General features: G+C 37.0%; 1 protein-coding gene and 1 pseudogene across 1 annotated transcript; both read left to right on the top strand.

The window, feature by feature from the left end:
• Positions 1 to 25,785: 25,785 nt before the first annotated feature.
• On the top strand, positions 25,786 to 50,616 carry LOC133332759 (microtubule-associated protein futsch-like; the record flags this gene model as incomplete). Its single annotated transcript, XM_061541135.1, has 5 exons — positions 25,786 to 28,162; positions 28,205 to 29,545; positions 29,768 to 30,179; positions 33,498 to 34,013; positions 50,507 to 50,616. Coding segments are annotated over 5 exons (4,756 nt in total), but the record flags the coding sequence as incomplete, so codon positions are not given.
• Positions 50,617 to 54,025: 3,409 nt separating this feature from the next.
• LOC133332758 (ribonucleoside-diphosphate reductase subunit M2-like) lies at positions 54,026 to 55,008 on the top strand (annotated as a pseudogene).
• The last annotated feature ends 11,661 nt before the right edge of the window (positions 55,009 to 66,669 follow it).

The raw sequence follows: 66,669 nt of genomic DNA, 5'->3' as shown, positions 1-66,669 counted from the left end.
TCATTTGCATATAGGTAATAGACAATTAAAAAAATAGTAAGGAAAGTAGTAAAGTCGGACGGGGCCGACTATATGATACCCTTCATCACTTTGCGTATATTCAACAGAGGAATACGAACAGACGTCGCATTTTTAAAGGACCAGTAAAATGAAATTGGATCAATAAACATGTCATTCTGCAACCGATACTAAATTTTTCATTTGGTCAGATATAGAAGCTATATCTAACTTAACACACATCATTCTATATTTAAATCTGAACCGATTTTTCCCAATTTCAATAGGGTTCGTCCTTGGGCCAAATAAGTGACCTATGCCAAATTTCATCCAAATCGGATCATATATGCGACCTGTACTTTGTTCACAATTTAACAGGACAGACAGGCGCACGGACATGCATAAATCGACTTAGAAAGTGATTCCATTCATATTCAAATTTAATCATATTCGGAACATAAATGCGACCTGTAATTTGTTTACTAGAATACATGGACAGACGAACGGACCTTGCGTCTATCTCATTTCCTTTTGCCTGTTACAAACATATGCACAAAGACATAATACCATGTACCACAGTGTGGTGAAGGGTATAAAAATAGGATAGATCAAAGTCCCTTTTACGAAGCCTTGGCCAAACGGAATGAGATAGACACATTTTTTAAACGGATGGTGACTGAAGATGAAAAATGGATCACATACGATAACTCTGTGCGAAAACGATCGGGGTCAAAGAGCGGTGAATCACCTCAAACGGTGGCCAAACCAGAACTAACGGCCAGGAAAGTTCTGCTATGCATTTGGTGGGATTATTTATTATGAGTTGCTTCCATATAGCCCAACACTATATTCTGATCTCTATTGTCCGCAACAGGACCAATTGAAGATAGCAATTGACCAGAAACGGCCAGAATTGGCCAACTGCCAGAACAACACTAGGCCAAAAACACATCTATAGTGACTCGCCAGAAACTTCGGGAGCTTGGTTAGGAAGTTTTAGTGCATCCGACATACAGTCCGGACTACTAGAGTTTTTTTGAAAATAAAGAGCAGGACTTCTATGAGAGAGGCATTATGAAGTTACCTTTAAAATTGCAACAAATCATATAACAAAACGTTGCATATTTGGCCCAAATCGGACATTCCGAAGCATGTTAAATAAAGTCCTATAGTTCATATAAAAGCCAGTGCGCGGAGCAGTATAGTCGGACGGGGCCGACCATACTATACTCTACACAACTACCACGGAACTCTAACTTTCTGCGGATTTCGAACCTGGGCAATATTTCGTGATATATGCACCATCTATTCTATGAACTTAAGACGATTTTCATCCTAAGGAAGACCCATGGTTTAATATCAAAAGGAGAACTTATTCAGGTATTTTATGAAATTACGGCATTCAGAAAGTCTCCTCTAGAAGGTATTTTTGCTATACGAAGGACACTATTTTTCAAAGCAACAAGCCATTCTTCTGGAACGTTGGCCATATATTTTTCTTTTCAAGTCATGACTAACCAATTCCACGTATTAGTCCGTCAAATTACGAAGTCTAGTCTAGCCGAAGAATCGTCCAAATTTTCAATATTTGTAAATCCAATATCAGGCGAATGGAATGTCCGATATGAACCAAACTTTGCACAACCCATTATCTTTACGAAGTCAAGGTTAAGTCCAAAGATGGGACCCAGTAGTTCACTCCATATTTCTTATATAAAGCTAATAATATCTTCTGTGTCTAATTTCAATTTCTATATTTAGAAGTCTGCTGGATTGCCATCCGTTCCTCTGGAAGATTTTAATGTCTGAGCCTTGTTTAACCATATTACAATCGTTTTTTATACCCTTCACCACGCTGTGGTACAGGGTATTATGTCTTTGTGCATATGTTTGTAACAGGGAAATGGAAACGAGATAGACACAGGGTTCCTTTTGAGAATACGCATAGAATCACTTTCTGAGTCGATTTATGCATGTCCGTCCCTCAGTCTGTTGATGTTAACTTGTAAACAAAGTACAGGCCGCATTTATGATCCGATTTGGATGAAATTTGGCACAACTCACTTATTTGGCCTATTGAAATTTGGAAAAATCGGTTCAGATTTAGATATAGCTCCCATATATATTTTCGTCCGATTTAAGGTAAATAGTGCACCAAAGTCCTTCGATTTGCACGAAATTTGGTATAGTCTACTAAATTAGGTCTAAAATGATGCGTGCAAAGTTTTGGGAAAATCGGTTCAGATTAAGATATAGCTCCCCTATATAGTTTCGCCCGATTTTAGGTAAATGGTGCACCAAAGTCTCTGAAAATCATTTGATTTGCACGAATTTTTACATAGTATATTGAATTAAGTCTAGAATGACGTGTGCTAAGTTTCGTGAAAATCGGTTCAGATTTAGATATAGCTCCCATATATAGTTTTGCCCGATTTTAGGTAAATGGTGTACCAAAGTCCCTATATATCTTTCGATTTCCACGAAATTTGATATAGCCTACTGAATTAGGTCTAGAATGATGTGTAGAATGATTACATATAGCGCCTATATATAGTTTCGCCCGATTTTAGGCAAATGGTGTACCAAAGTCCCTATATATCTTTCGATTTGCACGAAATTTGATATAGCCTACTGAATTAGGTCTAGAATGATGTGTACTAAGTTTCGTGAAAATCGGTTCAGATTTTTAGATATAGCTCCAATATATAGTTTCGGCCGATTTTAGGTAAATGGTGCACCAAAGTCCCTGAAATGAATTAAGTCTGAAATTATCTGTACACCTTCTATATATATTTTCGTCCGATTTTAACTAAATTGTGCACTACAGATCCATAGCTACGCCGATTAATATAAATTAATATGTGGTAGGTTTGCTTGAAATCGGTTCAGATATAGATATATCGTTACTTCCATATATCAATGGGTGTCTGATTGAGATTAAATTTTAAACAGTTTGCTTTAAATCGATTTACACAAATCTGTCTTACAGTGCGCAAACGACTCCAAACTTACCCAAATATAATGAAATTTTGCATAGGTTCCAGAAAGACATAAAAATCACATATTTATGTTCGTTCAATTTCATGTCAAAATTTCTTAAAAAAGGCGACGTCTTTTCGGATACATATGTAGAATATACCCAAAGTGGTGAAGGGTATAATATAGTCGGCCCAGTTCGACTTTACTACTTTCCTTACTGGCCAATAATTAATTTCAAAGTTCCTTTTATCATAGTTTTTTAAAATCTTATAGTTATTTTGAAATGTATTACCACTCGATTATATTGCAAATTCTTTCGTACCTATCTTTATTTCCAATCAGACTTCTTCGTATCGACAAACAATCTTCCTTCTGCAATACTGGTCAGTAGATAAAAATGGTATGGATGTCCATTACTTTGTTAAACACAGAAATCTTTGTAAGAACAATAACAACAACAAAACGTAAACAACTTCTTGCCAAGTGTTTGCAGATTCAGCCAAACACAAGTTTTTTTAATCCTGCTCTCGCTACCACTCTAACGAATGAGAGAGTTGATAAAGACAGGCGCGTGCTTACAACACGAATTGAGATACATTTGGCAGTTCTTTCTGTTGTCATCTGTCAAAACAAACAACACATTTCTTGTTATTGTTGTTGTTTGATTTATTCCTTTGCGTTTCATTTATTTAGCATGTGTGTGTGTGTGTGCGTTTGTTTTTTTGACTTGTGATTTAATATTTATTCTGTGGTTCTCAACAGCAGCAACAATGTTGCCATTTTTTATTGACAGTAGCAATAAAAGAGATCATTAAAATTGCAAAGAGTAATACAGAGAGAGAGAATTAAATTTTGCAATTTTATTTCATTTACTTTTGCGGGGAAAGGGAGGACGGACACAAACAAATGGGTTCAACGGATATTTGAATAATAAAAAATGTGAATGTCTGTTTGTTTGCCATGAATTTTTTATGCACATTGCTTTGTTTTGTTTATAATTTCTTTAGCACTGCAATTCCATGAGAAGAGCAAATAACACAAGTTAAAAAGGGTTAAGTTCGGCCGGGCCGAACTTTGGATACCCTCCACCATATACAGTGGTGGTCACAGAATTAAAACATTTACTGTTATAAACGTTTTTTGATCTGCCCTCGATTAGTTTGAAGCATTTTTGAAATTTTTTTAATTTAGAACACTTCGATATACTGCACTTAAGAGATTTAGTGTGAAAATGGAAAATTATTGTATGCAATTTTTCCATAAATAACGGTTTTTATGAAAATACATCGACTTCGAAGTGGCCATATAATTAAAACATTGTGTGGTATTGTTTACTTTACTGCATTTTTTGAAAATATTTTTAAAAAAGCTCTTTAATTTAGTTAAATTATGTAAACTAAGCACCGTTAAAATCATTTACTGATAACAATTTTTGAAAAAATCTGTAAAATCTATCAAAAATGCCAAAAATTTGTACAGTACACCTAACATTCAGAAAATAACCCTTATTATAGAAAATAAAGGTCCGAATGCACCAGAAATTGCTAGAATTAGTAGAAAACAATAAATAATTCTCAAAATAAATAAATATTTGAAATAAAAACTGAAAAAATGGGAATTAACCTAAAAGAACGACTCAATTTCGATAGCCTTTATTTAAGAAGGCCGGAATATTTTTGCAGTATGTGAGGAAATATCGATTGATATTGGCATTTATTATATCAAATCGATTGTTCGAGTAGTACAGAATATATTTGATCAAAAAATATATCAGTCACAACAGAACGAACAGAGATCAACACCTATGTTGACGAGAAAACGTTTCTGGCACACAGCAGCATGTTTGATGGTCAACTCTTGACCCTTAAAATCTATTGAACATGACAATATTTTTCCAAAATAATATTTTTTGAATAGAATAATGCCCATTTAATCCATTTTAGCCTAAAAGAAAGAAAAAAATTACAATTTGACAAATATTTAAAGTCTTGTGCTGAGCATCAAAAATGCTGCTGTGTGGCAGAAACTTTTACTCGTCAACATAGGCGTTGATCTCTGTTCTTTCTGTTGTGACTGATATATTTTTTGATAAAATATATTCTGTACTACTCGAACAATCGATTTGATATAATAAATGCCAATATCAATCGATATTTCCTCACATACTGCAAAAATATTCCGGCCTTCTTCAATAAAGGTTATTAAAATTGAGTCGTTCTTTTAGGTTAATTCCCATTTTTTCAGTTTCTATTTCAAATATTTATTTATTTTGATAATTATTTATTGTTTTCTACTAATTCTAGCAATTTCTGGTGCATTCGGACCTTTATTTTCTATAATAAGGGTTATTTTCTGAATGTTAGGTGTACTGTACAATTTTTTGGCATTTTTGATAGATTTTACAGATTTTTTCAAAAATTTGTATCAGTAAATGATTTTAACGGTGCTTAGTTTACATAATATAACTAAATTAAAGAGCTTTTTTAAAAATATTTTCAAAAAATGCAGTAAAGTAAAAAATCACACAATGTTTTAATTATATGGCCACTTCAAAGTCGATGTATTTTCATAAAAACCGTTATTTATGGAAAAATTGCATTCAATAATTTTCCATTTTAACACTAAATCTCTTAAGTGCAGTATATCGAAGTGTTCTAAATTAAAAAAAATTTCAAAAATGCTTCAAACTAATCGAGGGCTGAACCAAAAATGTTTACCACAGTAAATGTTTTAATTCTGTGACCACCACTGTATATACTGATAGGTACTAGAAATGCAAATATGGGGAACATACCAAAAAGTGGACCTATACTGACATTTCTAAAAACGGATTATGTAAACCATAATACACATTTCAGACATTTTTTATGGATAATTATGGCTAATGAGGTTGGGGACTTTAGGGTGAGGGTGGACACGGTGGAAATGTGCCTCATCGAAATATTGGTTCTAGACCCCATGTTTCTTTGGACCAAATCCGTTTCAGAAAATTTAGATGTCATCCAAACTTTGCCCATCTTATTATTTCTTCCAAACTTAGTTCAACTTCGAAGATGGGGAATATCGGTCACTCCTGGAACCTCCACACAGGGGCTAGGTCTAAATGTGGCTATAGTTCATTAGTGAACCTTACCCCAAAAAGGGTGCGAATATTAATAATTTGTTGGTAGGAAGATTTGTTACCATATACGACTACAAAATACCAAATTGCAGAAAATTCGGTTAAAAAACGCACTCAAGAACCCCAAAATACTCTTATATGGGTGCTATCCGAAAAAATGGTCCTATATTCATAATTTTTTGTGAAGAGATTTGGTACCTATTAAGAACTCAGAATACTAAATTACAGCTAATTCGGCTGAAAAATACGATCAAAACCCCCAAAATACTGAATATTAGGAGATACCGCTATATGGGGACTACCAGAAAAAGTGGACCTATTTTATTGGGTGTTATCCGAAAAAAATGGACCTATATTCATAATTTTTTGTGAAGAGATTTGGTACCTATTAAGAATTCAGAATACTAAATTACAGCAAATTTGGCGGGAAAATACGTTCAAAACCCCCAAAATACTGAAAATTAGGAGGTTCAGCTATATGGGGACTACCAGAAAAAGTAAACCTATATTAATAATTTTGTGTGGAAACATTTAGTACCCAATAAGAACCCAATGTAGCAAATTTCAGCGACTTCGGTTGAAAAACGCGCTCAAGAACCCCAAAATATCGAAAATTGAGGGTATATAGGGGGTACCAGAAAAAATTGACCTATATTTATAATTGTTAGTAGAGAGATTTGCTACCCAATAAGAACTCAAAGTACCAAAATGTCAGCGAATTCGGTCGAAAAATGCGACCAAAACACCCAAAATACCGAAAATTGGGGGGTACCCATATATGGGAGCTATGCCTAAACGTGGACCGATATAGCCCATCTTCGAACTTGACCTGCTTGCAGAGTGATTACAATAGACAGACGGATATGATTAAATCGTCTTAGAATTTTATGCTGATCAAGAATAAATATACTTTATATGGTCGGAAATGATTATTTCGATGCGTTACAAACGGAAAAACAAATCTAATATACCCTCCATACTATGGTGGAGGGTATAAAAATCGTCGGCACTGTGGTCACAAATATAACGAGGTGGAAACTTTTTAATTAATATCAACAGTCGTAAGACAGTGGCTATATTTATACTCCCAGCCTTGTGACTAATGTGCGTAAAATGTGCGTTATCCTAGATGCAGATGTCCTCGATATTTCTTGAAATGAGAAAATAATTTCATCTAAACTTTGCATATCGAAATATTTTTTACAAGCCTAAATCAAGTTCGAAGATGGAGAGTATCTTTCCAATCTATGACAGATAGGATTGCACTCTTGGGCCATACGACCTACATGGGACCCTTAGCACTATACACGATAATCTGGAGGAACATAGTGGGGACATACTCCCGGAGAAACTGCTACAAAATCTAACCCTAACTGATGATGAGCTGGACATCACGGTGATTCCGATCAAGTATACTCAGGAAAATTACTGTGGCTCTAACGAGAAGAGTATAGACCTTGTTGCCTAACCGAAGGCAAATATGACTCCGACTGGAAGGTTATTGTCCGAACATGCCGACAATTAACTTCAGTGGCAAACTGCAACTGAATCGATGTCCGACGATGGAAAATCTAACGAGATCTCAACAACGGTCAGCGACTCAAAGGTCGGAACCGCCCTAGAAGCATCTGATGCTAAGCACTATAAAGTACTGTATCATATCTTAGCAAGTTCGTAGGACGTGATGCGAACGGAATGGGAGGTTACCCACATCAGGGTAAGCTGAAATGTGTAAGACAATTCGAAATAATCTATCACCACGCTTTTTATCGAGAGCTGCCGGTGTAGGGGATCTTCCTCCCAAAACAAATAGTTGATCTACTAAAAACTTTAAAGGTTTATCCGGAAACGAGCAAAGTAGTGACCAAAAATTGTCCATACTTGTTTCCAAATTGTTTTTGTAAGAAGTTTACGGCTGGTTTTTGTTCGATCTATTTGGGTGTAGGGGATATTTGTTTATGGTGTAGGGGATATTGTTTCCTCTAAAATATTTGCGGGATTTGATCCAGATGGATTTGGATGTGCTGGTATTTTATTTATATCTCTAAAGTTGGTCTCTTCCGTAATTTTTAACCCTTTTAGTGTTTTTGTCGAATATATTCGACATTTAAAATTATTCTCTTCCTTTGCAAATTTTCGATTATCCTATGTACCGTTACAATTGATGTCTTTGTTTTTGTTGAAAGACAGACAAAACTGTCCGAGGGTTAAAATAAGAATTGCTTTTTTTTCTAAACTTTGTGCCTTCATACGATTTTAAGTACAAAATTTTAGATTTTTATTCCGACAAAAAAAATTTTGACGTGAAAGGGTTAATTTTATTTTTATTCAATTCATTTATTGATATTCTTCCTGTTTGGACTCTATGTAAGTTTAAAAAAAACCGACAATATTGAAATGCGAAACATTCCCACATTCAAGTTCGAAGATGGACAATATCGGTCCACTCCTTCTGGTACCTACCCCAACCAAATGGTCATGCGAACGGACTATCCGATTTTAATGAAACATTGCAAAACAGTCTTTAAGGACTTCTGTCGTCTAAAAAGATCTTTAAAGGCTTCTATCGTCGAAAAAAGACATTTAAAGTCTTTTATTGCCGAAACAAGGCATTTAAAGACTTCCATCGTCGAAAAAGAAACTTTAAAGGCTTCTATCATCGAAAAAAGACTTGTATCGTCGAAAAAGGCCTTTAAAGGCTACTACCGTCGAAAAAGGGACTTTAAAGGTTTCTATCGTCGAAAAAGGCATTTAAAGGCTTCTATAATCGAAAAAGGCCATTTAAGGCTTCTATCGTCGAAAAGAGGCCTTTAAAGGCTTCTATCATCGAAAAATACCATTGAAGGCTTCTGTCGTCTAAAATTGCCTTTATCCTCGATAAAAGGCCTTTAAAGGCTTCTATCGTCTTAAAAGGATAGAGTCGTATAAAAAGGCATTTTAAAGCTTCTATCAAAAAAGGCTTCTACATTGAATATTCTGCCGGCTTTTTATCCTGCGAGAATACGAAACAGAATTTTATTGAGATTAATATTTGAAATGTCGGCTAGGAGCACCTTTTTAATATCTAAAAATAGTCTTTATATTTGAAAAATATTTCAAAATATAAACCGATATTGAACAAGAACGTGTTCCAATAATTCGGAATGCGATTAGAAAATAGGTACACAACCTCCCATATTGCGTCTATATCGGAAGGTGGACCTACATTAAAAATTCAGAATTTGTTTTTATTCTCTTAGAATCCAAAATATCAAATAAAATTACATAGTTTGGAAAATGTGGCAACCACATTGAATATATTTATGTGGGCTTTATATCAAAGCATATATTGAACATTTTCTGTGAACCTGGTTAGATATACATCTAAACTCTACCTAAAAGCGATCGGAATCCAAATATGAAGGTTATGCGAAAACATGAACCTACTTTAAAATTTGTAGACAGGAGGTTTTTTTATTCCTTGAGAATCTAAAATCGCAAATTAATCCCAGGACCCCTCCGTAAATATTATTTTTTATATAAAAACTTTATTCAGTAGTGTTGGCGGTTTATTTGGGTACCATTTGTATTTTGTTTTTGCAAAATAGTCAGGCTGAATCCCAGTTTGTTGTTTTTATAAAAAACAACTATTTATTAGTGGGGAATGTATGGCATTGTTTGCCGAGGGGTAAGGTAGGGAAGACTATAGTTTTGGATCCCGCCACTGATCCTCATCAGTTCCCTTAGTTTTTTGTTGGGATATTCTCCCCAGAAGCTATTGCTTCTATACAAAAAACCTTTCATACCCAAATGTCTCTTGTAACAAAGCGAAGTACTTTGCTGACCAACGACATAAACTGCATGAGAATTTCGCTGGAGCCTCACTTCGAGGTTAACAAGGCATTTACAAACTGGCTTTTATAACTGGTACAAAAAGTTATTCCCATCGGTCCCTTATATGATCACCCTCAAATTTCTTCAATATTTTTTTAAGAGATCTCCTATATTTATTTACCAGTCCATATACAATCGTAGATGTTGGAAATTGATTATTTGAAGAGTGCTCTTAATAGTCACCAATCAAGCATGTCATTTTTAACATTCAATTTAATATTCCTTATTCTATTAGAATTTATTATTTGCCTCGGTCGATTTCAATATATACTCAGTTTAATACTCCGTTCCAAACCTTTGCTACACCGAAATACATCAATACCTAACATCTGTCTTTTACAAAATACTCACACTGCAACACAGTGCCATAGATGTTCGTATGTATTATTGGACAATATGAATTTTTATTGTTCGTGCCTTCTTTATTGTGGTGGTTCCTCACAACTTCCTTTCTTTTGCTCTACTTCCGAACCCCATCGTCGTAAACAAAGTCAACACAAGAATACAGCGAACACGTTTCATTTCTTTTCAATTATATTACAAAGAAACAACAACAACAAAAAGAAATAAAAAACAAATATTTTGTTTTTGTAAATCTGCAACGCACAGATACATGTTCCCAACAATAATTCTAATACAAAAAAAAAAATTAAGGGTTAGAAAGATAATGAGTGTGAGAGAGGGAGGGGGAGAGAGTGTGTGTGTGGCACAGAGAGTAATATATTTCTGTTTACATTTTATTAACAGTCTGCACAAATGTAATATCACTGTTAACATTCTGTTGACTAACACTGTTATAACAGCAACAATGTAAACACTAACAACAACAAAAACGGTTGTGAGCAGAATGGCTAGAGAGTGAGAGAATTCAAAAGAATATAGCATGTGACATGCAACAACTTGGTGGGTAGAAATAAGCGCCACTTCTGTTTTGTATTGTTTTGTTTTCTCTTTTGTGGAGCCCCCAAAACATTTTGTAGATACATTTTTAGATTACAATTTAGATACATTTGTTAGTAATTATGTATAAATGTTTGCGGCACGCATACACGCACATACACCGCTTATAAACATAACCAAAACCATAGGTGCCCATCAGTATACTTTAAAGTAGCTGCCTACTCACACGCATTGTTATGCTCTTTCAGTCAGTCGTTGTTTGACAGGCAACGAATGAACACATGCTGGGGTGTGCGCACGACGTCGTGTCCGCAGAACTAGAAAATCAACGAAATAACACTTAGGGATAAAAGTGTTTCAGTATATTTGGATTTTTATATTATTATTCAAAATGCAGTTTGTATGTTTAAAAAATTTTAAAAACAACAGAACAATTTCTGTTTTTTTTTAAAGAATTAAATATTTGATAATTATCGTAGTATTTAATATTGTAATATGATTATTATCTCGGTATATGCAAGTTTATAAACTTTATTAGATTTTTATGACATATACACTTTGTAATTCATATATAAACATTTTTAATAATGCTTTTATTTTATATAATAACAAAAATTGAATTCATCAATAATTTTTTCCGACCACAAAAATGTACACACAATTTTGTTCAGTACTGTTCTGTTTTCTCTCACACATACTAACGCATTTTAATTTTGGGCACCTATGCAAAACATATATTCATAATAATTATTATGTATACATTTATGACAGTTATGTTAATATTTATAATAACAGTAATAAAGTTAATTATTATTTTTATTGTGGTTGTTTTTATTAGTTTTATTTTTATTAGTATTATTATTGGTGTAGGTATAGCAATTTCGAAGGAGGGAAACATTTTTCAGATGTTTGGGTAATTTCATAAAGTGGATAATCGAAGGTGGTGTTTGAAATGTAGTGAAAGGGATTATAGTGACACTGAGCGATATTTGATTGATTAAAGATTGTGGGAAAAGTATAAACTAGATAGAAATGGTTGCAGAGAGGTCCTGAAATCATTTCAAGGTATACAATTATGGACCTTGAAATATTTTTTGTTTTCAAAAAACGAGCTAGAAAATCATTACTTATTGGATAGTCATTTTGTTTTTAAAAGATAATAAGTCTAGTCGTGTGTTGGATGCTGTGGCGAGTCAACTATTAACATAACACAAGTTGTGGTATAACCGCTTTAACAAAACTCGAGAAGTTATTCGTCTAGGCCAAGCTCGTAACACATTGAAATAGTTAATATAGGTTCCTGATGATATTGGCATAACGTTCGGCTAAAAAAAATATGTGTGGAGATTATTGACAAAAAACGTGCAGCATAGAAGATTTTTCCAACTTCAAAAAGGTCAAACCTGGTAACGAATCATGGATATATGATAGATCTTCTGTTACCTAGCGCTGTACATCTTCAATGTATATTTTGAATTGTCGGCAATAATCGGCTCTATTGATGTCCCATCTGGATGTGAGCTTATTCTCCCATTTTCCTCATTGACAGCAACGAAGTAGCTCTTGTAATCTCAGACCAGATGCTTTGTGAAGTTCTGCACTCAGGAACCATCTGTTGCCGGCTTTCTCGCTGTAGATCTATCAATTTCTCCAATGTAATAACCGATAGGTGGTTTGTCAGCTATTTCATTCCCATTTTATCGAGGAACCCAACAAAGATTAACGACTTAACGAAAGTCATGCAGAGCACTTTACTGTCCGCTATCATGCCTCAACTACCGTAATTACCAAATTTGGCTCCACCGGTGGGTGGTCTTTTCCTCTTCCCAAAACTAAAGACACACATTGAGAAGATAAAAGAAAACTCGAAATTGGAACTGTTGTCTATATAAAAAAGTCAGCTTCATGCGTGTTTGGAGGATTAGGAAAAAACGCAGGCATACGTGTATTAAATAAATGGTTCATGTTTTGATCCGACCTTCATTTTTGATCGGATAGCGCAGTCGTGGTTGCCGACTGGACTTATATTGTATTCACTTATTCAGTATGCAATGTACCAGAATAAGGGCAGCGCCAAAAAGCTTCGTCTTCGGATATAAAATGGCTTGGAACAAAATATGGCGTTGTGCGAAGTTTGGATAAAATCGGATAAAGAATTATATTAATATGAAATTTACAATTTTTAATAATTTAGACCCTTTGTGAGCAATGTGACGTAAGAAGTAGAATGCTAGGTTTGTTAAAAATATCGGTGGAGGTACCAGAAGAAATGAGCCGATATTCCCTATCATCAAAATTTATGATTCACAAAATATTTCGACGAACAAACTCTGGATCAGGATTCCCCGCGTTATTACAAAAAGTGGCCGCATTTTTATCACCACATCTCTTTAATGCATGCTTAAGTTTGACGTACACACCGAAAGCCTGACAGGAAGCTAGGGTAGTCTTCATACCCAAGACCGGCAAAGCAAACTACGCCACACCAAAATCATATCGGCCAATAAGCCTAACTTCTTTCCTACTCAAAACTTCTTTCCTACTCAACCCAATGATACGCTGAAATACAAACAACATGCTTATGTAAAGGGGAGATCAGTGGAAACCGCTTTACATGAAGTAGTACCTTAGCGGTATGCATTGACATTGAAGGAGCCTTCAACAATGTCAACACTAATACGTTTATCCAATCCTTAGATACCTTCCAATTTGACCGGGCAATCATAGACTGGGTTAACTATATGCTAAGGAATAGATGGATAAGCTGTAGCATACGTGGCATAACAAAGTAGGTCAGGGAACACCACATGGAGGGATTTTGTCACCGCTCCTGTGGGTAACCACCATAAACGGAGTCTTAAGGAACTTAACCGACGAAGGATTTGAACCAGTCTGCAGATGACGTTATAATACTTCTTAGGGGAAAGAATTCAAACTTACTATGTAGAAAAGTCGAAACGGGGCTAAAAATCGCATACGATTAGGCAAAACCGAGGGGCTTAAACGTAAATCCGGACAAACGGAGATATGTCCTTTCTTTTCAGGTCAGTATGAAAAGCCCATCGTCCAAAACAAAACGATAGCCATATCAAACAAAGTTTAGTATCTGGGAGTAATTCTAGAAAAGAAACTTTAATGGAAAGACCGCATACAGCAAAGGGGTGACGAGGCCCAAAGATGCTGGTGTTTCTGCAGAAGAGCCGTAGGCTCTAATTCCAAGATGATACCAGGGTATCTATAAAAGCGTTATAAGACCAATTCTAATTCTGTCTAGTGGACAGCAATGGATAAATATATATATATATATATATATAATACTAGATAGAGAACAATGGAATAGCGGAACACTAGTTCAGATGCCGCCTGGTAGCTGTTGCTACACAGATGGCTCTCGATTAGAAGGAAAAACTGGACTGGGACTTTTTATCGAAGAACCGGGTACCGAAATTTCTTTTCGTCTTACAGAGCACGATCTTACGGACAGCAAGAAAGCTATAAAGGCAATATCTGTCAAAACAGTTAAATCCAAAACTGTACTGGAACGTATAAATACCATTATTGGTTTCTCACAACAAGGACCTGTACGAATTATATGGGTATCGGGTCACCAAGGAATCATAGGCAATGAGATAGCAAATCAACTTGCCACGAGTGCCACTGCACTACCCACAATAGATTTGAATACCGCCAAACCCTTTAGCGAAACACGCCAAGAAATGAGGGAATTGGCGAATGAGACCCACAAAACCCTTTGGGATAATGAGGGAACAGGAAAAATCACCAAAATCTTATGGGGCGACCCAAGTGAAGACAAAACTAAGCAAATCCTAACACTAAACAAAAAAGAAATATGCCGACTGAGGGGTATTCTGACGGGACACCTTAGCCTGAAGGCACATCTACTCAAGATTGGATGCGAAGGTAGTAGCATGTGCAGAGCGTGTGGGGAAGACAGTGAAACGCTGGAACATTTCCTGTGCTATTGTCCAGCATTTAAATGCCTTCGGAGACAATTCTTGGGAAATGACACTCTTCACGGACTAACCGATCTGAGGGGGTGTGAATGGAGAAGATTGAAGGAGTTCGTAAAAAACACGGCATTCCTTGAATCAAACCCATAGGGGAATCAAACCCAAATGTTTTTAATATAAACTTTCTCATGGCTTCTGTGTATGGCCTTCTTATGTTGGACATGTGGTGGTATCATCCACCCCTCTTTACAACCTAACTTAACTATGGATCAAATCGGTTATTCCCATCGAGAATTATCGTGCGTAGCAAACAGCAAGACGGACATTTTTAGAGTTTCTCTCAGACCGAAATACAGATTTTGGTAGAAAATGTCGAGCTTTTTGAACAAGTTAGTGATGTGAAGAATAAAATCTACCCACGTCGCTTCTTAATTGGGCATTCCACAGACTTCAAGACTTAGGTCTTAAGGCTTTTTAGTTCAGTGTAAGAACCGGAATTCTGTGGAAAGTCATCTTGACAGACGAGACCCTCTTTCCTCGTCAGTCGAGATATGATAATGATTTCCTACGGCATTATGGTGTCCACTGTAAGGGCCCATCGTCTATTCAAGACCTTTGCGATTTGATTATGCAAAATTGCATAAAAATGATATGGTCCTCTTATTATTCTTATTATTATGAAATAACCATTGCGCCAGAAAGATCTCAGATGAATTACCTATTGAGGTCCCAATATTTAAAGGTGCTTGATATTGCATATGAAACATACCGGTACACATTTCGGTACAGTCGAATCCCTTTTCTATTCTTTGAATGTTTTAGACGCATTTTTCACTATAAGTCCGTGTTTTGACCTATCAATACCATGTTTTGCCCGGTGAAAATGATGCTGGTTTGCGCCGGATTATTAGAACTCCAAGATCACAATGACTCATTTTCTCTTGTTCGTTTTTCACTCTTTTTAGCTAGTTTATAGAGATTCCCTTCAGCTTCAGTCTATAGATGTAAAAGACACCCTTCAATTCGTCTCCCACTAGCTTACCAATGAGCGACAGGTCATTAAAAAGAAACCTTTGATGAATTTCTTATTGCAAACCGTCTATGGAAGATAGTCACCTTGAAAGTCACGCTTCAGCTTATCTATAACGGCTTTTAAGACACCCTTCAAGACTTCTGTAGAAGACGTTCGTACATCAATTTATTCGTGAAAGATTTACATCATCTGGTGTATGAAATTCCCCTTCATTCATTTGATATTTTATGTGGTTATTCGATATGTCACTTTTTCGCCATGTTTGACATTTCAGGTGACAACATTTTACCTTGGCCAGCTACACGACAAATTTCATTTACATTTTGGGCTCAGGACCATCATTTAGGAGGCAGGTTCCATTATTTTAGCTTGCTACCATTATTTGGTTCATGAAATTCTGTTGACGGTGATGATCAGCATCCACTGCAACATTCCCATCATTCATTTTTCTTCGTAGAAGTGAAATACAATTTTTTATTCGTGGGAGGGCAGGCGTATGAATGACAATTTCCGCCAAAAAAATTTGGATGTTTTCTGACAGCAACAATTTGGCAAAATATTCATTTTCGTTAGATTTCCACGTGCCGGAGTGTGGAGATGTTATGCGAAATGGAATTTGTATTTTTTTCTCTATTCTGTTGCCAGTGAAATGGCAAACGCGTGTTACCGGAACCACTGCCAGTGGAGGTTTTTCTTCTCGATTACCATTTGAATACGAACAAAAACAAACACAATATTTACTGTGTGAAATGTTTTCCAGCATGGCAATGCCATGGCATGGCATGTGACATGTTTTGTAAAACAAATGGTTTTAGAGCAGCGTGTAAATGTATTCTAACTAACCCGTGAAGAATTGTTATGGGGCAGAGGAATATACATCGTTTTAAATATTCGTATGTAAATGCCGCCGGATGAAAGGAACTAGTTGAGATCCTTTAAAATTGTTGGTAAGAAAGTAATCTAATCCAATTTAATGTTCGAAAGAGCGAAGAGACTTCACAACAAATAATATAACCTATTAGAGTTGGCCAGTTTCGTCCCTTAAGCGATGCGCTCATTTTCAGTTCGCTCCGCAAAAGGAACTAATTCTTTCATTAAGTTTGATAGTTCCTATTAATTCAATTGTACATTGGGATTGATCAGTTAATTCGGCCAATGAACGGAAAGAACTTAATGAACGTTTGGATCGAAAGGAACTTGATGAACAAGAACAAAGATGAAAAACAGGGGCAAAAGAACTAAATGAACAAATATCCAAACCTAGTACCGATCGTTCCTTTTGCTGAATAGTTCATTTCAACTATTTAATTCTGCAACGACCCTCTATATTCTATTTATCGAAATTATATTAGTTAGAAGCTTCTGTCTTTACTCGCAGACTATTTGCTTACGAAACTATTTCTCGGGCAATTATCCTCAATATATATTGAACACAATTTTAGTGACTTAGGTCAATTGTCACTTCAAATAACCATTAAGTGTAGTGTAATTCACACGTGCCGAAAACAATATATTTGCCCTATTTGCAGAAAAAAAGGATTTTGCGTGTGAATATTTGCACGGCATTCTTTTTCTGTATGCTTGTTTTCTTTCTTTCAATATTTCCGCGATACTTTGCCATTTTTTGTTCTTCTAAAAACACATGTTGGAATTTCACTTGTTTACATGTGTTAGAAGGTTTGTTTTGAATATGGATATCTAACCTGTACAGCATCGCTAAATATTTAGAATTTCACTTTCAAGAGTTATGTGGGTGATGTTTTAAAAATTGTGTTATTTATTTTGTTTTGCTTGCTATGGGGAAGCGTATGAGTGTTGTCGTTAAGTATACGCCAGTCCTACTTAAAAAGGATAGAAAGCTTGTTCGAAATATTTGTTGAAACTAGTATCAATATTTTGTTTTATGAAGATATGTAATGAAATTATACTTTTGGTACTTTCAGTTGGGGAATATTCGTATAATTCCTTTTAATGTCATCTCTCCATATCGAACTGTTTACGGTAGATTAGATAAGAGGTCGGTTTAACAAAAATTCAGTGAACGGAGTAGTAAAGTTGGACAGGGCCGACCATATGATAACCTACACAAATTCCACGAAAATCTAACTGCCTGTGGCTCTATATTCTGAGCTTGGGCAATATTTCGCGATATTTGCACCCTCTTGCACGACTAGAGGTCAAAAAATATTACTAATATTCAGTACAGCTCTTCTAATTACTTGTCCAGATTCCCTTCACCGTGGGTTGTGATATTCGGCTCATAATTTTGATTTAAGATCGACTCGAAAAAACACACGAAAAATTATGTTTTCCTCTTCTTCATCCCAAAATTATTATCTGATCATCACCGAAAATTATAGGCATTGTCCTTGAACATATCTGGAACCTAATGGAAAATTTCAAAGCGTTCAGTGCTATAGTTCCGATCTCTAGTGTGGCATAGGGTTACTAAATAATATATGAATACGTAAGCACCTCTAAATATTTAAGTGTAACTCGCACATCCGAGTAATACGACAATATAATTGGTATTAATTTAAAGGTCAACATAAAAGTCAGGGTCCAATTGACCAGCTAAATATTTACCGATCTTTATCAAAACAGGCTTTCTTATTTTTTGATCTTCTCTATGTTAAAATACGGGCCATAATTGCGGCGTCCGGAGCAACCATAAAATCAGACAAAAATAAAGATTTTGGTCCATTTCATTCCCTAAATATTAACCGATCTTTACCAAAAATAATAGGGGTCTTCATTGACCAGAACCCATCCTACATGCAAAATTAGCTGTCGGTATTCTCCCAGGGGGCGTATAAGTATAAATGTTAAGTATACGCCACCTTCTTTCAAGTTAAAGCGGGCATATTCAAAAATATTATAGACAAAACTGTTTTAAGGTCTGCTTGAATGCGGAGGTATTGTGAGAGGGCCTAATGAAAATGCAAATATTAAAAAAAACAAGTTTTTCAAACTATGTTCCAGCTTACTTTATAGACTTCATATGCTCATATTAATTCGTTTTTAGATTTTGACCGAAGACTCCAGGGAAATAAGTCGAAATATCCAGAATTGGCCTGCCACGTTGCTTAAGCGGAACAGTCGCCACATTGCCAATTTGTGCTTTATTTACGAATACTTTTCTTTGGAGTTCGCTTGCCTTCAGATACCCACACAGTTGATTGCTGTTTTGTTTCGGGTTCATATACATATGTCAATGATTCATCACATTAGATTATTTTACTAACGGCTTTCTCTGCACCAATCAGCACGATCTACTTTTTTTTTAGCAATTGTCTCGTTTGTGCGAGATCCGAGAGACCGAACCTTTTAAGCAACTGGTTTTCATTCAATATCGAATGCGTGTAACTTAAGAAATGTTTGAATCTTCCTTTGATTTTTCTGGATAAATTAGATCGGTTGAAGAACAGTACAATATTTCAACATTTGTCCATCAATAATACAGAAGTGCTACATCCACATCGTTCACTATCACTATAAAAAGGCGTGGATTTTAAACCATTTTTATAGCGTCTTGGAAGGCGTGTATTTTTTACCATTTTTTATTGCCTCTTGGTAGATCCTAAGACGTGGATTTTTTACACGATTGACAGGCGTTGATTTTTAAACCATTTTTATAGCGTCTTGGTAGATGTGGATTTTTAAACCATTTTTATAGCCTCATGGTAGGTCCTAAGGCGTTGATTTTGTAAACCATTTTTATAGCCTCTTGGTAGGCCCTAAGGCGTGAATTTCTTAAACAATTTTTATAGCCTCTTGGTAGGCCCTAAGGCGTGGATTTCTTAAACTATTTTTATAGCCTCTTGGTAGGCCCTAAGGCGTGGATTTCTTAAACTATTTTTATAGCCTCTTGGTAGGCCCTAAGGCGTGGATTTCTTAAACTATTTTATAGCCTCTTGGTAGGCCCTAAGGCGTGGATTTCTTAAACTATTTTTATAGCCTCTTGGTAGGCCCTAAGGCGTGGATTTCTTAAACTATTTTTATAGCCTCTTGGTAGGCCCTAAGGCGTGGATTTCTTAAACTATTTTTATAGCTATTAAACTATTTTAAAACTATTTTTATAGCCTCTTGGTAGGCCCTAAGGCGTGGATTTCTTAAACTATTTTTATAGCCTCTTGGTAGGCCCTAAGGCGTGGATTTCTTAAACTATTTTTATAGCCTCTTGGTAGGCCCTAAGGCGTGGATTTCTTAAACTATTTTTATAGCCTCTTGGTAGGCCCTAAGGCGTGGATTTCTTAAACTATTTTTATAGCCTCTTGGTAGGCCCTAAGGCGTGGATTTCTTAAACTATTTTTATAGCCTCTTGGTAGGCCCTAAGGCGTGGATTTCTTAAACTATTTTTATAGCCTCTTGGTAGGCCCTAAGGCGTGGATTTCTTAAACTATTTTTATAGCCTCTTGGTAGGCCCTAAGGCGTGGATTTCTTAAACTATTTTTATAGCCTATTGGTAGGCCCTAAGGCGTGGATTTCTTAAACTATTTTTATAGCCTCTTGGTAGGCCCTAAGGCGTGGATTTCTTAAACTATTTTTATAGCCTCTTGGTAGGCCCTAAGGCGTGGATTTCTTAAACTATTTTTATAGCCTCTTGGTAGGCCCTAAGGCGTGGATTTCTTAAACTATTTTTATAGCCTCTTGGTAGGCCCTAAGGCGTGGATTTCTTAAACTATTTTTATAGCCTCTTGGTAGGCCCTAAGGCGTGGATTTCTTAAACTATTTTTATAGCCTCTTGGTAGGCCCTAAGGCGTGGATTTCTTAAACTATTTTTATAGCCTCTTGGTAGGCCCTAAGGCGTGGATTTCTTAAACTATTTTTATAGCCTCTTGGTAGGCCCAGGCCCTAAGGCGTGGATTTCTTAAACTATTTTTATAGCCTCTTGGTAGGCCCAGGCCCTAAGGCGTGGATTTCTTAAACTATTTTTATAGCCTCTTGGTAGGCCCAGGCCCTAAGGCGTGGATTTCTTAAACTATTTTTATAGCCTCTTGGTAGGCCCAGGCCCTAAGGCGTGGATTTCTTAAACTATTTTTATAGCCTCTTGGTAGGCCCAGGCCCTAAGGCGTGGATTTCTTAAACTATTTTTATAGCCTCTTGGTAGGCCCAGGCCCTAAGGCGTGGATTTCTTAAACTATTTTTATAGCCTCTTGGTAGGCCCAGGCCCTAAGGCGTGGATTTCTTAAACTATTTTTATAGCCTCTTGGTAGGCCCAGGCCCTAAGGCGTGGATTTCTTAAACTATTTTTATAGCCTCTTGGTAGGCCCAGGCCCTAAGGCGTGGATTTCTTAAACTATTTTTATAGCCTCTTGGTAGGCCCAGGCCCTAAGGCGTGGATTTCTTAAACTATTTTTATAGCCTCTTGGTAGGCCCAGGCCCTAAGGCGTGGATTTCTTAAACTATTTTTATAGCCTCTTGGTAGGCCCAGGCCCTAAGGCGTGGATTTCTTAAACTATTTTTATAGCCTCTTGGTAGGCCGATTCTCTACGAAAATATAAATTTTCGCGAGGAGCTTCGAAAGACATCTATAAGATCGTATGTAACAAGGTACGAATCATTGTGCTCCATAACAGGGCGCGGTTTAACACATCGGTTCACGAAAAAAAAGTATGAATCATACTTTGAAAAATACAAAAACGTTTTTTAATGATAAATATTAGGCCATATTAAGCCAGAAATATATATAGAAGCCCTCGTATTATTCCGAACATATATTTATAGCCTAGTAAATCAGTAAAATGTTTAGGAAATTATAGCTGCAATGTTTGAAATACCTTGAATCAGTGACATAAGAAGAACAACAAACTTTGTGGGAATTAGTGCGTATACGTGATGCCATTACTTATACGTCCATCTAAAAATTAATAAATTGATTTTCTTCTATGTTATTATCATTTTAAAATGAAGTTTTAAATTTCATTATCTTCCTAATATTTCCACTTACAATACAAATTTCAAAGTAATATTACAAATTTCGGATCAAATCTATTTTTGAAAAAAAAAACATAGTGCCAATTGGTGCGTATACGTGGCGACATTACTTATACGTAAATTTGTAAATTAAAAGAATACCTCTTTTCCACTCCTCTCCCTTTTACAATAATCATTACCTTCCGAATTTCTCTATGTTGATTGCACATGTTAAACTTTCTGTTAAAACTTCTAATAGATTTGTTATTTGAGCTAAGTAAACTTATTCATACGTGATCTCTCCGATAAGTTGTTGTAAACGATTTACTGGAAAAGCCATTCGAAATCATTTTACAAGTTACGTTTTTATACTCTACTATTGTAAATAATGTAAAATCAGGAAAAAAATAACTTTTTTACAATTCGATAAAAAAGGTAGACAGAAAAGCACCTTTGAACGATTAAAATAACAAATGTAACACAAATTCAATGTTCAATGTGTTGCATTACAAGTCCACTTACAACCCTCCCATAAATGTTCGCAAATACACTTGTTTGGCCACACACACACACTCAACGCCAACTATAAATACTTTTGCAATACTTTAACACGTGCCGTGTGAGAATGAAATTAAATGTTTTCTATTGAGTGAGTGTGTGTGCGGCATAAAAGAAAGGAAAGAGGTAGGAATGGAAATCTGTTTGAAAGGTAGTTCAATTTACAGGATATTTTGTAGTTTTATTTGTAGCATTAGGTATGAATAGCTTTATTTCAGGTTTTTTATATTATCTTTTTTTTCTAGGAAGTGTTAGAGTGGAAGAAGAATACCACTACTCTATATGTGATTTTTTTAAAGTTAGTTCGAAAGTTTCTCCATATTTCATGAACTTGGATAGGAAAAGTCGTAACATTTAATATCTGAAAATTCGATTTAAAAATGCAGGGCGGATCTCTTTTCCGTGAATAAATGCTACTAACATGTTGGGCATAATGAATTTTTTTAATGATAATTTTCTTAGACCAAATGGGATTTTCTGAGTAACAATCGGAAAAAAATGAAAATATGCAAATATCGATTTCTTGCCGGTGAAAACTCCATCTCAAATCTTTTGAGGGACATATATTTTACAAATATATTTTTCTTTTGATTTGACTGACGAAATGTCAACTCAAAAATAGCCTGCAATAGCCGCAAACAAAAACATAGTTTTTTCTTCGTGAACTTTAGAGATACCAGCAAAAAAATCTCTCACGCTATAATCCAAAAACTTGACTTATTGGGAATTTGTCCTTATGGAAAGCAACCAAACTCATGTTACGATTTCAATTGGCAACATTACATTATGAATATCAAATATCTTAACATTTTGAATATCAAATTTTCTCAGTTGCCGTCGATAAGACTGTTTTGGCACTTCTTCAACTAGAAATACTGTAAATAAACAAAAAATGAATAAAATATTTCAGAAAAACTATATTTTTTTGATGATGAGAATTATGTTCAAGGTGTGTCATTTATTAGAAGGCATTTAAGAGATAAATCTATTAGAACTACCATCAGTTCTGTGAGTAGATGCTGACGTTTAGAGAAATGTTCAATCAACTGCTCATATTAACTTGAAGGCGTATTTTCGACTACCAAAAGATGCCGTTGTATACATAGTTGAACAGCAATTCCTCCTCTCTTAAAAATGTGTGCCGCTCTGATGTTTTTTGTGGAGGGAAGTTTTCAAAATCCCATAGCAATAACTTCAACCTTGACATGACTCAAACTACAATGTCGGTGTTTTTCGCCGAAGTTATCCGGCTAATAGATGAAAAACTGTGTAAAATTTGGATTGTATCAAAATTAACGGAGGAGAAAAAAGGGAAGAATATTTTTTTTATTCGAAAACAAAGTTCCAGGGTGTTGTCGGATGTATTGATGATACACACGTACATATCATGGACCCAAAAGAAGATGTTCGCCACTTTCTACCATTCATTTGGAATGCGTGTTGGTGGGCCATAGCAGTTAAGATCTTCTGAAATGGCCTTCCACACATCATCGATAGTGGCTATGGTTTGACCAAAAGTCCGCACGCTGCGTGCTACATTTGTGTGAGCTTTCATCCGGGCAATTGCCGAAAAATTCTATTTGAAGCAACTGAAGTTGACAACAGTTGCCATCCATAATTCAAATTTGGCAACTGGCAACACCACTAAACAATGGTTGCCATTCGTAATCGACCCATTAGTATACTAGTCGTAGGCTTTAATCCCCATACAAATAACGGTTTTTTTTACTACTAAGGAACCTCCTTTTTTTGATGTTTTGCGGTTCACTGTTCACTACACCACATTTCTGTTATCTCAAGGGGCGTATACATGTTGTCGATACTCATACGCTAAATAGGTAACTGCTCAAAAAACTTGCAGAACTTCGTACCTATTTTCACAATTAAAATTTTAATAGACGTCAGACGTTCCTACAGAAATTGATTATGAACAAATTGGTTTTGTCAGCATAAGTCTGTTTATATGCGCCATACGACTTTTAGAACTCGATCCGGTGCGAATGCATGCTATCAGTTCATATACGCCACATATTTTCAGAATATCGATCAGCCTCTTGTTCTCCTAAAGAAAATGTGTCATAGTAACAAATATATTGTTACCTACAAAAATATGAAAAACGTGATAATTACGTTAATCTTCATTTAAAGTGTTTTTTGTGTTCTTAATATTCTCCCTTTCATTCCCATAAGAAATTTCCCCCCCAAAAATATATTTGAATAAATGTTTGAATACAGCCTCCATTTAGCTGTTTAACGCATTTTTCAGTGACATTAACTGGAATTCTGTATTCTTAAGGGATAAAAACGGCCTGGTAAAAAAATCTATATCGCTAACATATAAAAGGTCCCACGTCATTTTCAATATGTTGAATGTTCTTACCGAATTTTCCAAGTGATCATTTCCCTGTCTGTAATTTAGCATGAATTTTTTCAGAAGATAGAAAGCCCCTAGGTATACAGTTTTCAAAATTGGTCCATGTTTTGGCACTGCATTTTTCGCAATGTTAATCTTCAATATGATATTTATAGATGACCTGAAGATCATTCGATATTTATAGAATAAGAAAACGTTAATATTTCATTTTTAAATATTTGCCGCCTGTGAAATAATAGAATCGTCAAAAATAATAAATGTGTGCCTTGGTGCGTATAACTATTGCCAACACGTATACGTCAAATACAACTGCCAAAGTTCACTTAGAAATATATACGCGAAAAACCCTATTTTTGGTAATTATTATATTATTTTCTTTAATATTCTGAAGATATTTTTATTGTTTTTTATTTTTATAAAAATTAAATGTATTTACCGCCATGCTCATTATACGGTTAGAGTATCTATTACATATCTACCGGAATATAGGTGTTATTTTTTTAAGTAGGCTAAAACATCCCAGTAGTTATTTGACCAAAACTCTTTTCTCATAGCCGTTAAATAAACGTAAGTAGTGAATCACATTATCATCCCATTTGGTTTACGTCTCCAGTACACCTCTGGATGATTGATCGTTCAAGGCACAATTTTCTCACAGGGAAATCTTTAATCTGATATTTATAGAGGACCTGAAAAATATTCGATATTTATAGAAGTGGAAAACTTAAACATCGTTCAAGGCACAATTTTCTCACAGGGAAATCTTTAATCTGATATTTATAGAGGACCTGAAAAATATTCGATATTTATAGAAGTGGAAAACTTAAATTTCCAAATATTTGCCGCCTGTAAAATAATAGAATCGTCGGAAATAATAATAATTGCGTATAACTATTGTCGGCACGTATACGCATGTAGGTCATAGTGACTTAGGTTAGATTTCTGAACGTAGAAGAATCTAGTTTTGCCATTGCTTCGTCATTATTGTTTTGTATAAAAATTAAAATAACGAATTCATTTTTTGAAAAATATTGTACTTATTATTTTCTTTTCACATTTTCAGGGTGATGGGACCTAAAAGGCGTTTATCTGTTGCTGAGCGACAGCAACGGTCAAATACAACGGCAGCAACAGCAGCGGCATCAACAACAGCAGCAGGAGCCAAGAAACAGCGTCCCGCCACTGGTAGTACTAGTCAATCGCCAGCTTCGCGTAAACCGCCGGCAAAGCCAGCAAATACTGCAGCCCCTGCCGCGACCGTGACATCTGGAACTCCTAGCAAAAAGGACGGCACAAAAACGACATCACCCGCTAAAAAGAATCCAAAAACGACGAGTAGTGGAAAATCCGATTTGGTTGAGTCGTCGTCACCATGCAAAGATTCCGCCAAAGTTGATGAACGTTCGAAAAGCAAGGAAAGACCTAAACCTGAAGAAGAGAAAAAGAGTACCACCAGAGCTTCTTCACGGGAGAACCTTAAGAAATCTGCCCAAGAGAATAATGAGGCAAAATTACACAAAGAAGAATTAAAAAAGGAAGCCGAAAAAGAGAAAGACGATTCACGCAAAGAAGAGCCACAAAGTTCCAATTCTAGTACCATTAGTTCAACGGAATTGCCGGGCAAGAATCAGGACAAAAAGGATGGCAAACACAAGGCCATTAGTAAAATGCTTAAGAATTTAGATATTAAAATAAGTGGCTTCGATAATCTCTTGCCGAAGGAACAAAATATCCAGGAACTGGGTATGAAATCTTCAATATCGGAAAATGTCAAAACTAAATCTCGGGCAGCAGCAGTCAAAGTAATTGCCACCTTGACCAATAATAAACCCTTGAAGAGGCCAAAGGTCAGCGAAGAGGACAAGAGGAAAGCACAAAATTCAAAGTCAAAGGCAGGCGGCAAAGAAGCACAGGGAGAGAAAAGTGGTGGTGTACACGCCGCCAAAGAGTTGGAGAAAAAAGACCAAGAGAAGCAAGAGAAAATTGAAAAGGATTCGGTGGGGGATAGTAAAAAGAAAAAGGCCAGAATGGATAGTCAACAAAAACAAAAGAAGTCAGTTGTGATCAACGAACAAAAGGAGGATAAAGATCAACCAATGGAAATGAAAGAGAAGGAAATAAAAGAGAAAATCCAGTCTCGGGATGCAACAGAAGAGAGTAAAGTTGATGAAAAGGAAGTAAAGGAACCTGAGGAAGTCAAGGAAAACAAGTTATCCGAAGAAGTAAAGGAAGACCTTAAAACTGAAAAGAATGTGAAAGAAAAGGTGGAAGATGAAGAAATGAAAAAGAAAGAGGAGTCTATAAACGATAAAAAGGAAGGAGAAAAACCAAGTGAAAATAAAGATGAATCTCAAGACGCAAAGTTGGAGAATCTCAAGAAACGAAAATCTCCCAAACATAAGAGTCCAGAAAAACAAGAACCTCTCAAGGAGGACCTAGAACAAATACTCGAAAAAGAAAAGGAAGAGAAGATAAAAGAAGAGGAGTTAAAGGGAGAAAAGCTAAGGGAAGGTAAGTCAAAAGAGGAAGATCTTAAAGAAGATACTACAACCGAAGAGAAGGTTAAAACTCCCAGTAAATCTCCCAAAAAGTCACCCGGTATCTCAAAGCCACCGGTGACGACCGGTGAGCAATCCGATCCTGCGAACAAAACAAAGTGCAATAAATTAGACGAATTATATGAAGAAAAAGATGAAATACTCAAAGTAACCATAGACTCAAATACTGAAGTGGTTCAAATGGAAATCGAAGAGATTGCCGTAGAGAAACAGACCCTTAAAAAGGACAACACATGTGGAGAGGCAGCAAAAGAGCAACCCAAAGAGGAGGTAGTGGAAGCTCCGCCACAGGATAGTATTTCAAAACCGGAGACATCTCCTAAAGAGGAAACCCAGCGCCCAAGTTCTGCCACTCTGCCGAAGCCTGTCAAACCTCTGCCTCCGAAGATGGGTAACTTGAAACAGAGATTACAGCCGAAATACAAAGTTAATCCGATTAAGCCGAAAATACCCAAAGCGGTTACGAAAAAATCACAACTCTCCAAAATAATGGCGGCCAAGGCAAAGACGGCCGATAAAGAAGCTAACGCCAAGGATGATGATATTTATGCCTTTAAGTCGGGATCAGAGGACGAAGAGAACATACGCATGGAACTGCCCACATTGAAAAATCTCTTGGAATTCTCAGAGGAAGAGAAAAAATCGGAGAAAAATGCTACACACAAAAAGGAGATTGGCAAATTTTCATCGCTCAAAGAAAAGGGTAAAATGGAAGAGGAGAAGGTGGAGGAGAAAATGGAAGATAAGGAAACGCACAAGGCTTTGGAAAATAAAGAAGAAGAAGATATTCCCAAAGAACCGGAACAAGTTCCAGAACAAATTGAAGAGATTAAGGAAGACCTAGAAACAAAGGAAAAGAGTGAAGAGGAGGAGGAGGAAGAAGAAGAAAGCAAGCAAAATATAAACAAAAGAAAACCTAAAAAGGAATTGGGAAAAAAGAAAACCATTGCCATGAACAAGAAACTCATGTCCGCCAAGGTCAAGAATCTCCAAAAACAAAAGAATTTAAAAACTGCCAGCCGGCCCAGAAAAACAAATCTCGCAAAGAAATCGGAAAAGTCCGCAAAGAATGCCAATTCAGACGAGGTGGCAGAGAGCAGTGATTCTGAGGATGATAAAAATTTAATTGTCTTTAGTCAAAAACGTCATCGCATGGCCTCGTTAAATGCCCTGGCCAAGGTCCAGTGTTTGTATGAAAATGAATCACGGACAGCCTATGAATTGGGTCTATCCAAGGCCACCTTAATGCCGCCAAAAATACGTACCCTCGATAACAGTGATGAGGAAAAGGACAAGGAGAAAAGAGAAAAGGAAGAAGTTATAAAGAAAGATAAAGAAAGCGAAAAAGAGAAGGACAAAGAAAAGGAAAAAGAAAAACCCAAGGAGCCTTCAACCAGTTCCACACAAAAACCCGAAGAGAAACCCAAAGCCACCAAGAAGGAGAAAAAACAAGAAGATCCTTCAAAAGTGGAGGAAACCCCCAAAACAGAAAAAGAACCTCCCGAACCTGCCATAGAAGAACCCGTGGGAGAATTGAAACGGGAACAACGCAACGATGCCGGTGGACGTGGCTTTGGTAAATATTGGGAATTTGATAGTGACAGTGAGCTGGATGAAATCGAACAGATGCGTATCAAAAAGAAAAAGTTACAAAAACGTTTGCAGGCAAAGAAAGAGAAAGAAATGGAAAAACAATTGAAAGCCAAGGGCAAGAACGAAACCGATCCGGAAGCCACGCCCATTAAAGTCAAACGTAAATATAATAAAATTAAGAAACCGCTCAAGAAAATGGTCAAACTAAGTACGGGTAGCTCTGCTGAGGAAGGTAATTCAGAATCCTCCGATAAGGAAGATGGAAGTCCAGAAAAAGAAAAATCCGCCAAACTCAAGCTACCCGAAGCTAAGAAGCCGCCCAAGAAACGAAAGAGAATTTTCAAAGAAGAACTGATTGGCGATTATAAAGGTATATTGGCCCGGAAGCGTATGGCCAGTTTAAATGCCAGTGCCATCGTGGCGGCCACCTATGAAGTGGAACGGCATTTGGATAGGAATTTGGGCCAGCTAAGTGGTTATGAGACCTATGAAGATGAACAAAAGACGCCAAGTAAGAAGTCTAAGGAAGCGAAGGGCAAGGAGGGCAAGACGGCTAAATTACCCAGTAATACAACTTCGGCTACAGTCACTACCGTAACATCACCTTGTAAAGCTAGTACTCCGGTTACCAGTACCACCACAACATCCTCAACGGAAGTGGCAAAGACAACAGTCACAGCCACATCCTCGAGTGCAGCATCACGGAACACTCCCATCTCAAAGGAGACAACAAACATTGCAATTGAAACTCCAGCAACCACCACAACGCCCTCGACTACCACTAACGCCGCAACAAGTCCATTGAAATCTTCTATTACCACAGAAACAAAATCTTCCACAACCACCACTCCTAATACTCCTACAAAATTGGAAAAACAACAACAACAACCGCAGCCACAGCAACCCACAAATATCTGTGAAGAAAGCAATGATTCCAAGTATTCCAAAGATACCAAAGAAACAAATACGGATACTACGACCACGACAACATCCAGTTCTTCGGGTAGTAGTACCACCACAAGCAGTACTAAGGAGGCCAAGGATTCAAGTCGTCCCACTTCATCAAGTGTGGTGATAGTCCAAGATACAGATGTTACCATTACCGGTGTCTATGTCAATTCAAGTTCTGGTGCCGGCCAAGAGGCCTATTGTAAAATGCAATATCGTGTTCAGTCCAGTGTTACCGAGGAACGTTTGCTACGGCCAGGTTCAACCGAACCACCACCAAAATCCTATACTCCATTGAGTGCTTTGTCTAGTATGCTGCCACCGGGGGCTGCTGGTAGTAGTGTTAGTGAAGGTAAGTGTCTTAACTCTTAGTTTTGATTGAATATTTTTATTATTTTCCTGTTGGGCGCCAGAAAGGTAAATAAAGAGTTGGTCGCCAATGAACTTACGCAATTATCCGTAAGGAATGGCAATAAAAATTCGAATACTGAATAATAATTGTCATAAGTAAAGACGTCATTGCATGATCTCTTTGAATACATTGGCCAAGGTCCAGGGTTTGTACGAAAATGAATTACGGACAGCCTACGAATTGGGTTTATCTAAGGCCGAAGATCCGAACCCTTTAGACACCTATAAATTCTTAGTTGACGCCACTGAAATAACCCGATATCTATTTAGATCGGATTTTGTTTATAATAACTTCAATACTCCGTTGGGCGCCAAAATATATTTCCAACTTTGAGACATTGTATTGATCCGATTCTTGCTAATATGTGAAATAGCGTTGATTTAAAAATGTTTACACCGCAAAATTTAATGGTTGAGTTATTGTGTGGGACACTGGAAAATCATACAATAATTAATCCCTAGAATTTATATGAAAGAAACCCTAAGTTGGGCTCACTGAAACAATACGATATTTTAGGTTAGCATATTTCGAACAACTTTGGTCCTTCGTTGGGTGCTACAGGAAGAAAAATAACTGCTCTCCAATAGGAAGGAAAATACCTGCAGCTCTTCCACAGGAAGAAAAATACTTGCAGATGTTCTAGAGGAAGAAGCTCTTCCACAGGAAGAAGATTGTAGCTCTTCCACAGAATGAGAAATACTTGCAGCTCTCCTATAGGAATATTCTTCTTCCCCAGCTTTCCTATAGTTTGATAGAATTTTTGATCTGAAATGATCTTGTTTTAACCCTACGGCCAATAACCAAAAAAGTATACGTAGATCAATAACCGTGGTACATTTGTACCCATCCAAAGATAGCTCTGTAACTCATTAAAAAATTGGACTATCGTGAGGTTTTTTGTTTTAAATTAGTCTATATGGGTCTGATCTAGATGTAGGAACTCAAAATTATATATACATTAAAATAGTATATATTTAAATCCATGCTTAAATGATAATCTATCTAAAACAATCATAATAAATTCGTTATAGCTTTCGAATGGGTTAAGCTTTTTCTTTATTTTTTTATTGGGATCTTATTTAGGTGTTCCTCAACCCCTCTGCAAATTTTTGTGGCCCTAGGCAAAATGGGGCCATCAGGGCGACTCGTGGAAATCAGAAACTACCTTCCTCACGATAGTCCAATTTTTTAATGAGTTACAGAGCTATCTTTGGATGGGTACAAATGTACCACGGTTATTGATCTAATCTGTTGGACGCCAGAAAATGTAGTATGTTCGGCCTTTCTTAAATCGTCTCCTATCCATTTCGGTTTAAAATCTAATTTTCGAAACCGTTGGGCGCCACTGGAATGATCCGATATTTATTTGGATTTGGAAAATTATAATAGATTCTCTTGTCAGGAAATATGTAAATATTATTACAAGCTCAATGTTGGGCGCCACTGGACGGATTCGATATCCGATTTGGTCTAAAATTTTACTATTAATCTTCTTGTTGGGTGCTAATAAACGTAAAAGGTTGTTCCGTAAGTTCGTTTCAATTGGATGAGAAAAATTTAATCTTGGGTGCTACTATCTGTCGGAAATCGGAAATCGGAAATCTTATGTTCGAATAACTTTGTTGTTATTTTTTAACTACCCTATTGGGCGCCACTGGAAGAAAAATCGTTCAAAACTATTCATTGTGTCGTAAGTATTGAGAATTGTTACGCACACTTCGGCGCTATTATATTTATATTAGAAAACGATTGGGTCTTCAAATTGTTTAAGTCTCCTTAGATCAACTTCCTTTTTTATCTAAAATCTTACATTCTATATTTCGTTGGTCGCCAATGAACGTAATTGATCCATTTAGTCTAAAATACTTTTGTCGCATAGAATTAAGCTGACATTTCAAGCTCTGAATGGAGAATTTTTACCAACATTTAGATCTGATAGTCCAATTAGAGTTGCTGGATATTTTGGATTTGATGTTGTATCCATTGGGCGCCAGAAAATCGCTCGAATAACTTAATCTGATTTTTTTTTGTCGAATAGCTGTTTCACATAGACCTCATTTACTGATGTTGAGCGCCAAATAAACTTAAATTAATTGCTTTGCTGGGAAACTCCAAACTCCGCTGATTGTGTATTGTACATGACTGGATCATTTTGGCCTTGATGTTTAATCCATTGGGCGCCAGGAAATCACTTGAATAACTTAATCCGAAATTGTGTGTCGAAATCCAATTGTCGAATTGCTATTTCACATAGACCTTCTCAATTACTGATGCTGAGCGTCAAATAAAGTTAGATTGATTACTTTGCCGAGGACCACCACGTTGGGCGCCACTGTTCCGTTGAGTAATTATTTATTGATATGATTGTATCATTTTGACGATTAACTTCTGATATTGAGAGAGTTTGATGTTTCTAGGAGTTTAAAAATAACCAAAATTCGAACCAAATTATCCCGAAAAAAAACTTTGACTTATGGCGACTTTGCGATGTAGAATTAACCTCCTTTGTACTATAGTCACTACTTAATGAAAATTTGATTTATCGAAGTTAGGCTGCATTTTAAAAGTCGCAAAGGGCGATACAAATTGACTGTCTGGCGCCCACTTTTTAGTATTTTTTGCTAGAAAGTGTAATTACCAAATCAAGTTATTATCTTTAAATGTGAAATTGTGTTATTTACTTCTGATTCTGACAGTGATTTTTAATTTTTAATTCCCTTTTGAATGCCAAAAATGGTTCCGTAGCTTCAGGGAGAATAAAAATCTGATTTGGCGCCCAACAGAATTCCAAACTATTAAACAGCTTCCAAATCGAAATGAAATTACAACATTTAAATGTTTTCCAATTATAAATTAGTCGAATCCAATTAATTCAGTGGCTTCTAATACAGAGCCCCTCAAATTACAAGAACCCATTGGCGCCCAACAAGGGGTTTCTATGACCATAAGGTTATTTGATATATATTTAGACACCCGGCTTTGATTTCATTAACGAAATTTCATTATTAACGAACATAAAGTATTAACTTTAACTATCCACTTTCTTACCTGTCTATCCTTCTCCCAGCCCCTCGTCCTTTTCTCTACCTCCTCTCCCAATTTTATGGGCCTAAGGAAGTTTCCATTCCCTAAAATATCTCTTACGCATAGATATCGCAAAAAAAATTAATGGCGCCAACGTTTTATTATGAAAAGATTTTGTTAAAATAGCACAATAATATAATTTTCCTAAATTTCCCAATCACCTCATTCTTCTTCCTCAAGGTACTCCCATCGTTTCACCGCCACCCACAACTGCAACATCACAAACCACTTCGGCTTCCTCGTTATCGGAAACACTCAATGCCGCCGCCGGTCTTTACAATCCTGCCGACTTGGGCATACACACTGAACCCTTGGAACATCATGGACCACCACCACCTTCCTATGCAGCGGCAGCAGCTGCTGCGGCGGCTGCCTATCATGCCCATCATATGTCACCACATGGTGCTGCCGGGGTACATCATCAGCATCAATATGCTCATGTACATGCCCATCATCAATATCAACAGGCTGGTGCGGAGCATCATGGTATGCCACCACCTCCGCATCATTATGCTGCAGGACCGCCGCCTCCGCCTCCATCACATTATGGCCCACCACCACCGGGTCATTGTGATCCGGGTTCGCCACCACCCACATATAGGGCAAGTAGTGGATATCCGAGTAGTGCAACAGGTATTGCACCGGCAGCAGCACCACCACCTTCGGTTCAGCCTCCGTTATCGGCTGGTTTGGGTGGTAGTGCATTCTGTTCGACAAATATACATCATCAACAGCAGCAGCAGCAACAACAGTCACAGCAGCAGCAACATCAACAAGCACAACATCAGGCACAAACTGCAGCAGCAGCAGCACAACATCAACAAGGATCTCAGAGCACAACAAATGAAACAAGTGGTAAGTACAGACAATAACACAACAACAACATGCTTAAATATTTATGAATCATGTTTCACTTAGTTAGACCATGGCCAGTTTCATCCTTTAAAAGGATAATGTATGTTAATGATAAGGTATACGATTTCATTCTTAGGAACGGATTTTGCTTTCTTCAATTAAAATAATCTGTGTTTGCATCCTTCGTTTCTTCCTCTACATTCAGATATTCTGCAGTGTCCAGCAGACTAGTTTCTTAATCACGTATGCCTTCCTCCACCTCCTGGATTGTCTCGTTTTACATCCCGAATCCTTCTTCGAAATAAAATAAATAATTCATTATCAGTTAATTGATGTATTACCTCTCATTGTCACTTGAGACTCCTTATGTTCTGTTTGGAATAATCTACAAAGTAAATGCATTTTAATCATTCTTATCGATGTCCTGCATAATTGATTTCATATTAACACTGTTGATTCCTTGAGGAAGTTGTAAGATTTTAATTTGGACTGATAAATCAACTTTATGAAAGAAGGGTGAAATGCACGAAAAGGCTGCTAGGGTATTTTTTCTAAGGCATATCTCAAAGGTTCTCCAGGGAATAAAAAAGAAGTCAATGGGTGCCAAGTCAGGCTTATACAGCGGATTAAAAATGTGATGGTTTGAGCCTAAGTTCGTTTTTTTAATTTTTCCGGACGACATTAGGCAAACAAATTGTGGTACACCACTCAGAATATGACAGCTTTGTTCCCCTCGTAGAGCCACTCATTTGATTGCGCTTTTGTTTCGGGGTCATGGGTGTTTAAAAAAAACATAGGCTCAAGAAGGCTTCAACCTCACATGAAAATATCTTTTCTGAAGCGGTTCGACATTTTTTCGGTTCGCTCCACTAAATGACTTCAGTTTCATATGCTCTTTTAGTTCACGATGGAATGACGGGAACTAGGAGAGTGGTGGTAAAAACGAAGAGGGAAGAAAAAAGGAAAATGATTGGAACAAACGCAGTATATGAACAAAAGAACAGGAACTAGTACCGGTTGTCCCTTTTGCGATATAGTTCCTTTGAACTAGTTCGATTCGGAATGATCCAATGCTAGTGCTTTTTTTCTATTCAAAAAATACCTTAAAGGGCCTTTTGTTCGTGGTAGACCTCAAGCGTCTTCTATTCATAGAAGATCTCTAATCTGTGAATACCACAAAGGGGGAGATCAAAGAATTTCCAACTATCCACGGAGGACCTGAAATAATTTTCTAAAAGACCTCTAAGTGTCTCAAATCCTTAGAGAAGCTCGAAGGGGGTTCCAATCGTTGGCGACCTCCTTGAAGACAAAATTGTTTGTTTATCTATCCATTTAGGACCTCAAAGGGTTTTCTATTCATAGAAGGCCTCAATAGTTGTCAAATCCTTAGAAGACTGGTAGAAGGCCCCCTTTATCGATACATAGCAGACTGCAAGCGTCTTCTACTCATAAAATATTTCAAAGGGTCTTCTAATTTGAGAATACCTCAAAGGGAATACCATAGAAGATCTAGATCCTTCTTTACACGCCTGGTTTGGGTAGTCTTATATACCATATGATGGTTGTGATGATTGTCCCTGAAGCACCCGAGCAGGTACTCCTACGAAAGCATATAGCTATGCTGACGTAAGGGAAGGATCTTCGTCTCCTCATGAAGATGGCCCACTGGTGTCATTAGGAGGCACCCTGTCGCAGTCCTCAGCGCGGCGTTCTGACAGGTGTGAATACGTCTCCTATAGGTATCACTAGTATTCGCAGATCACACTGGAACCGCATAGCTAGCCACAGACCGACTTATCGCTTTGTAAGAGATCAACAATATTTCCTTATCTGCGTCCCAAGTGTAGCCGGCAAGCTTACTCGAGGACCTTGTTCTTAATTTCAACTTATCGCAGAACATGCTGTCAAATGTGATCCCCGAGTATTTTTGCTTAGTTGGTGGTCGCAATTGTAATGCCCCTCGACCTGCACATTCAATGGCATTCTCATCCCGGAGATATCACTCAGCCCTAAGGAACTTCCTGCTTCACTCAACGGGGTTTGGACTTCTTATTCCGGAACTCCACGTACGACTGGCGTCCACACATTTAATTGACTATACAATGTTTCAAACTCGGCCGGAGAGGAAGTGCTCTCGATGTCCTCAAATAGTGTGGCATGATTGACGGTATCAAAAGTTTTTGATAGGTCAAGCGCTACCAACACTGTTCTATCGCACAGCCGGTTCTGGTTAAGTCCTTGACTTATATTTGTGGAGATGGCGTGCAACGATATAGTTGTACTGTGTTGCTTACGGAATCCATGTTGAGATTAGCAACAGGATAGCTTTCTCTAATGCTGGGGACGAGTAATGCCTCAAGGGCCTTCGCTACTGGCGACAAAAGTGAAATCGGCCTGTAAGATCATATTCACATTTGCTGGCATCCTTGCCTGGCTTCAGTAGCGGGACCACCCTGCCCATTATCCAGGCTTCAGGAACGACGTGGGTGGTATCGGCAAATTGAAGACGTTGTTCAAGTACTCGACTCCTGGCTCGTCCAGCTGCTTCAGCATATACATGGATATTCAGTTAGGGTACAACGCTTTGGATGACTTCGCGTTACGGATGACACATGTAACATCATCCATCGTCAACTGTGGTGGTATCTCCTCGGCGGGAAGAGATCTTATACCACGTAGTACTCTTCGCTTCGCGCTCTCGCTCTCGGGATGCTCGAAAAATTGTCGGTTAATATAACACGCACATCTCTTCGGATCAGTCACAGTTTCTTCGTCAAATGTGACTTAACCCTTGCCAACAGTTGTTTTACAACGATACTGATATTGCAACTCTCCAGGTGCTCCAACCATTTATTCCTCTTATGCTCCACGACTAATCTGCTGACCCTCCAACGTAAGTTCCTTGACCCTGCAGAAATTATTTTATCTTAGGAGAGCCTGCATAGAACCCAAGAAGGTCTCTTAGAATATATTCTATTGTCGACTTTTTAAGAGAGTTTCTATCCGTAGAAGATCCCATATGAAAGCTTTACAGAAGGTCTTAAAACCTTCTATATACATAGAAGAACCTCGCATGGTGTTTTATCAAAGAGGATCTGTTAGGGAGGTCTTATTGTAGAAGTTCTAGTTTTGTTTAGACTTCTGGCTGTAGAGAGATCTGTCTTATATCCAGTAGAGATACCGTTAATAGGAATCTAAGGACTTTTAATCCATAGAAGATCCCAAAGGATATTCTATATATATATACAATTTTTACATAGGGGACAACACTATGTCTTCGAGGGTATCTCAATGATATTATTTCCGCAAAGAAGTTAATATAATTTTCGAATTCTATTTAAAAAATTTTTATTAATCTCTCCATTTAAACCTTTCCAATTAAAATCCATTTTTCATTTTAATAAATCCATTTTTATAACAACTTTAACCAGCCACACAAGTAAAGAAAATATTTGAAATACTTTCACGGACAAAGGAACAGCCTTTTGGCAAAGTTTTTGTTGCTGTTTCTTCTACTAAATGCCACAATGAATGAATCTTCGGCGTTTAGTCTTTGACCCCCGCACACACCCACAATCAGCAATAATGGAGAAAAGTTTTCATTGAAATAACCCAAAGATCTTTTACAAAATAAAAAAAGAATTTTTTGATATGTTCGTGTGAAGAAGAGTGTGTGGGCGGGTGCAAGTGTGCGTGTATGTGTGTTTTCATAAAGTATTGAAATAATAAAAAGTTTCTTCATTTCATTGTTTGAATTCAATAATTCTCTGCCGGATATTCTTCTCCCATCCCCTGAAGAAAAAAAATTAACTTTAGTTTTAAGATGCCAGTTAAGACACTTACCCATACACATGTATCAGTAGCTGTGTGTGTTTGTCTGTTTCTTTATTCTTTGTCTTCTCTCTTGTGGTTCTCTCGGGGGAGATTAGTTTTGAAAAACTAAAATTGCCATCATTAAATGAAGTATAAGGGTTCAAGTCACAGTCAATTATAAGGACTCTCTGTCTTTAAAGAACTGAAAAGTAAATACGAAAGAAAAACTTTGAACTTTTGATTATCGAATAATTCAATAGAAGTTTTCTTGGGGGAGGGCGGTCAGGGACTTGGTATATATATATGTTGACCAAGAAACCATAACTTTGAATTATTGCAATTATTGGCTGTCAGGATAATGAACATTTTAATAAATTAGTTTAAAATTATTTAAGAAAATAATTGTTTTAATAACACTGTAGAAACTGTCAAAGGCTCCATATGTTAAGTTTCGGAGTTATTTGTAATTTTAGGTTCTTAATGTATACGCCCAGAACTTTAATTTCCATACAGATTTTTTACACTTTGCGGACCATGATTTCGATTTTGTTTGCTACATATCAAAGTGTATATACCCCATTAGCCATAAGGCTGAGGGTATAAAAGAAAAAAGGGACATTTGCTTTTGCTCGTCTTCGAAGACCACACAGTCGGGTCATATGCATAGCGCAATGATTCATCATTCTTTTATACAATTTGCCATAATGTGGTATTTATATCAAAAAACCTCGAAATATTCACAGCAGATCCCATATATTCTATGTTGATTAATGCATGTCCGTCCGGTGTTGTTGTTTTATACTGCTGTTTAGCAGAACCAAATGCTTCTAACTCCAGTTTCAAGAAAGCGTTCTGCTTCTAGCGTGTCATGTGGACCATTCACACGCCGAGCAGATATTGTCCACCGTGCCATAAATTCGAGCCCAATATGAATTGAAGTACCATATGATGGTTTGGATGTCTCAATAACACCCGAGCAGATATTACATCAACAACATCTTGTTGTCGGATCTCTTCAGGGGGATCTCTTCGTGTAAGTGGTCTATTGGAATCATGAGGAGATATCCTGTTGCAGTTTCTATTGTGTTGCCCTAATTTTGGCGGACCACACTAAAACCACATAGTCTACCTCAGATCGATCTATTGCTGAGTATGTTGTTAACAATGTTTCATGCCGACAGCACTAGCGACTTGAGAACTTTGTTCCTGGTCCTGACATTATCGCAAATAGAATGTGACCTCTAGAACCTTGGGGTAATTGGTGGTCGGAATTGTGGATCCATCGATCTGCACATTTAATAGTAGACGCATCTCCTCTTTCCATGTGGCAAACAGTGTGGCTGTTGATGGTGGCGGATATTTCCTTATTTCTCGACCGGAAAAGTAAGCAATATCTGCGAGATAGTTTTTTGCACCTCTATATGTCATAGTTAACACATATAATTTACGATCCAACGTTTCAAACTTGGTTTGAGGGTTGTTCGTTCGACGTCCAAACGGTTTCAAATCCAGCGCCAGCATAACTGTTCTACTACAAGGCTTGCTCTGGTTGAGTCCTTCCGTAATATGTGTGGAAATGGCGTTTAAAGCTGTAGTTGTCTGTACCGCTTCCGAAATCCATTAACGATTTGGCTACAAAATTGAGTTCGGCCTATATGATTCATCTTTGATGGGATCCTTGTCTGGTTTCAGTAGCGGAACCACCTTGTCCATTTTTTCAGGCATCGGGAACTATTAGGGTGCCTCACGAAAAATTAAGGACTTTTGTTAACTACTTTACGCCTGCTTCAACATCACCATAGAGATTCCACAAGGATCAGGCGCCATGGATGATTTTGCGCTTCTGATAGCACGTGCAACATCCTCCAACGTAAATTGTAGTGGTTCCTCCTCCACTTGAATAGATCGTATGCGGCGCAATACACTTCTCTTCAGCCTGTCACTTTCGTTTAAAATCTTCGAATCTACGACCTCAACGTCGATAAATAAGACAGTCGTCCGATCACCATACCTTCCTGGATTCGAGAGCGACTTAAGCGTTGCGCACAATTTATTCACTCCGGTACTGATGTTGCTGCACTTCAGATGGTCTAGCCACTTGTCCGCTTGTGTTCGCCGACTAACCTGTTCAGTTACATTGTCATCATGAATCTCATCACACACATTTATTATCTTAATCTGGCTATACGACACGTAGTGCTGCGCGAAATGCCGTAATTCATGATGGGTAGTTATTTACTTAGCTGGCTTAGTAGGCGAGTAACATGTGTTGTTTGGTATACAGAGTGCCATTTCTGTTCACTTCTGCCTCTCGTATGACCTTTTCCAGCAGGATGTTAGGTCACGCGACACACTGTCACCTTGTCTGAATCCTCGTTCGGTATTGAAGGGCTCCAATAGGTCCTTTCCTACTTTTACTGCGAACCTTGTGCCACTTAAAGTTATGCTGCATAGCCGTATTAATTCTGCAGGAATGCCGAACGCAGACATGGCTTTAAATACTTCTGAATGGATAGGGATAGGATATGGCTTTATAGTCGACGAATAGGTGGAATGTGTCGATGTGTTTGTCGCGAGTCTTTTCCAGGATTTGGCGCAGAGTGAAAATGTGGATTTGCCACGTCTGATTGGATTCAGTCGTTCACACAGCACACTGGATAGCACTTTATATGCGATGGAGAGGATACTAATTCCTCTATAGTTGGCACATTTAGTCTTGTCTCCTTTTTGTGCACGGAACACAGGATGCTGAGGTTCCAATAATTGGACATGCATTCCTCTAGCCAAATTGTATTAATCAGCAGGTACATGCTCCTGACTAGCATCTTGAATAGTTCGGCTGGTAACCTATCGCCTCCTGCTGCTTTATTACTCTTTAGCCGATTGATTGCTATTCTGACCTCTTCTTGGCTAGATGGTATACCCTCTATTCCGTCATCTCTTATCGGTCTGGGGTACCTTCTTCACCGCCACTATTTGATACCAGAAGCTTTTTCAAATGCTTCTTCTATATCCTCAATACACTGTATCTGTCACCAGGTTTCCATCTTCATCTCTATAGTAAGATGAGCCTGCAGTAAAGCCTTCGGGTTGTTGTTTTACTCGTTGTTAAAATTTCCGAACTTCATTCTGACTTCTGTACATCTTGATTTGCTTGCGTTCACTTTTTTCTTCTTCTTTCTTCTCTCTCTTTCTTCTTTCTCTCGATAATTCTCCATCGCTTTACGTGTTGTTACATTAAGACGAGTGCGAATCTTGGCTGCTACTAGGTAGTTGTCCGAATCGATATTCGCTTCTCGGATCGATCGAACGTCTAAAACACTGTCAATTACAACATGATCAATTTGATTTCCCATTGCTTGATCAGGAGAAATCCAGGTGACCTCAAAATGCTTCTGCAGCTTCTAAATACCATGTTTTTGCTGTCTTTCAATCACATTTCCTGTAAATCAATAATATAGGTTTTGTACTTCTTGAGTACATCCGTACAATATCGATCCCCGTTTTGGTATAGCCCCATATAACCGTACTCCAACTATTCGGTATTTTTGAGAATTTAAAACATTTTTGCTCGCGTCTTTTTCGAGAAGAACGGGTTTAATATTTCAGAAGCACTCTAGTCGTAACATGATGCTAACACAATGAATATTTTAATATTTTTAAGCCCTTTTTAAGCATATCCGCCAGAGACCTCCTATAGATAGAAAACTTTCCAAAGGCCTTTTACTGATGAGAGACCTACCAACGATTTTTTCATATATAAAAGACATATATATGGCAAATCAAAGTTGCCCTTTTTTATAATTAATGGAAACCCACTTATATTTTAAACTTATTTCTCCCCCATATTTCATCGCACCATCAATTCTTCCTATTTGACTTTTGTTTCTGAAAAAAAAAACCAAAACTTTTTGATTTTTATTTAAAATATTTTTCCCATAAACATTAAAAGTTTTGTCAACACCCCAAGTTTTGCTCTTTCGATGGGTTTCTTTGGTTTTTAATCCGGAACAGATTTGCAGCTCAGTGAAAAAATGGTAGCTAAACAAATTTTTATTATTTTATTATATAAAAAACTCTTTTTTTCTTCTATATAACACAGCAACAACAACAACAAATATGTCAGAGGTCTTTTGCTTGAATTTAGTTGTTTGGTTTGATTGCAAAAAAAAAGCACATCACATGTGGACTTTGTTGTTTAACCGCACAAAAATTTTGCTAAAAATAAAAGTTTCCGGGGTTTCCCCCCACCACCTCACCTACCATAACTTGGGAATCATGATGATGAATCATGTTTCTGGTAGAGAGTACAACAACAAACAGAATCAGACCAGTGTCTAAAACAAACAATATGGCACGTGTTGAGTCAGCCAGAAAGAGAGAGAGAGGGGTGAGAAAATAGTAAAACATTTGCTTAAAGCCGGAAAAAGGATATGCCAGTCAGGAAGGAAGGAAGGTGTGGTTAGAAAGGAAAACGTTGCTAGTTTTTTTTTTTAGGAAAGAGGGGGCGTCGATGCCAGCACTCACGTTTGTTATGTGTGTTAGGATGGTTGGTAGGAGTTGTGTGTTTAGCAGGTTTATTGAATCCTGTAGGGTAGTAGGATGTATGGGAGGATGGCGTTGTGAAAAAGTTTTTTTTATTTTTATTTTGACTTTGTTAAGGTGTTGTGTTTGTTTAACTTTCAAAAACAGCATAAGTTTATGACTAGTTTAACAATTCTAAAGTAACTCAAGTAAACAATAACAAAACTATAAGCACTGTATGTGAAGGCATGATGGAGGAGTATTTATTAACTTTTCCCTGCCATTTGTAAAACACACACTGTTTATAGTGTCATCTTCCGAATATTCTAATCTTTATTAAACCGAAAAAGATCCCCGGATTTTTTTTATAAATTGTTCAAAGAAAATCTCTGGAGAGTTGACCCTCCAAATCTTTCATGGGTCTTTTTTGATAGAACCTTCCAAAGGTTTTGCAAAAGTAGACAACTTTACAGATTGGTTGTTTCTTTTAGATATCAGAGATATAGAGATGACCCTTTAGAGATTTATAAATGTAATATCCTTCGGAATTATTCTACAAATGGAAGACGTTCCGGAGATATTCTATATATTGAAGACCTTCTATTCAGAATAAATTACAGACACCTTTTTTTGGGTAAAATACCTTTCACAGTAGAAAGCTCTATGGAGGTCTTTCATGAATAGTAGACCTATCTTTCTTTTATAGATGAGGGTTTATATACTATTTAGAGGATTTCTTTGAATGGATACCCTTCCCTAGAGATGGTATTTGCCGGGTAAATACCCGAGGGGTGGGTAAATACCCATTTGCGGGTATTTATTTGGGTATTTACTATATTGAATCGGTAATACAACATCTTACACCCTTTTTCCGGGTTTCTGTTATCAAATTTAGAATGGATAGTTTACGATACTTTAACGACGTGGGTAAATACCCGATTTTTTACCAAAAAAATGGGTATAAACTCATTAACTGCCGAACCACTTGACATAGGCGGCCAAAATTTGGGTATAAACTCATTAACTGCCGAACCACTTGACACAAGCAGCCAAAATTTTGCATATATGTTTTTTATGTCAAAGCAAATATAGAAATCTAAAATGGTCCCTGTGTTCAAGTTTTGATATAGCCCCAATATAACCGTATCTCCCGATTTAAGGTATTTTTTGACTATTAGACACATTTTACAACCAAACTGGCTGTAATTTGGCACAGAGTGTTCTTTTTGGGTACCCCATGGCCATGCAAAAATTTATGATTGTAGGTCCACGTTTACTGGTAGCCCTATTCAAAGTTACCTCTATTTTGAGTATTTACCCAAAAATTGGGTATAAACTCATTAACTGCCGAACCACTTGACATAGGCGGTCAAAATTTTGCATACATGTTTTTAATGTCAAAGCAAATATAGAAATACAAAATCTTGGGTCCAAGTTTTGATATAGCCCCCATATAACCGTATCCCCCGATTTAAGGTATTTTTTTTGTCTATTAGACACATTTTACAACAAAATGGGCTGAATTTTGGCACAGAGTGTTATTTTTGGGTACTCAATGTCCCTGTATGTAGGTCCACGTTTACTGGTAGCCCCCATACAAAGGTACCCCTATTTTGAGTATTTACCCAAAAATTGGGTATAAACTCATCAACTGCCGAACCACTTGACATAGGTGGCCAATATTTGGCTCAGATGGTTTTTATATCAAAACAAGTAATGGTATTGGAAAAGGTGTTCCTTGGTCCAAGGCATATAACCGTACCTCCCGATTTTAGGCAATGAAATACCAAATTATAGAATTTCAGGACGGAAAACTTCTAGGAACTAAAACGTACCTTTGCATTAAAGTCATGTAAAAACACCTATATTGAACAATTTCTAGGTAGAATCCTATAATTGATTGTAAAATTACAGCATTAACATTTAAAAAATCCCGAAAATGGAACGGCCCATTTTTATACCCTTCACCACACTGTGGTACAGGGTATTATATCTTTGTGCATATGTTTGTAACAAGCAAAAGGAAACGAGATAGACATATGGTTCCTTTTGAGAATATGCATAGAATCACTTTCGGAGTCGATTTGTGCATGTTCGTCTGTCCGTCCATCTGTCTGTAGATGTTAAATTGTAAACAAAGTACAGGTCGCATTTATGATCCGAATTGGATGAAATTTGGCACAGCTCACTTCTTTTGCCCAAGGATGAACACTATTGAAATTAAAGAAAATCGGTTCAGATTTGGATATAGCTCCCATATATATTTTCGTCCGATTTAATGTAAATGGTGAACCGAAGTCCCTATATATCTTTCGATTTGCACGAAATTTGGCATAGCGCACTAAATTGAGTCCATAATGATGTGTGTCAAGTTTCGTGAAAATCGGTACAGATTTATATATAGCTCCCATATATATTTTCGTCCGATTTAATGTAAATTGTGAACCAAAGTTCCTATATATCTTTCGATTTGCACGAAATTTGGCGTAGCGTACTAAATTGTGTTCATAATGATGTGTGTTAAGTTTTGTAAAAATCGGTACAGATTTATATATAGCTCCCATATATTTTCGTCCGTAAATGGACCCAGTCCGACTTTACAACTTTCCTTACTGGTTTATATGGGAGCTTTGTCAAAGCATGTAACTACATCAAAAATCGTTGGCAAATATGTTTTTACCCATAATGCAATATTTTTTTTAACATTCAACCCGAAATGCCAAATTCGTTTGGAAAATTGGGCTAACATTTTCAAAACAGCGAAAATGGGCGGAGATCTTTATATGGGGACTATGTCAAAATATAGAACTATATATCGAAATTGTTCTTCACCATTCAAGAAGTTTTTTCACCATTCAGGAACCTGGAATGCCATCGATTGAAAAATGCGGCTAACATCTTCAAAAACGGGTCATGTATTTTTATTTGGAGGCTTTGTAAAAATATGAACCTCTGCAAAAATGTTTTTCTTGTTAATCTTTTAAAACCCTAAAACTAGGTCAGGACCTTCATACGGGGCCTATTTCTAAACATGCTAGTACGAAGGGAAAATATGGCTAAAACCTTTAATACACCGAAAATGGGTCGGTACCATTATATGAGAACAAAACCGTCCTAAATGAGAATATAGATGCATTGTGTGGTCTACGAAAAAAAAAAGTTTGAAGTGTAGTTCCGCCTTCTATTGGAGGGAGGTAGAATATTTTTTTGTCTATAGGTATAAGAAAATCCCACTTAGGCAATTTATAAATTAAAAACACTATAGAGGCTTTCTTCAGGCATCAAAATTCCAGAGAGGCCTTATGAATAAGATTCTCTATAGAAATCTTCTATAGATAGAAGGTTCTCCAGGATATTCTATGGATAAAAAGTGCTTGAAGAACACACTCCAAAAGTTTTCTGTAGATGAAATTACTCATTCTGCCACCTTAAGTATTCTGTATATAAAATAGAATACCTACCACGGATCTTTTACAGGTACAAACGATTAAGTAAGAGAGTAGTCTTGCAACTGGCTTCTTTTTATAGAAATACCTTCAAACGTCTTCTTCTACTTTAATGTCCTTCGGAGATCTTCTATGGATAGCAGACTGTACAGGTATTATGTAGCGAAGACCCTTCGAAAGTATTGCCGTTATGAAGTATAAATTAACTTCTGGAGGTTCGCAATTTAGTTGACGGTCACGTGTACTGAGACATCTGGAGTAGAAACTCTACAGGGATCTTCCTTATATACTGAAAAAAATATCCTTCTGGGGTCCCGTTGTACTCTTTAAAATACCAATTCCTTCAAAGGTTGTTTTTAGATAAAATACCTTTTACATATCTTCTGTGGATATCAGAATGTCTAGAGGTTATCTATAATTAAACGATTTTAAAGAGGTATTATATGGTGAAAACCCTCCGGAAATATTGCAATTTTAGAGTATAGACGGATGACCCCCAGCTATTTATTAACAGACCAGTCGTGAAAACTTACCAGAAGACCTTTGAAAATATAAGGCCTACGGGGATTTTTCTTACATAGAATAACCTAATTTTTCATAGCAAATCCTTTAGTTGTCTTCTACTTCTATTTACCCTCCGAATGTATTGCAATTAAAGGGTATATAGATATCCCACAAGTGGTTCGCTTTATATAAAGGTCAGGTACCCATCGGAAGGCTTCTGTGGTTAGAAGACCTATTGGGATTTTCCGCACACAGAATAACCTCCAGGGGCCTATTTACCATAGAATATCAATTTAATGTCTCCTAGATCTATCTTTTGATATAATTCCCTTCAGGTAACTTCTATAAATATCAGATCTCTGGGGGTCGCTGTTGTCTGTTGGTGGTGTCTAGTGTTGCCAATTTAGCACTTTTAGTGCTAGATTTAGCACTTTTTAAACACGTTTAGCACCAAAAAAATTGATCTAGCACCTAGCATCTTTTTTAGCATTTTGTATTTTTTTTGGATATTTTCAAAACTTTCCGTCTATTTGGTTTTATACTAAAAAATTTTCCGTTTTTCGATTCCACATAGACCTATTGAGTCATATGGTGACTCAATAGGTCTATTATTAGATTGGACGTACTTTAAAACTTTAAAAGTATGCAAATAGGACGGAAATTTTAAATGCAGTATCAAATGTAGAAATTGTCCACATAAATATTTTCTACCCTAACAGAGGCCATAGAATACGGCTAAACCCCTCAAAATACCGAAAATAGGTCGGTACTTTAAACCAGCCTCCGAAGCATACGCGCAATGTGATATTACAATCAATTAAAAAACGTCCATGACTGCTTTCTGGAGGCTACCCCGAAACACGGCCAAATTTTGATAATTATTGGCATGGAGATTTCCAGCCTAATGAGAATCCTATTTTAACGAAGCTGTGTACAATCTATTATCTTCACCAAGCCTAGGTCAAGTAGGAAGATGGAACACATTGGTCCACTCCTTCTGGAACCTCACCCATAAGGGGTCCAAATTTTCAATATTTATAAATCCATTATCAGGCGAACGGAATGTCCGATATGAACCAAACAATGCACAACCCATTATTTTTACGAAGTCTAGATTATTTCCAAAGCTGGGACCCATTGGTCCACTACTTCTGGTACCGCCCCCACGAATGGTCAAAATATTCAATTTTTATAAATGCAATATCAGGCGAATTATTATTGCATTGAAATATTATCAATACCAACCCTATATCAATTCCGAAGATTGGACCCAGTAGTTTATAAAATTTTATCAACATTAAATCCGAAACCTCTTTGATAAAAACATATTTCTTATATAAAGCCAATAATATAATCTGTGTGTAATTCCGAAGACCTCCGCAAACCACAGGTTGGGGGTATATATCTGTCGGCAACACCGACTGACACTTTTTTACTAGTTTCCAATGAAAATCCAAAATGTCAAATTATAACTAAATCGGTTGGGGACACATATATCCCATTTTCAATACCATCCTAGGAATGTTTGCAATGTGCAGAATTTCAAAGATCTGTCGTCAATGTTGCGTGTTATATATACATGGCTATATCGACATATAATTTTATTCTGATTATGAATAAATAGGATATCAGGTGAATATTTACAGGTCTTGCAAGCAAATTTTAAGATTTCATTATTAGCTATAAGCGAAATTCCTTCTATAAATTTTTAGCTCTTTTATTTGGCACTTTTTTAAATTTTTTAGCACTTTATAGCATTTTTTTAAACAAAATCTAGCATTTTTTAATGGCAAAGTTTTGGCAACACTGGTGGTGTCGAACCGTCTGCTTAGACGTGTTTGGCTAGGGCCCTTGATTGCTCGTTGTTCGGGTGCTTGTGGATGGGTCACTGTCCTGTGTGGATGGGTTGTGTGGACTGTTGGGAGGTTTTGTTGTTTGGTGTGTGTGTTGTGCGGAATGCCCGTGAGGATATTCTGGTGTTCCGGTGGTGTCTTTGGGTTTACTAGTCCCGGATCGTGGATCGAAACTTGTAGGGTCCCTCCGTATTGCCATTATAGAGTATTGACAGATGACTCATTGCTATATATAGAAGATCGTCCACAGGTACTCATCAGAGAATTTCTGTTGATAGAATCCCTACAGAAATCTTCCGTAGCCAGAATCATCCCCAGAAGCTTACTTCGCATAGAATATCCTTTTGCTGTCTTCTACATGTATCTCTTCCACTAATATATCCTTCAGACATCTTCTATGTATAGCAGACTCTCCAGCGGTTATCTATAATTAGAAGACTTTACACAGCTATTATATAATGAGGAACCTCTGGAGATATTGAAAGTATTCATAGGTGGTCCTCCAGAGGTTCGCAATATATTAAGAAGACCAGCCACAAGAACTCATTTGAAGTCTTTTGAAGATATAAGCCCTACAAAAAACTTCCGAACACAATTTGACCTCGATAGTCCAATTTTTCACCGAAAATACTTCATCTGCCTTCTATTCCTAATAGAAGATCCTTCTGATATTTTCCACTATAAAATATCCTTGAGAGGTATTTCATGCAGGGGATGGATAGAAGCCCCTCCATGAAAGTCCTTCAACAGGTTATCGGTATGCATAATAACCAGATGTCTTCTATTTAAGAATCCGTAGATAAAAAGTTTGCAAAGGGTGGTCTGAAGAACGCCTCACACAGACAATTTATAGAAATAAGAACATCCAGAACATTTTAAATACAAATTCAGGATGGAGTTTTTGATAAGATATTCTATTTATGGGGAATACATTCTATCTATAGAAGACCTGTGGAAGGAATTTTATCAGTATAGGAGCGTTTCTATGCAGATAAGACCTTTTGCAATGGAAGAGAACCTCTGGAAGGTATTTTATTGACAGATCTCTAGGCTCTATGTCTGACCTCGAATGTCCATTTTTTCACAGAAAATACTTCATCTGCCTTCTACTCCTAATAGAAGATCCTTCTGATATTTTCTACTATAGAATATTACTTTAAATGTATTTCATTGAGAGGATGGATAGAAGCCCCTCCATGAAAGGCCTTCAACAGGTTTTCGGTATGCATAATAACCAGATGTCTTCTATATAAGAACATCTTCCGCACATAAAAAGTTTGCAAAGGGTGGCCTGAAGAACACTTTACACACACAATCTATAGATATAATAAAATCCAGAAGATTTTAAATTCATAGAAATTCTAGATGGAGTTTTTGATAAGATATTCTATTTATGTGGAATCCATTCTATCTACAGAAGACCTGTGGAAGGAATTTTGTCAGTATAGGAGCAGAGAAGACATTTTGCGAACCCCTGGAAGGTAGTTTTTTTACAAGAGATCTCAGGTTGTTGTAGCAGCGCTAGTGTTTATATACACTGCCCGTGTTTTACTCGTCCAATGAGTCGATTCTGTTCGTTGACCCTATTTTCGTGATAATGTTAATGTCTTTGGAAGATCGTTTTATGGGTACTCGTGTTTATTCTATTGACAGATCTCCTGTTAGTAACTAATCTGAAGGCTTTATGTCTGAAAATGTGTCGAAGACTTCTGCATTGGATGACTTCTTGTTGATGTGTTCAATCTTCATCCTTTAATACCAACAAAAATGCCAAAGCTAAAATAGCACCATATAACCGATCACACACATACATATCAGTTAATACGTACTCTGACACATGTAAACACTAATGACTTTACTGGAAAAAAACCGTTCACGGTTTCAGCAAGTCCGAAAAACTAGAACTCATTCATCATACTTTCTGGTACCCCTTATCGTCCCCTTTAACATCCTCAAAACATATCCCGGAATACCCTCACACACACACTAAATTTTACTATTGGCTAGCATAAGTTTTAATGAGTTTTTTTCTTCCTCCCTCTCTCTATGGTACTTCAGTTCTTCTTCTGCTGCTGCTTTTTCTTAACTGTGATAATTTTTCTTATTGAAAAATGTTGTTCTTCTTGGACGTGTGTGTGTGTGCGCGTGTTTTGAAGTAAGTGTTTAAGTGTTACTTCTTGTAAAATGTTTATAGTTGGTTACACAGTCGCTGGCAAATACTCAGAAGAAGAAGAAGAAGAAGCTGCAGCACCATCACCAGCAGTAGAAAAACAACTTGTAAAAATCAACATTAAAACTTGTTAATGTTGGAATTCAATGTACACATACAATCATAGAGACACACACGCACACTCGGATATATACGACCATGCTCTAACAAAGTTGAAAGTGCAACATCAATCCTTTCTTCCGTCTGTCCGTCCGTTTGGTTGTTCCAACCAACAAACTTCTATCGTCTTCTATTTGTTTTTTGAGTTACTTCCGCTTACTTATACTTTACACCTTCCCGGCTGATGCTTTTGTCCCAGTTGTTGGTTGGTTGTTTGGTTCGTTGCTGTATTTAACAGCTTAAAAAAGTTCATGTTGGCGTTCCTGCTGTTGTTGTTGTTTAACACAAAACTTTGTTGTTTTTTCACTTCATTCGGTGTAGATGTCAGTTGACATTGAAGCAAATGAATTTTTATTAAATTGAATTGAAGAAGTGAAATGAAAGAAAGGAAAAAAACAACATGGAAATAAATTGGAATATGTGTGCTGCAGATTGCAACGTAATAAATCTGAATGCGAGGGAAGTTATGAAAATTTGGAAATTAAGTTTTGTAATGCAAATCCTTTTAGTATTTATTTTTTTCAGTGGTTAGAAATCCATTTTCACCACAAATGTGGATTAGGAGACTTTAAAAGGGCCTCTACGACCTTATTAGTATTCCGAAGCCAATTTTTTAGCTAGTGTGGATATCAATATGTTTGGTCCGATTGAGACACAATTTTGCACAGAGTACTGGCTTAGGTCTAGATTGATGTGTGTCAAGTTTTGTTGAAATCGGTTAAGATTTAGATATAGCTTCCATATATATGGTTTCGTCCGATTTTATGTAAATGGAGCACCATACTGCCAATATTGGTCCGATTGAGACATAATTTTGCACAGAGTTCCGAATCAGATCCAGATTAATGTATGCGAAGTTTTGTTGGAATCGGTTCATATTTAGATATAGTTTTGTCCCATTTTACGAAAATGGATCACCAAAAAATCAAATTTAGGTTGATTGGCACAAAATTTTGCCCAGCGTACTAAATTAGGTCCAAATGTATGTATGCTAAGTTTCGGTTCAGATTTAGATATAGCTCCCATATATAGTTCCGTCCGAGTTTTATGTCAATGGTGCAGCAAACTGCCAATATTGGTCCGATTGAGAGAAAATGTTGCACAGAGTACTGAGTTATGTCCAGATTGATGTATGCGGTTTTGTTGGAATCGGTACAGATTTAGATATTGCTCCCATATATAGTTTCCTCCGATCTTGTGTAAATGGAGCATTGCGTTCAATTTTTCAGATTCCATCCCATACGTTTTAATTTAGTTCAAATATCTATGTACACAGTTATTTTCGGCCGATCCTATTTCAATGGTCCTCCAAAGATGCTATGTCTATTCTAAAAAAAGGATATTGTACATATGAGCATCTCTTGTATGTACTCAGAGTGGTGAAGGGTATCATATAGTCGGTCCCGTCCGACTTTTAAACTTTCCTTACTGGTTTTATTTGGAAATTATAGCCTGTGTACAATGGAGTTCAAAATATTCATTATGTTACAATGTTGAAACAATTTTGGTTTATCCTCTACCAGTCTGAGTCATCATGTGACTGATTTCCCAATCCTGAGTAATACATATTGTAATTGACCAATCAGTATTCCATAATTCAATTCCATGAAGTTGTTCGGATTTATCCACAATGATCACCAGTCGATTTTAATCGACCTATGTAGATAACGAATCCTGTTCTAGTGATAATTATAATTCTGATTAATGGGACCTGCAAGTCACTTGTCGGATCTGCAGTGAGAGAGCGAGGTGCAATAAGCAAGGACGACCATAGTAGAACATGGTCTTATGTAATAGATCGAAGACATTGCATGAATTCAAAATCTTTCAAGAACTTTTAAAAATTCTTCTATATTTGGAATACTTCCAAGGGACTTTCTTTAAGAGAAACTCTCCTAAGGCCTTCTATAGAAAGAAGTTTTTTACTTTTGTTTTTGCAAAATAGTCAGGCTGAATCCCAGTTTGTTGTTTTTATAAAAAACAACTATTTATTAGTGGGGAATGTATGGCATTGTTTGCCGAGGGGTAAGGCGGGGAAGACCATAGTTTCGGATCACGCCACTGATCCTCATCAGTTCCTTTAGTTTTTTGTTGGGATATTCTCCCAACCTCGAAGTGAGGCTCCAGCGAAATTCTCATACAGTTTATGTCGCTGGTCAGCTAAGTACTTCGCTTTGTTACAAGAGACATTTGGGTAGGAACGGTTTTTTGTATAGAAGCAATAGCTTCTGGGGAGAATATCCCAACAAAAAACTAAAGGGACTGATGAGGATCAGTGGCGTGATCCGAAACTATAGTCTTTCTTGCCTTACCCCTCGGCAAACAATGCCATACATTCCCCACTAATAAATAGTTGTTTTTTATAAAAACAACAAACTGGGATTCAGCCTGACTATTTTGCAAAAACAAAAGTAAAAAACTTCTTTCTATAGAAGGCCTTAGGAGAGTTTCTCTTAAAGAAAGTCCCTTGGAAGTATTCCAAATATAGAAGAATTTTTAAAAGTTCTTGAAAGATTTTGAATTCATGCAATGTCTTCGATCTATTACATAAGACTTAATTATAAATTACTATTTGGAGGAAAGCCAACATTATGCGACCTGTTTGGCCTTTGGTTAAGCGACTCATCAGGCATATTGGGCTATTTGGCTTTACAAAGGTCGCACGGAACTAATTACGAAATTGCATCTGCGAAGTCAATTCAAAAACATCAAGGTACGGCATTTTGTCTCAAACCCAGAAGCAGTCCTTTTCAATGCTGATTTTTGTTGTAGCGATGGATATTTGTCCACACGCCTACAGTTGGTTCCCCGATATACACACTTGTTTTGTGCAACCTTTTAAAGTGAGTTGATGGTCTAGGGCGCTATGTGGTCTGGTATTATTTCTGGCGATGCTTTGGGAAACAAGGTTCGAAAGCCAGCCAGAAAAATATGGGGTTAAAATCAATGTATCGATAAGCCATATGTTTGCTATAACAAAGTATATCCATAAGACTGAGGATATAAAAAGTCATTTAGGTCTATATCAATAACATCCAATTTTCAAAGTCAACAAGGTGGAAATGGATCTAATCAGTAACTATGTTTTTCGATGGAATTTCGGATATTTTTCATGTCTTTCACAGACCCAATCATTCAGTATTCTCAGTTGTATTTGAGCGATGTGCACTTTTTCGTCACTTTATAGTACTGATCGGGCGTCTTTCGTCATTCTGACTTTGTACCTCAAACTGTAAGCATTTTGTAATTAACTATAAAATATTAAATACTTGTAACATGTCGTCTGCTTTTGCTGCTGGTAAAGAAAATATTGAAAACATGGATGAATTCTGTTTGTAGAGTCCACGTAAAATTCTTGCCGAGAATGTTAATAATGTATGTAAAATGTTAATTGGTACTGATGAACCCGTACCCAACAAGGAAGCAACAACAAATACCACTACTACAAGCAATGTTGCTGGCACATCTTTGGCCAACCGACCTGCTGTTCCCTTTGATCCATCTATTAAACCCCTGCTAAAGGAAAATCCCAAATGTTTTGTTATATTCCCAATACAATATTTGGATATTTGGCAGATGTACAAAAAGGCTGAAGCTTCATTTTGGACCGTTGAAGAAGTTGACCTCTCTACAGATTTAACAGATTGGGAAAAACTAACCGACAATGAACACTTTTTCATTTCCCATGTTCTGGCCTTTTTCGGCGCCTCCGATGGCATTGTTATCGAGAATTTGGTTGAACGTTTCTCACAGGAGGTCCAAGTGACAGAGGTCCGTTGCTTCTACGGCTTCCAGATAGCCATGGAAAATGTTAACTCGGAAATGTATAGCATTCTCATCTACACATACATCAAGGAACGCGATCAACGCGAATATCTATTCAATGCCATTGAGACAATGCCAGCTGTCAAGAAGAAGGCTGACTGAAGGCTGACCTATCATGGATTTAATCAGAATCAGCCAACTTCGGTGAACGTGTTATCGCCTTTGCCGCCATTGAGGGCATATTTTTCAGTGACAGTTTTGCCTCCATCTTTTGGCTTAAGAAGCGTGGCCTTATGCCCGGCTCGACATTCTCCAATGAACTAATTTCCCGTGACGAAGGTTTGCATTGTGATTTTGCCGTCTTAATGTTCAAATATCTCGTACAGAAACCCAGACGAGAGCGTATCATTGAAATCATCAGAGAGGCTGTTAAAATTTAACAAGAATTTCTGACAGAAGCATTGCCCTGCAACTTGATTGGCATGAACTGTGAACTAATGTCGGAATACATTGAATTTGTGGCCGATCGTCTGTTGGTTGAATTGGATGTGGGCAAAATCTACATTACCAAGAATCCCTTCCCATTTATGGAAATGGAATAAAATGGAAAACGTACCTAAATATAAATATTGCACTGTTTATACCATAAGCCTTATGGCTAATGAGGGTATATACATGAAAATGTTCCTCATCGAAATATTTGTTTTAGACCCTATGCTTCTTATACCAAATCCGTTTCAGACCGTTTGGCGTCTATTTACAAATATCCGTTCGTCTGTCGGTCTGGCCGGCTTGTGTACACGATAACTCTTGAAGGGAGTAAAATATTCATCCAAACTTTGCACATAGTAATATTTCTTCCAAACATACTTCAAGTTCGAAGATAGAATGTCGGTCAACTCCTTTCAAAATTTGCACAACCTATTATTGTTATGGCCAAGTCTAAATCAAATCCCAAAATGGGACTCGTTTGCCTTCTACCTCTGGTACATCCCCCACAAATGGCCAAAATTGTCAATATTTCTAAATCTAATATCAGTCGGACCCATTATTCCACTTCTTCTGGTACCTCGCTCTCAAATGGTCGAAGTGTTCAATATTAATAAATCCAATATTGGTCAAAATGAATGTCCGATTTTTAACAGAAGAATCTATCATCTTTACAAAGCATAGATCAAAGGGTCGGTATTTTATAAACGAGTAAATTTTATTAACTTTGATAAAAATTAAATCTGAAAACTTTTGTTAAAAACATATCTTATATAAAGCGAATAATAAAAGCTGTGTGTAATTCTAAAGACCTCCGCAAATCATAGGCTGAGGTTATATATCATTCGGAAACACCGACTGATACTTTTTTACTTGTTTTATTCTTCACATTACTAAATTCTACCAATAGCTCCAGTTTTCCCACCAATTTCTGTATTGTGGCCAATGCTTGTCGGCTAGCCCAAAATTTTTATGTAAAATTGTACTGGGGCACTTATTATCCACAAACGACCCATTGAGATGTCTGTTATATACAAGGCCTATGAAATAATAAAATACTATTTGAAGACGACTTTTTGAAAAAAATCGATAGAATAAACGTTAAAACATTTCGTTGGTGTCTACATTGTCACCTCGACCTTTTATAGATCCCTTGAATCAGGTTATGCAGGTAATTAGATTAAGGGGACCCCCCATTCTCGGGGTCAAATTTTTTTATATAAATCGAATCTGCACTAATTAAACAATGCCCCTAAGTGAAAATCTCAAGAACACTTGAAGATATAGCCGATTTATTGTGTCAGCATCAAGTGACGGCTGAAAGGCTTCTCAAACTTTAAACGAGTTTTTCTCTAAACATTTTTTTGCGAATGGCGGGCATGATAACTCAAAAACTAATAACTCAATCGATTCCAAATTTTTACACGTTTCTCTGTGAGTGTATAGCTATCGTATGAACTGGCATAAAGTCAATCGGTGAAGATCTTCCTTATTTTTTAACTTGGTTTTTGGTAAAAAATCGGCGACTTTCCAAAAATATTTTTTCAAAGGTACACCATTTTGTTAGTTTTAGAGCGAAATCAATAATCCTAGTTCATACGAGAGCCAGACATGTACTCTTTCTAACACCGTTGGAAATTTCGGATTCCGATGTTCCAGTGAGGAGTTATCATGCCCGCCATCAAAAATAAGGACTTCTCTTTAATTACAAAAAACAACAACAAAACAATAACAAAAATTTTTTGTAAATTATTTTTCTTCCTTTCTAAATCTTCAGATATATATGTGCAAAGTTACAAACCTAAACAAGCATTGGTATTGATTTACCAGCCTATTGAAAATCTTGAAAAATTAAATTCCCTTAAATTTTAATAAATAAGTCTTCCGAATACAAAAGGTTTTTAACCCTCACACGAAACATTATGAAGAAATTTTAAATGATTTCTAACTATAGAAGACTTGTAGAAACCACTCTTTTTTACAATAATCTCACAAACCTTTACAAAATTTAAATTCAGTTGTTAAAAATTCAACAATGCCTTCTTTTATAACAAGTTAAACGATTTTTGGATTTTCTACGAAGTAAATATTACAAAGCCTTTGTTTGGTGAAAGACAAAAGGACGAAAAAATTTAATTATGTTATAAAAACAAAAGCACAACGACACACATACTTACATCCATCCAAACAGCCATTCAGGCTGATTGATGCTGTTCCCTGGCATTTTCAAAGATTTTTGATGACGAAATTTCAGCATCTATGTTGTTACCATTCAATTTTTGTTGTTGTTGATTGTTTCCGTTAGTTTTATTGTTCCGTTTTTTGTTTGGAGATTTCAAAGAAATTCACTTCCTTCTCAATGACTTCAAATGTCGGTTTTCGATTACGAAAAGCTTGTTAGTAGGCCATTCATGGCAGTAGTCTGTTACCGAAAGATAAAAACAAAAACGAAAAACCAAGTAAAAGTGGCATAATCTCAAGTGGAAGCCTCAGAACGGAGTTTTGTTTACACAGGCTGCCTTTCTATTTTTTCGTTTTTTTCTTTTGAAATTGGCTATCGAAAATAAAAGAAAATGGTAGGATTTTGTTGTTCTTTTTATCTTTTCTCGTGGTTATCATAACTGTTTTTTCTGCTTTTATTAGAACATCATTGCTATCATTATGATATGTAAGTCATTTTATTTATATCCGGCGTCTATGGGGACGAGGTTGTGTGTGTTTTTATAGGAGGAAATATCACATTTCCTTTACACAATACATACATACATATTTTATTCGTTTTTACTTGGTGTTGAGTTAAAGTATGATTACCGACAGCTAGGCCTACATTTCATACAAGGATGTTGGGTCGATAAGTAGTTGTTGTGTTTTATGTACTTGGGTTACTATCATGAATGAAGTCTATCGAAATTGTGGTAAGCTAACGATTATAGACTCTGAGATATGTCCGTAAGACTGTGGCACCAAATTGAGGACATTATCTGGGGGAGTTACAGGCAAAAAAATTAATCCCGACATACCCCAAAAACTTAGCTCAGACATGTGCCAGATTGTGTCAGCAATAATTAATTAAAGTTTATTTGCACTAAAATATTTTTACCTTACACAACTATGTTGTTAGGGTATTATGGATTTGTGATACCGGTCGTCATATATTGACTAGCTTAATCGACCTAGCCATGTGTGTCCGTTTGTCTATCCATTACAATTTGTGAAAAAGTACAGTCGACAGTGATTGACCATTCGTCAGGAAATTTTGAATGTAGAACCGGTAGCGACAAAAAACCCCATTGTTTTTGTAATGTTCGGTTATTGTTTTGCGGACGAAATGGATCAAATACATTATTTTTGTCTGTTTTTCTGATCACTCTAGAGGCTAAAATTACGACAATTTACACGGAGATAGGGATTTGACCAAGGAACAAGCATGGATCTTTTTATGATAATTGACCAATACTGAGCGGTTCAAATGGACCCAGACGTCTATGTGAAATATAGCAATGATGAACCAATCGTCACGGCATATAGCATGTTGGTTCGGATCGGGCCAAAGAAGGTGTTTATTTTTTGGTATTGATGATCATAATAATAGGTCAATATTACTACTTACTTCGCTGGCCCGAGACAGAATATTTGTTCAATAAGTCGACCTTAAAAAAAAGATTTCCAGGCACGTCGGTCTGCTGCTTCTCCAATTTGAAAGACCATGTTTCGAAATGTTGTCTTCCGTTTTATCTTTCCACGAATTCGTGGTCTTCCCCTTCTGTGTGAACCATCAGTAGTCTCGCATATATATGCCTTTTGAGCTGGGGTATTCGCTTCCATTCCCATAACATGGCCTAGCCACCCTAGTCGCTGCAGCTCGTTACGTCTGACTATGTCCAAAAGCAAATGGTACAACTCATGGTTCATTCGACGGCGATATTCACTATCGACGCAGATGGGCCCGTATATCTGTCGGAGAAATTATCACTCAAACACTCCAAGAGCAAGTACCCATACTTCGGATCAGCATCCTGTAAAGTGTGAGTTTGGTCTGGCAAGAGGTGGCCTTGTTTCAGAATTGCACACTTCGACCATAGTAACATCTCAGAACTGTTGTCATTTGTATTGTTTATGTCGGTTATCGCTCGTAATGTTCGACCTATTATGACGACGTAATCGGCGTGGGCAAGTAACACGTACAGTTTGGTGTACAGAGTGCCATTTCTGTTCACCTTTGCATCTCGTATGACCTTTTCCAAAAGGATGTTAAAGAGGATGTTAAACTGACACCTTGTATGAATCCTCGTTCGGTATTGAAGTGCTATGAGAGATCTTTTACGACTTTAGCTGCTGACCTTGTGCCAGTTCAAGTTATGCTGCATAGGCGCACTAATTTTGCAGGAATCTCGAACGCAGACATGGCTTTAAACACCCCTGAGCGGATTCGGCTGTCTAATGCGACTTAATACTCAACAAACAAGTGCAATGTGTCGATGCGTTTTCCATGGGCATTCTCTAGGATTTTCTGCTCTATTGTGGATTTGCCAGGCTTGAAGCCGCATTAGTATGGTCTAAAAATGTAGTTGACCATTGGGTTCAGCCGTTCACATAAACAGCATTTTATATACGATTGAGAGGAGACCAATTCCTCTATAGTTGGCTCATATTTCTTTGTCTTCTCTTTTGTGCACGGGACATAGGATGCTGAGGTTCCAATCATTGGGCATGTATTTCTCTAGCAATATTGTACTATTGTGCATGCGTCTGATCAGCACCTGATCATCGGTCTTCAATAGTTCGGCTTCAGCCGATTAATTGCTTCTATGGCCTCATCTTGTTATGTGGTATACAATATATACTCATCTTTTATTGGTATCTCCTACACCGCCTCTATTTGATACCAGAAGCTTTGCAAAATGATCCTCCTTTCAGATCCTCAACACACTGTCTGTATCTGTCACCAGATTTCCCTTTTCATCTCTACAAGAGGATGTGCCTTCGGTTTGGTGTTTTACTCGTTGGTAAAATTTTCGGACTTCATTCTGTCTCCTGTACACCTCGATTTGCTCACGCTCACGTCTTTATTGTTATTATATTTTTATACCCTTCACCACACTGTGGTACAGGGTATTATGTCTTTGTGCATATGTTTGTAACAGGCAAAAATAATCGAGATAGACACATGGTTCCTTTTGGGAATATGCATAGAATCACTTTCTAAGTCGATTTATGCATGTCCGTCAGTCCGTCCGTCCGTCCGTCTGTCTGTCCATGTTAAATTGTAAACAAAGTACAGGTCGCATTTATGATCCGAATTGGATGAAATTTGGCATAGGTCACTTATTCGGCCCAAGGACGAACCCTATTGAAATTGGGAAAAATCGGTTCAGATTTAGATATAGCTCCCATATATATATTTAACCGATTTAATGTAAACGGCCCCTAAATATCTTTCGATTTGCACGAAATTTGGTACAGCCTAATCATTTATGTCTAGAAAGATGTCTGCCAAGTTTCGTGAAAATCGGTCCAGATTTAGATATAGCTCCCATATATAGATTCGTCCGATTTCATATCTTTTGATTTGCACGAAATTTGGTATAACGTACTGAATTAAGCCTAGAGTGATGTCTGCCAAGTTTCGTGAAAATCGGTCCAGATTTATATATAGCTCCCTTTTATTATAGATTGATTTTAAGTAATTGACGTAATTAGGAACCAATAGGAACAAAACGTTCTGAAATTAGTACAAGTTTGTTTGAAATCGCTTAATATTTGGATAGAGCTCCCACATATATTTTCGCCCGATTTCAAGTAAATTGGGCATCAAACTCCTCATGTTAGTCAGATTGACATCAAATTTTGCACAACGTCCAAAACTGAGCATAGAATTACGTAGTTGCGTTTTCTAGAAGTACCGACATAGCCCAACGGATGACCTATTTATACTTGTTTGAAGTCGATTGACATACTTTATGGATAGATCTAGGTAGATTCACATTTAGATAAATATCACATTTTTTTCATCCAATTTTATGTTAATAGTCCTGTTGAATATACCCATAGTGGTGAAGGGTATCATATAGTCGGCCCCGTCCGACTTTACTTCTTTCCTTACTGGTTTTTTTTTTTGAAAATACGTTTCTCCTCTCATCTTTTCTCCCGATAATTCTCGGGACAGGGAGTGCTTTCGTCAAGCAGGTGGGTAAGTTGAGTGGAGTAGGCTTCTGCTACCGGTTGCGTTTGCAGCTTTTCGACGTCAAATTTCCGTGTTACATTAGATCGCACCTTTTATGCTACATTAAGACGGGTGCGTACCTTGGCTGCCACAAGGTAATGGTCCGAATCGAAATTCGCTCCTCGGATCGATCGAACGTTTAAAACACCGGATGAATGTCTTCCGTCTATCACAACATGATCAATTTGATTTCTCGTTGCTTGATCAGGGGAAATCCAGGTGGCCTTGTGTATATCGAGATGCTTGAATCTGGTGCTGCTAAGTACCATGTGTTTTGGTGCCGTGAAGTCAGTCATCCGTTGTCAGATGTTTCTCCATGGAGGCTAAATTTTACGACGGTGGGACTAAAATATTTTTCCTTCCGATTTTTGCATTAAAATCTCCTAGCAGAATTTTAATGTCATGGCCAGGGCAGCGGTCATATGTTGTTTCTAGGCGCTCGTGAAATATGTCTTTGGTCTGTTTATATTTGTCTTCCGTCGTGGCATGGACGCAAATGAGACTGGTGTAGAAGTCTTCGATTTCATACGGATTATAGCAGGGGTCGCCAACATTGGGTGGTTTGGAGTTTTTGTTGCTTTTTCATAGTAGGAGGGTTTTCCGAGTGTGGACAAGTAACCCGACGCCTCAAGCGTCTCATGGGTGAACTCGCGGCACATATCAGCTAATTATTTCAGCGAATGATGAAAGTAGCTATCTCAGCTGACACCGCGGAAGGTCGTGTCCACAATTGAGATGAAAAAGGAACCAATATCGAAACCACCCAAGTTTCGATACGGGTACACGTTCTACCACGGATTTAGTTATATATTTTATGTATGACCTAGTATTTATTCAAAAATATTGTGAAATGGATTATCTGATTTTTTAATTCTAGTCTATTCATTATCAAAATTAAATCGTATTTTTGTTTAATTCAGAATTTCTGTTTGTATAGAAGTTGAGATACAAACAGACTGTCTTGTCATGTCGCACAAAAAAAAGTTTCAATAACATTTCCCTTGTTTATTTAATTGGCACAATTCCTTTTTAAAATGTTTACTTCAACTGGCCTTGCACGTCATCCATAACAACCGGAGGGTCGCCGTATCAACAATGGCGACACAAATTGCACCTAAAAAGTAAAGCAATGGCCTTCCAAGCAAAACGTAAGAAGAAGGCTAAAGGACAAAGTTTTTGGTTTAAGAATTTTTTTTATAAGGTAAAAAAGTAAATACTTGAACTCACTTCGTGACATAATACAGAGAGCAAATGAAATATTTAAAATTGTAGTGATGGTAAATCAAATTATAATCCTTAAAAATGCCTTTCCTAGAATATTTTTGCCATTCTAAAATCCTTCATTCTGACCAAGATAATCATGTATTGGATTTTAATGATTCGCGTATTTCCAATTAATTGCATCATTAATTTTTAATGTTCTCACATTCGAACTTTCTCCGCTAGCACTTAAAGAATATTCCACACTAACGAGGAAAAACAAATGAAAAAAACTCGACCAAGTGTCGCATTGATGTTTATTGGGGGGCAATTTTTTTTGTAGACATCAATGTTGTATTCCTTGCCAGTCAGCCCGGCTACCAACCAACCAACCAACCAACCAACCGACCGACCATCTATCCAGCAATCATCGTTCAATGCTTTTGTTTTCCATTTGAAATTAATAGACGTCTGTTGTTTTCTCTATAATGGCGTTTTGTTGTTTCGAAAAAAAGAAAACCCAGTTTTAATTGAAAAGGAAACGGAAATTTCATTAAACTTGTATTTCCGTTTTTCCACTTAGCCGGTTTTTTTGTTTGTTTGTGTGTGTTTTTTGTTTTTTTGTATGCCCTATTTTAAGTGATTTCAAGAAACTAAAAAATCGTAGTGGAAGAAGAGAAAATGAAGACATAGAGCAATGAGAAAGTTTTTATTGGGAGTTTGTGTGTGTTTTTTTAAACTTGGAAAAAGTCGTGTTTTAATGGAAGAAATGGGTGAGCTCTGGGGTTGTAGAGAGTTCTAGTGGGCAATACACATGCATCGAAATGTATATTTGTTGTATCGGATATCACCAATTATTTTTCAATATGTCAGAGCATGTATACTCGTATGTGTTGTAGTTGCTGTCAATGTGAAAATTGATCAGTTATTTATATGTGAATTTAAATTAGTTCCTAGAAGAGGGGTGAAATGTTCTTTTCTGCAATAAATATTTTATTATTTTTATACCCTCCACCATAGTATGGAGGGTATATTAGTTTTGTTTTTCCGTTTGTAACACATCGAAATAATCATTTCCGACCCTATAAAGTATATATATTCTTGATCAGCGTAAAATTTTATGACGATATAGCCATGTCCGTCTGTCCGTCTGTCCGTCTGTCTGTCTGTCTGTTGTAATCACTCTAGCGTCTAAACGAATGGAGATAGATCGCCAAAATTTAGCATAAAGTCGTCTTTTGTCTGCAGGCAGGTCAAGTTCGAAGATGGGCTATATCGGTCCACGTTTAGCCATAGCTCCCATATAAGGGTACCCCCCAATTTTCGGTATTTTGAGGTTCTTGAGTGTGTTTTTCAAACGAATTCGCTGAAATTTGCTACATTGGGTTCTTATTGGGTACTAAATCTCCCCACTAAAAATTATGGATATAGGTCCACTTTTTCGGGTAGCCCCCATATAACGGTACCTCCTAATTTTCAGTATTTTGGGGGTTTTGATCGTATTCTTCCGCCGAATTAGCTGTAATTTAGTAGTTTGAGTTCTTAATAGGTACAAAATCTCTCCACAAAAAAATATAAATATAGGTCCATGTTTTCGGATAGCCCCCAAATAAGGGTACCTCCAATTTTCGGTATTTTGGGGTTCTTGAGCGGGTATTTCAACCGAATTTGCTGCAATTCGGTATTTTGTAGTCGTATATGGTAACAAATCGCCCTACCAAAAATTATTAATATTCGCCCCATTTTTGGGGTAGTCCCTATATAATCCCCTTTTTTATATTAAAATAGTTATCTGATTTGTGCCGCGTTTCGAGTTTGGTTCCAAGACCCTGTAGAAATCACCTAGCTCCTGGACCGATATTCCCCATCTTCGAATTTGAACTAAGCTTGGAAGAAATAATAAGATGGGCAAAGTTTGGTCCAAAGAAACATGGGGTCTAGAACCAATATTTCGATGAGACACGTTTTCACCGTTTTAAAGTGTATGCACCCTCATGAGCCATAAGGCTGAGGCTATAATTATCCATTAAAAACTTCTGAAGGTCTGTTAGGATTCATCTGTTGAATATACCCAAAGTAGTGAAGGGTATCATATAGTCAGTCCCGTCCGACTTTACTACTTTCCTTACTGGATTATATTAAAATAGATAACTGATTTGTTCCGGTTTTTGGGGTTACCTCCATATACCCTAATTCCACCAGAGTAGGGGGAATATGCTTTACTCGCAATTTTCCGTTTATACCCTACATATGATGATTTAGTCGATTTATCCATCTGTTGTAATCATTCGTCCTTTGTTCGAGAATGACTATATCAGCCCGCTTTTGGGCATAGTCCCTATGTAAAACCAATCGGCTTAAATTTGGGTCTTTGGTGCACTATTTACCTAAAATTGGACGAAACTATACTTTTCGTACCGTTAAAGTTCATATTTCCAAAACCCACGCCTACACACCAACAACAACCTACACTCATAATTTCAACCTCCTAGCTTCACTCACTCACTTATCACTAAGCTCATTTATATATTAAAATTTTATACGGCATTCTCGATTTAATTTATTACGATGTGGGAAAAATGCATTTCACTCCAGTAATTTTCGCTGAGAATCACATCGAACCGTTCCGATTCGCAGTTGAACCATACATATGAGTAGTGTGTAATTAAATATGGCCGTAAATTTGGATTAGGTCTTAATTCTGATTAGGCCTTAATCGGAAGTCAGTGACCCTTAATCCGGGGTCACTGACCTTAAATCCGAATTAAGGCTTAAGCCAGGGTCAATGAACCTTAATCCGGATTAAGCCTTAATACGGGGTCAATGACCCTTAATCCGGGATAAATGATTCTTAATCCGGGATAAATGACTCTTAAGCCGGATTAAACCTTAATTAGGTGTCAATGGGCATTAATCCGGGGCCAATAACCCTTAATCCGGATTAAGCCTTAATCCGGGATAAATTACCCTTAATTCGCGATAAATAACTCTTAATCTGGATTAAACATTAATCCGGTGTCAATGGACATTAATCCGAGCCAATGACCCTTAATCCGGATTAAGCCTTAATCAGGGTTCAATGATTCAATTCGGGGTCAATGACCCTTAATCCGGGATAAATGACTCTTAATCCGGGATAAATGACTCTTAATCCGGGATAAATGACTCTTAATCCGGGGTTACTGACCCTTAATCCATATTCAGCCTTAATCAGGGTTCAATGAACATTAATCCGGATTCGGTGTCAATGACCCTTAATCCGGATTAAGCCTTAATCCGGGATAAATGACTCTTAATCCGTGATAAATGGCTCTTAATCCGGATTAAACCTTAATCTGGGTTCAAAGACCCTTAATCCATATTAAGCCTTAATCAGGGTTCAATGACCCTTAAGCCTTAATTTAAGGTCAATGACCCTTAATCCGGTATAAATTACTCTTAATCCGGGATAAATGACTCTTAATCCGGATTAAACCTTAATCCGGGGTTACTTACCTTTAATCCATATTAAGCCTTAATCAGGGTTCAATAAACATTAATCCGGATTCGGAGTCAATGAACCTTAATCCGGATTAAGCCTTAATCCGGGATAAATGACTCTTTATCCGGATTAAAACTTAATCTGGGTTCAATGACCCTTAATCCATATTAAGCATTAATCAGGCTTATTTCGGGATAAATAACTCTTAATCCGGATTAAACCTTAATCCGGTGTCAATGGACATTAATCCGAGCCAATGACCCTTAATCCGGATTATGCCTTAATCAGGGTTCAATGACCCTTAAGCCTTAATCCAATGTCAATGACCCTTAATCCGGGATAAATGACTCTTAATCCGGGATAAATGACTCTTAATCCGGATTAAACCTTAATCCGTGGTTACTGACCCTTAATCCATATTCAGCCTTAATCAGGGTTCAATGACTCTTAATCCATATTAAGCCTTAATCAGGGTTCAATGACCCTTAATCCGTAACGAATTTGAACTAAGTTTGGAAGAAATAATAAGATGGGCAAAGTTTGGTCCAAAGAAATATGGGGTCTAGAACCAATATTTCGATGGCGCACATTTTCACCGTTTTAAAGTGCATACATCCTCTTTAGCCATAAGGCTGAGGGTATAATTATCCATTAAAAATTTCTGAAATTTGTATTATGGTTTACATAATCCGTTTTTAAAAATGTCGGTATATGTTTACATTTTGGTGAGTTCCCTATATTTTCATTTCTAGTACCTGTCGGTATATCTATGGTGGAGGGTATCCAAAGTTCGGCCCGGCCGAACTTAACGCTTTTTCACTTGTTATTTTTCTCCTTTTGTCGTTTTCTTTTTATACTGTACACCAGAAT

Source organism: Musca vetustissima, unplaced genomic scaffold (genome assembly GCF_032173495.1).
Source record: "Musca vetustissima isolate MV318-11 ecotype Yass unplaced genomic scaffold, APGP_CSIRO_Mvet_v1 utg27952, whole genome shotgun sequence".
NCBI classification, from domain to species: domain Eukaryota; kingdom Metazoa; phylum Arthropoda; class Insecta; order Diptera; family Muscidae; genus Musca; species Musca vetustissima.
The sequence above is the reverse complement of the archived record's forward strand: the minus strand, read 5'-3'. Positions and strand labels throughout refer to the sequence as shown.